This window comes from Notamacropus eugenii, chromosome 1 (genome assembly GCF_028372415.1).
Source record: "Notamacropus eugenii isolate mMacEug1 chromosome 1, mMacEug1.pri_v2, whole genome shotgun sequence".
Lineage (NCBI taxonomy): Eukaryota > Metazoa > Chordata > Mammalia > Diprotodontia > Macropodidae > Notamacropus > Notamacropus eugenii.
In genome coordinates, this window is record NC_092872.1 from 442,236,273 (window position 1) to 442,308,361 (window position 72,089).

A 72,089-nucleotide genomic window follows, 5' to 3' on the forward strand; every position below is an offset into this window, starting at 1 on the left:
ACAGAACCAGAACTACGTGAGTTGTGCTTTGAAGGAAGCCAGGGATTCTGTGAGGTAGAGGTAAAAAGAGAATGCATTCCAGATATGAGGGGAGGGGATCTTTTGTGCTAAAGCATAGAGTCTGAAGACACTATATTATGGAGGGGAACAGTAGGTCAATTTGATTGGAACAAAGTTCAGAAAGGCGAATACTATGAGTAACAAAGGAAAGATAGATGGGAGTCAATTATATGCTAAGGGGGCAGGTAGGTGAAGCAGTGGGTAGAGTGCTGGTCTTGGAGTCCTGAGTTCAAATGTGGCCTCAGATACTTACTAACTGTGTGACCCTGGGAAGGTCACTCAACCCTGTTTGCCTCTATTTCATCATCTGCAAAATGATGGAGAAGGAAATGGCAGACCACTCCAGTATCTTTGGCAAGAAAACCCTAAATAGGGTCATGAAGAGTTGAACTGGACTGAAAAATTACTGAACAACAAAAAATTACATGCTAAGATGAGTTTATATTTTGTCAAAGGCAAGAGAGAATAAATGAAGATTTTGGGGGGAGGGTGTGGGAGAGAGATGTGTTCAGATCTATGTTTTCAGAATATCAATTTGATAGTAGAGGATGAATTGGAGAACGGAAAGACCTGAAGCAGAAAGAACAGTTAATAGCTCAAGTGAAAGATGATGAGGGCCTGAACTAATCTATTTGAATAGAGAGATGGGTATGGGTATGAGATGTCTTATGGAGGTAGAATCAACAAGATTTGCAACATATTGGATAAAGGATGTTGAAGAAGATGGAAGAATCAAGGATGACACCAAATTTTTGAGCCCAGATGAATAGAAGGTCAATAGAAATGGGGAAATTTGAAGGACATTGTGGCTTTTGGAGAAAATATAATGAATTCCATTTAGGTCATACTGAGTTTGAAAGACTGAGATGTCTAGCAGGCATTTAGTTTAGTTGGTAGTGTGGAGAGGGAGTAACCTGGTTATATAGATTTGGGAGTTGTATGCATAGAGATGATAATTGAACCCATGGGAGTTAATGAGATCACCAAGGGAGAGAAAATGTAGAGAGAAAAGAGAAAGAGGGAACAGGGCAGAGCCTTGGGGGAATATCCAATCTGCTTTAGATTCCACTTGTAATGTGCACCAATCCTTTTGGCAATACTTGTTTATCAAGGTTTTAGCTGAATATTCCTACTCTTCTGTCAAAGTTCTGTGAAAGAGAACCTGTCTTAGATCTCAAGGTCTTCCTTTGATGTTCTGTGATCTCTTTAAGGTAGACATTCCACTCTCTTTTGCAGATTGCAACCCATCCGCATTATTCTAAAATGCTAGACTAGGGATCAATTAAGATCCAGGTTAAAATCCTCCCTCTAAAACGTATTAGCTACATGATTTTAAGCAATTTATTTAACCTCTCTGAGTCATGGTTTTCTCATAAGTAAAACAGGAATAATAATGATACCCTCATAAAGTTATTTTGAGGAAAGTTCTTTACAAATCTTAAAGTACTTCATAAATATAATTTATTCATTTTTTAAAAATTAATTTTATTTCCTTCCAGAAAATGCTCAATATAGTATCTATATAGTATACTAAAGATCTTCTAGTTCTAATAATATTTTAAAAATCAACAAATTTTAACAAAATTTTAAATACATGGACAAAAGCAAAAGAGAGTATGACCTTTAACCCTTGCCCTCAAGAAAGTCCAACTAAATAAAACATTTCTATTATTTAATGACTAGTAAAAGGAAACAAAAACTTGACACACAGTGAACATATTTGAATTGATGCATCGGGAAGTAAACAGAACCAGGAAAATAACAGATAATGTGACAACAACAATTTCTACAAATCAAAAAACAACAATCCCTCCAATCCCCTAAAAAAAAAATTCCAAGAAATTGAATGCTGTGGAGTTATAATGACCAAGCCCAGCCACCCCAAAAGATATAAAAAAGCACTTCCTCTTTGCAGAGGTGGGAGACTTTGGATATGCAAGCCTGAATTTCATGCTAGATTTGGTTATTATATTGGTCAGTTGGGGTGAAGTTTTCTCTCTCTCTTTTTTATTCCTCCTTCCAACAATAATAACTCCCATGACCTCCTCCTCTAATTTATTTCAGCTGCGCATAGAAATGGCTACATCTCCAATTTCACTCAAGTAAGATTATAAACTCTGAAATTCCTTTATCAGACAATAAACTCCCATCTTTCCGTCTCTCTCTTTGCCTTTCAACAATGAAGGACAAACACAGCCCCTTCTCATTAGATCCTTCACTCTCAGAGTGATCTGTAATCCCTTCACTCCTCTGTACTCTCCTAGGATCGCCCTTATTCAATTTTTGCTTTCCCTCCTTCACAATCTTGATTCCATAGTTCGGAGGTGTCAAACACCTGGCCTACAGGCTGCAGTCTCTGTGCTGGAAGCAGATTAACGTTTAATTGAGAATTATTTGACAAAATAAAATATAATAGAACATAGATAATGTTAATATGTAGTTTTCTAAGACAGTATATTGCCTACAGGGATCCTTAGTGTAGTTTAGTGGTCCCATTTCTATGTGAGTTTAATACCACTGCAATAGCTAACCAGTTCAATTACATACTGTCCTCTTCTCTCAAATCACTGTTTAATCACACTGTAATTTAATCACACTGGATCACTAAATAAAGGAACAGGACTAATATGGTTTCATCTTTCAAGTACGGTTGATTAATTTATACTTCAAAATGTTTGAGATTATATGACTATATTTATATTTCAATTCTAACAGGGACTGAGGTAGTTGGTAGTGGTTGTCTAAGGAAGAGAAATAGCTTCTTGTCCTCTGTGGCCCCTACCCTTGATGAGGAGAGCAGAGCCTCAGTTTTCCAAATCCTCTCTTTAGACCTTTCTTTATTTGATGCCTTCAGCTCCAATCCAGGGGAAAGTGGGAAGGGGTTTCATTGAACCTACTTCTGAATTGGAACAATAGGAAGGGAAAGTTGCCCTGACCAGTACCCCAGAGGGTATTTAAGGGAAAGACTCTATTTCCCAAGTGCCTTTCCCTTAAATCATATTGATTCACTTTCTCTTGCCTTGAGGTGTTCAGGAAGGTCTGGTTTCATTTAATGCCCCCAATCCCCAGTCCCATTTTGGGGGGAATTATAATACTAATTATCAAGAAAGCCTCTTCAGATTGTCTGGAGTTCCTAGCTGATGATCAGAGTAGATAAGAAAAAAAAACCCTCCTCTTTTTCTATATCTTCTAGTTTACCTGATTTTACTTCCCTCAAGGACACAGATTCATAAACACATCAAGAATGCAATTTATATAAACTGGTTCCTATTTTAGATACACATGGCAAAACAAAATACAGAAAGTAAACAGACTTTTAATGAAAGTACGGAATGGGATATACAGGACTGGTTTAGCAAAGATAGCCAAGGTAAGGTAAGAGACAAGAAAGTGAGAGCTTTACCATTTTTAGTTCTCACCAAACAGGGGTAAAAGAAAAATTCTTTCCCAGAGTCCTCCCTCCAGCTGACCTAGGGCAATGGCAGTAAGAGCAGCAGTAGTGATAGTACTGAATATCCCTCCTCAAAATGCTGTCACCCTGTCTTTCATAATTTATTTTTTCCTGTTATGCCCTCCCTCTACACCCTTGCCCCATTTTTGTCTCTCTTGGGAGATTTTAATTTCTCACTTCTTAAGGATGTGAAGAAAGTCTTTTTAGTCATGGTTCCAGCCCTATGGCTCCCAGTGGCTCAGGTGGAGAGAATCTCAGAACCTGTTGCCAGTCAATGGACACCATCTCTAGTGTCCCATTCCATAAAACTTGAAAAGATTTGGTGAGTGTGGATGCTCCCTTCATTAGCGCTGAACACAAATCTTTAGTGGATGATTTATTTTATCAGTTGCTGTGGCCAGAACCTCCCCCCTCCCCTGCCTCAACCTCAACGCCACCCTGGTTGTCCAGTTTTCTAGTGATAGCTTCTTTATGCTTAGCTAGATCATTAGTCGAGAGACACACAGTCCATCATCAGAAGCTCTTTTTAGCTTAGTAGGATCTGCGAGGATGTGCTATTTATTGGCATGACCTTTGTAAGTGCAGCATCACCTCCATGACAGGATGAAGCACTGAAAGAGGACTTTAGTGGAATACAAACATGGAAACATAAGTTTACACATATGTGTGTATACTTATGTGTATGTGTTTATGTGTGCAATATCCCCAAAGCATTAATAAAGTTTAAAGCTTTAACAGCATCTACATCTATATTTTATCTAATAATACTAGCTAACATTTATATAGCACTTAACTATATGAGAGGTACTGTGCCAAGTATTTTACAGTTATCTCATTTGATCCTCACAATAACCTTGAGAGGTAGGTACTTTTATTATCCCCATTTTACAGTTGAAGAAATTGAGACAAACAAAAGTTAAGTGACTTGCCCAGGGTCACACAGCTAGTAAGTGTCTGAGATCAAATTTGAGCTCAGGTTTTCCTGACTCCAGGTCTGATGCTCTATCTACTGAACCACCAGCTTCCTAATGTACCACCTATCTATGTCTCCCTGTCTCCATATCTATATTCTATCTATATCTATATCTAGCTATACCTATGTAGATCTCTCTCTCTCTCTCTCTCATCTATCTATCTATCTATCTATCTATCTATCTATCTATCTATCTATCTATCTATCTATCATTCTATCTATCTATCTATCATCTATCTGTTTATCTATCTTTCTATCTAACTTTCTATCATCTCTCTCAGAGGTAATGTTCCATAGTGTATAGAGAGCTATTAGGAAGAACTGGGTTGAAGTCCCATCTCCGATATATATTGACTATGTGACTTTAGGTTGATCACTTAACTTCTCAGTGGTCTAAGTTGCCAAACAGTTGCTAATATGAAACAGGAAAGAGACTTTCCTCACCTGATGAAATCAGAGGTCTGAACAAAAAAACATTAAAAAAAAAATCCAGTATGTATTCAAATGGACTCATACAAAGACTGTGCCATAAATTCTGCATTGAAATCTGGTTCCACCACCCAGAGGTCACCTTCTATGACACGTAAATTCCTCAAGGGATTCTTTGCCACCTATGTCATTACTTCATCTGGCTGTGAACTACTTAGGAAAGATCAAAAAAATGTTTCCTCCTTCCTTTTGCTATCTAACTCTTGCTGGTTATTTATTTATTTTCTCTTTGCCTTACAAAGAAGAAAGAGGCTTTCACAACGGTAAAAGCAGATGATATGTCATAATGTGAAACCACCTCAATTTTGGCATATCTTAGACCAGATTTATGAGAAAAAGGGATAAAGATTCTAATCCTTAAAAAAAGAAATTGCTTAACTTGATGTAAAAGTTCATGGGGTCAGGAAGCTGCTAGGGGAGTTTCTGATTCCCTTCTTGCTCTCTCCTCCAAACAGTATTGCTTGAAATCCATAATACAAACAGTTCACAAAAATTTAAATGGTTACTCTTCACGATCTATAATATAATTCAAGATATGTAAGAAGATAAATTATTTTTTCTTAAAACATACTGATCTTATCATATAAACACACACACACACACACACACACACATATATATATTCACTAGCTTTTCTTTAAATATGTTTGCTTAGATTGAAGTCCTAGGATTTCAGAATTTTCCTTGGAGACTAAGATTGCATACAGTAATAGCCTCCTGCTATCAGACTAATTTTCCTAATGCATTACTGTGATCAGAAACTACTCAGAAACTGTTAAAGGTTCCTCATTGGCTTTTGAATGAAGTGTAAATGACTGACAGGCATTCAAAGTCCTGGGCAATCTGGCTCCAGCCTACAGGTCCAGCTTTATTTTATTTTACTCCCTTTCAAATATTCTACATTCTGGCTGTAGAATACTCTCTCTTCTCTTTTGTTCTTTCCTCTTCCAGCTCCTTTTTGCTTATTCTGTCCCCTTTGCTAGAATGGACTTTGTAGATCTCTCTCCCTTTCTTCAAGGACCAACTGTCTAAAGTATTCTCTCTCCCCCTCACCAAATGAGCCATCTATTCATTTTCAAATTTTTCATAGCACTTTGACCAGTAAAACACCCAACATGGTGTTGTATCCATAGTGAACACTTAATAAGTATTTGTTGAATGACTAAATGAAGACTCAATAGAAAAGGTTTTCAGATCGTCTTTTCCACTTATTTTCAAAACCAAACTGAATCAAATGTACAAAGATTTGTTTCTAATGATATCAAATTGTTTTGTCTGCCAAACAATCCTGACCACTTTAATAACTGAATTGTTGCCAATATGATAATCCCAGTAATATTCTGGTGATAGTATTTTAGTGGATTTGTTTAAAAAGAAATATTTGTTTAAGTGACTTTCATCATGCCACACAGCTCTGGTGTTGTTTTTCTAATCCTGAAGGGTTCCTTTAAATCACTCCTGAGTGAGGTTTAAAACCCAAAAGAGAGTGCCACCAAAAATGACCTCATGGTAGATAATATTTCTCCATCATCCCAATACATACATGCTGCTGATAAAGGTCTTTATACTACTATTCTTGGAGCTGTGCTACAGATTCCTTCGGGGTCTCCACCCCAAAGGTACTCTTCATGGAACTCTAATAAAGCTTCCCTCAGCCTCAATATTCTAATTTCCTTATGGGCCTCAGTGAACAGCAGGCATGTTTTGATTTGACCACACAATCTGGTTTTAACCACACCACAGCCCCCTAGACCCAATATCCCAAATATGCTCCACTAGAACAGTACATGTGTCCATGCGATGAAATCCTAGTCACTGCCTCTTAGCTAGCCACTGCCCCCACATCCAATTCTCATTTTTCTCGCAGAAATAGCAGGTGTGTCCATCAACTCATATTTTTTCACAAAAAACAGCAGGTGTGTCCATTCACTCAACCACAATCACATCCATCTAATCTCAGACAGGATCACAATAGCCAGCCAATCAGAAAGTAGCACCACTAAGCTGATTGAACAGGATGTGAATCCCAAAACAATAGAAGGGACTTTTCCTAAGTAGATGCCTGTACAGTAATAGCAAAAGGTGTCCTTTAGGAGAATTTATGACATAGAGAGGCTTATTATAATATCGTTTTCAGGCACCCATGACCCCCCAAATGAGTTTTTTTGGGTATGCATTATGAATAATCACATGCACAGTTCCACCAAGGCTCAGACCCTTTCCCTGTTACCTACTCCCTTGATCTATCTTGCCTTTTTAATATTCATATTTCCTGTTACATAATCAGCACTATTACACTATAAAATTGCCTGTCTTGTCTTATGGAAGTTGGAGGTTCCTTCTTGTAACTCAGCCTGCTGGAGAACATAATTATCAATAAATGTCTTTGTTTATGTTGGAGATGGTCTGCATCTGTGAATTCTTTTGAGATGACCCCCACAACACACCATGAAACCACAATACTGTTAAAGACTTGGTCTATATGCATGCAGAAGAGAAAGTCAACTTCATATTAGATATGATTTTCAGCATGTTCTCCAATGGTCTTCATGTTCATTATACTAATGTCTTCCCATCACTTTTCTCAAATAATTTCAAATACTTTGAATTTCCGAAGAGAACCCATATTTATCTAGGGCATCCTGGAGGAATTGTCTACCATGACGTAAAATATAACTTTTTGGACAATCATGAAGTACTCATCAGCAGATATGATGAATTCCTCCAAGAACTAATTGGGATATCTATGAAACTGATGAGAATAATCAATTTAATCCTCCCTAAAGTTAGCTTGAACATACATGTAGAAATTGCTGCCTTTCCTATATTATAATGTGATACTAACTCACCAACGAGCTGACATGTTCTTTTAAACTTTAGTGATGGTTTGTGCTCTCCGAGAGAAATGATTATTAGTAAGCAATGATTTGAGGAGGTCCTGAGTTCCTCTTTTTTTCTAAAGTATTCATTTTAAGTCTCAGTCTCTGAAAGACATCGTTGATAATGAGATTGAATTAACTTTCTCTTGAATCTTGGTCAGACCTCACATAGATGGGGAAGGCCATCATTCTCTACACAGGTATAGGTGTATAGGTAGGGCTAAATTCTTCCATTGGATTGTTCAAGGCTGGGCAGTTTATAGATAAATGATATAATCAAAGTTACTTTCCCCCACCCACACACCCAGCCCCTCATTAGAATAGGTCCACCTCTCTCTGTAATATTAGTTTTCTTTCATTAATTGTTAACCAATCAGTATTGATTGCCACCCTCAGGAACACCCACTCTTCCAAGGGCATGTAAACTGTGAGTCCACCCCATGATTTGTCTTTGGCATTTAAGAGCATCACTGGTTCATCTTATTAGTAATATGCTAGTATTATTAATAAAATAATTAAATACCCAGTAACTCTCAAACTTTTAAGATGTGACACATCATTGTATAGAAGGTCTCACCTGAACAGTCTGACAAATTGACTGAAAAGTATAGGAAGATTCCACTGTGCTTGTTGTGTATGACTACAAGGAAGGATTTAATCTGGTAGAGAAAAATGCTGCCATTGAGGCTGTCCTCCAACAAGATATCTACCATATGTATGTCAAAATTAAATGAGTCTTTGGAAAACGTAAAAACCAAGAGAACTTCATTCTATGAACTCTTTGATCATTTATATCAATTGAGGCATAAAATAGCGAGGCTTATTCTTGCCAAAAGTTTTTGACACTATTCTGAAGCATATCTACTGTAGAGTCCAAATTGAAGAGGGATTCCCTCCAGTGGTGAGATAATCAAGATGGTCATGGCTGTAGATGATGTCATGCTGATTGCATCAAGCCCTGTCATTCTTTGGGTCTCCTAAATGGAGTTCATATTTATTAAAAATAGTTTAGTTTAGCTATCCATGCTGAAAATAATGAGTGGATGAAAAATGTTTGTTGTTCAGACCATGACACACAGTTGAAAAGATAACCCATAGAATCCGTCCATCAGTAACTATATTTTGGATGGACATTACATGCAAAGTGATCTGGATCCAGGACTGAATAAAAAGAAGAAAGCAGACTGGATTGTCTTTGAGAAATTGTACAGTGTTTCTTACCACCCTAAACTTGGCCCTCAGACAAAGGTCTATTTTGCTACTGACAATAATTATCAATTACCTTGTTTGCTGTAAGTCACATATAACACTATTTCCAAAGAATTATAGGTGCAGATCACTGAAGGGGCAACGGAAAGTGACTTTGTAGGTGTACATTGGTTGCAGCACATTATCAAATTAAGACTTGATCAAAAGCAGCAATGTCAAGGACATCACTAAAAATAGATACATACCCACATAAGTGTGTATATATGTATATATACACATTTGTGCATACACATATAGATATGTATGTATCTTGATAGACGCCAATATGTACACCTGTATATATACATATATGTCTATATACATATAAGCATGTATGCCTATCTTTGGTGATGTTCTTATATATGTATATATTCACATATATACATATCCACATACAATAATATATATGTGTTTTAAAAAATAGAAAAGAAGGTGGGCTGGTCATGTGGCAAGAGCAAAGAATATTGTTTGAAAAGGCAATGTCCACTGGTATCCACACAGTGGCAAGAAAACTATAGGAAGATTCTTATTATGTTGGGTGGACCCTCTGCAGACAAGTTATGAGGGGATATGGACAAGAGTCATATAGAATGAGATAGCATGGATGCATTAACTTTTATATGATTGAAGGGAATATGTATATAGATGATATCCCTGATTCATTAAAGTATAGGTAGTTATTCATATCATTTTAACTAATCACCCTTTTGGCCAGTTTAATGAATTAGTTATTAACATAAAATATGATCCCGGCAGGAAGCTAATTGGTCCGACAGAGCTCAAATCTGTTACCTTGATTTCATTAACATTGTGCTAAAAATAACTAAACAAATGACTCTAGACTTCAAATGTTTTCACTCTGAATGGGAATAATAATTCCAAAGATCTTGGGCTGTATTATGAAAAGTGTAACATCTCACTTAAATGGTCTTAGTGGTCCCTTGAAGGATCTCCCTATGACATCATTGTGTATAGCAAGCATGAGGAAATGAAACTCTTGTATGAGAATAAATGCAGAAGGAGGGAAAGATAGGACAGGAAAAGAGAGGAAGTTTGATTTTAAATGATGAATAGGAGACGTCCCCAGAGCTAGGCATTTGGTGAAAGCTGGTAACCCAATATAGCCCTTGATTCTCAGTGCCTGTTTCTCCAGAGATTGCTAAGAGAGGACTCCTCAGGTGATATCTTTGATTGGACATCTCAGGTTTTCTATTTGGTTAAACTAAGACTTCACATTGCACCCAAGTCATATAACCTCACTTTATTCATTTGTATTCTATTATCTAGAGTGATTTATATGGCTTTCTAGATTTCTGTTTTACTGATTATTTTGATAAACACATTTGCCCACTCTCTATAAGTATTTTTTATGTTATGTTTGGTGGGAGAGGAGCTAAGCCAACCAAGATTAAGTTGTTATTCTCTTAGACAAAGGTCTGCTCACTGTCCTCCATGAAATGAGGGAAGGTAGCTTTTATCCTGAACACCTATTAGCATTAAACCTCTATATTTCTAATATCTGATTGTGATAGATCTAACTGTAGCATGATACTCCTTTCAAGGCCTGGAGAGGAAGCTAAGGAGTGATGACCCAGTCAAGATCACTCTCTTACTCTCCACAGAGATAGAAATTACAGTGTCCTGTGGAGATGTGAAGTAGGGCCTTCCAGATCTGTCTAAATAGATCCATGTTCTATCCACCCTAGGTTCTATGATCCATTCATCCATCTTGTTTCAAACCCTGCTGCAAAGTACACTTTCCAAAGACAGTGCTTCTGAACATATCTGAAGTAGTGTGTCCAGGGTTGGCCATGAGATTACACAATGACAAGATCTAATATGTACAGAGGATGGCCATGAAGGTTCTGAAGAGCATGGAGAAAAGAAGGGGGCACATGATCATCTCTTTCAATTATTTGATGGGTTTTAAAAGGATTATATTTGTTTTTCTTGGTCTTCATCAGCAGAACTAGGACTACTAGTAGCAAAATCTGGGGAGGCAAATTTTAGCAAGGTATGATGAAGAACTACCTATTGACTAGAGCTAATTGAAGCCTCAGGAGATAATGAGTTCCCCATCTCTGGAGGTCTTCAAATGGAATCTGAAAGATAACTAATTCTCCTCTTTGCCCATTTTGTAGGTGGAGAAGTCAGGTCTCCTTTGCTAGTTAGGTGGAAGGCTATGGGGTGGGGGATGGAGGAGCAACTGAACTTTCTCTACTTTGGTGAAGAACTATTTCCCCCTGAAGCCACAACCCTAAGTAGCGTGTACTTTTGCCATTTCCCTTTTAGAATAATTGGGGTTATGCAGTGCCTTCCTTATTGCTAAATTGGCTCCTTACAGAAAATCCTGTCACACAGGATGAGGTGCGGCAGGTTATCATACTCAGTCCTCCTTATTCAAGAAGAGATAATTCTCTTCCCCATAAAGCCAGGAGATTTCTTCCTTCAGAAGAGATTAGGTAACACACACAAATTGTAGCAGGCTGCAAGTTTTCCACTTATTTTTTCTTTGAAAAGGTATGAATCTGCTGGGATTCCCACTTTCTTGGTTGGGATCAGGACCTATTTGTGGCGATTTCAGGATCCAGGAAGGAAGACTATCCTTCAAGTTACCCAGCCCTATACAGTCCCTTCAGCTCATCTTGAAATAATGCAATTAGAGATAATCAAGGCCTTCCAGACCTGGAGGATTAGGTAAAAGAATACTTAGCCTGGACAAGTCTGGGGCTGACTTCAAGGATCTAAAGGGTCTGAAGGCAGAACTAAGAGCAGTGTGGGAACTTGACAAAAAAGCAAATTCAATCTTACTGTAAGACGAAATTTGTTGGTAATTAGAGCTTACCTGCTATGTGGGATGGCTAAACAGCCTCTAGAGGTAGATTTCCCCTCCCTGGAGTTCTTCAAGCAAGGGCTGGATGAATATGCATTGAGTGTGTTGCAGAGAGGTTTGGGTTCAGGTACCAGTTAGACTGAATGGTCCCTGGAGTCCCTCCCAGCTCTGGGATTCACCCCTTTGCTCCCTATTAAAATGGATTGTTGATTGGAAGGTAAGATTAGTCATAGCTCTCATTTCCACCCATGAGTCAAACATTTATTAAGCACTTATTTCATGCACTATGATAGGAGGAAGCAAATGCAAAGAATGAATCCCTCTATAGACTCAGGGAACTTGAATTTGATAACATTTTAAGCTTTATTAAACCCTTTTCTCACTCAAGATGTTAGGAGACACCCTGTTTTCCAGAGTAAAGGTCTCTCAAGCAAACTGTACCCTGAGCTTGGCATAACAACAGAACTTTGCACTCACCCTCCGAATGATCTCAGACACAGCAAAATCCCAGAATTGTTTCATATAATCATTGTGTCGCTTTGACCAGCATCGAGTGTTCTCTGAGCTCAAACTAGGGTGTGCTGTATCCATGCTCTGGTCAGGATGGTCTGCTATGAGCCATACTTGTTACATTGTTGCTGTTACCACTCATTGTCAGGGCTACAACTCTCTTCAAAGCCATTGGTATAAGTTTTGAGATCTCCCCACACTAAAGCAGGTCCCTCCCACTAGGGATGCTTGCAAACTGTTTTCCCCACTTTGAAATTAAACTTCTGTTTGATTCCTAACTGCTGTCTCCAGGCTGTTCTGTTCAGCTCCAGTCGCCTGCAGGTTAGAGACTGGTTCCCATCCAGCTGACATCACAGTAAACCAGGAAGAGAAGTCTTATATTTTATATAGGAGAAAACTGAAAATCAGAGGGGCAAATTGCCTTGTCTGCCGTCATGGGAATGAACAAGTGTCAGAGTCAGGATCTGAACTCAAGTTCTCTCATTCCTAGACTGGCTGTCTTCCTACTAGACCTTGGAAAATGTAAAGGACAGAGTAATTTCTTTTTCAAAAATACTGTTAATTTGTTTTCGGTTTTCTACAATCACTTCCATAAGTTTTAGATTCCCCCCCCCCCCCCGAGACAGCATGCAGTCTTATATGGGTTCTACACATACATTCTTATTAAATACATTTTCATATTAGTCATGTGGAATAGAAGGATTAAAATGAATGGGAGAAACATGAGAAAAACCAAACCAAATCAAAACATAACACAAGAGAAAATAGTCTGCTTCATTCTGTGTTCCAATTCCATAGTTCTTCCTCTGGATATGGATGGCATTTTGCCTCAAGAGAAGGACAGAGTAATTTCTAACACCTTTAGTTCAACTAACATTTAACTCTTGTTGTGTGTCAGACCTTTCTCTTGGTACTGAGGGGAAGGAGGGGAATATAAACAGATAAATATAATGCAGGGAGTGTGATAGGGGTTATAAGGAGAGATTCGAAGTATCCTAGGAAATTTTAAGGAAAGAAAGGCAATAGAGTTTTGTCTTCTTCTCTACTTCCTTTTCTCTTCTTAACGCTGCAACTATCCTGGTCCAGGCCCTCATCACCTCATGCCTGTACTATTTCAATAGCCTTCTGGTTAATCTCCCTGCCTCAAGTCTCTCCCCACTACAGTCCACCCTTCACTCAGCTACCAAAGTGACCTTTCTAAAACCCATAACTGACCATATCATCCCCCTGTTCAATAAACTCTAGCGGCTCCCAATTACTTCTAGGAGGACAGCTAGGTGACACAGTGGAGACAGTGCTGGCCCTGGAGTCAGGAAGACCTGAGTTCAAATGTGGCCTCAAACACTATAGCTGTGTGATCCTGGGCAAGTCACCTAACTCTGTTAGCATTTGTTTCCTTATCTGTAAATGAACTGGAGAAGCAAATGGCAAAGCTACTTCAGTATCTCTGCCAAGAAAACTCAGAATGGAGTCATAAAGAGTTGGACCTGACTGAAAAATGATGTCTAGGATTGCTTTTAGGATCAAATATAAAATCCTATGATTGGCTTCATAACATGTCCCCTTCCTACCTTTCCAGTCTTCTTAGACCGTGCTCCTCTCCACGTAGTCTATAATTAAATGATTCTGACCTTCTTGCTGTTTCTTGGAGAAGGCAAACCATTTCCCACTTTTAGGCATCCTCTCTGGCTGTCCCCCATGACTGGAATGCTCTTTTTCCTCATCTCTACCTCCTGGCTTTCTTGACTTCCTTCAGGTTTCAACTAAAGTCTCACCTTCTGCAAGAAGACTTTTCTAGTTCCTCCTTGATCTTAGTGCCTTCCCTTTTTGATTATTCACAATTTATCCTGTAGATTACCTTTTTGTACATAGTTGTCTCTGTATAATTAGACTGGCAGCTCTTTGAGGTCAGGGACTGTTTTTTGACCTTTCTTTGTATCCCCAGTGCTTAACACAGTACCTGGCACATCATAAGTGATTAGAGAATTCTTCTTGTCTTGACTTTTTATCAATATCTTGTTGACTCAACTTTTTAATCAATTATTTAGTTAAAGGCATAGATAGTGTTCTTACCAAATTTTCAGATGACAGAAAATAAGAGGGGTAGCTAGGATCATAGATATAGTTATAACTAGAAGGGAACTCAAGCTATGCAGTCTAATAACCTCATTTTATAAATGACAATGCTGAAGTCCAAGGAGTTTAGGTTATTTACCCCAAATTACAAAGGTAGTAAGGCAGCAGAAATGGGAGTTAAACTCGGGTTCTTTGACTCTAAAACCAGTAACTTTTACACTGTAACATAGGCTAAGGGATAAAAATGATCTTCCTCCTATTATGTTGGACTCTAACCAACAAGATTAATTTTAATTGTTTCACTGTCATTTTGTAGGTTCTGCTGCTCCAGAATCTGTTTAGGGGTTTGATTTAATGTTGTTTCCAAGGGAAACTGGAGAGAAGCTCAGGCAACTTCCTGGCTTCTGTCTGCCATCTTTCAAGATTAATTTTAATAAGGATAAATGTATAATGTTACACTTGGGTTCAGATATTCAAATACACAAGTACAAGATGTAGGAGGCAGGGCTAGAAAACAGTTTGTCTGAAATTGATTTGGGGAATTTGAATGCACTCCAAACACACCAAGAATGTAATGTGACAACCAAAAATCTGAATGCAATGTTAGACTATGTAGAAAGTCTTTGTGTCCAGAACAAAGGAGGAGATGAAAGGTCTATTGTACTTGGTTCTGGTGAAAATATATCTGCACCTTTGTGCTCAGCCCCATTTAGGAAGGACACTGCTAATGTAGGGATCACTTGGAGAAGAGGGATCAGGATAGTGAAGGGTCTCAAGTTTGGGCTGTTGGATGATCAGACTGAAGAAATGGGGTGGGGGTGGCTGGGTGGGTGGTATTTAACTTAAGGAAGAGAAGACTCAGAGTGGACAAGATCTCTATTTTCAAGCATATGAAGAACTATCAAGTGGAAGAGAGATTAGACTTGTTTTACCTGGTTCAGAACTAGGAAATGTGTGCAGAAATTCAGAGGTAGATCTCAATCTGAGGGAAAGAAAAACTTTCTAATAGAGTTATCCATGAAATTATTCCCTCTCACTACAAGTCTTAGATATCTAGTCAGCAATCTTATGGTAGGAATTTTTGAGTGGATATGGGTGGATTAGATGGCCTCCAAAAAAATCTGTCCTGATTCTTCATCATTAGCAAGCATTTATTAAGCTCCTACTATGTGCCAAGCACTATACTAAGCTTTGGGAATACAAAGAAAGGTTACAGCATGATCCTTGCCCTCAAAAAGCTCACATTCTACACATTCTAATAGGGGAGAAAACAGATGTATACAGTGTATATACAATATAAATGAGAGATCATCTCAGAGGGAAGGTGCTAGCCTGGGGAGGGCAGGAAAGACCTCTTTTTTAATTAAGAAAATTTCCCCCCACTCACTAGTATTTTATTTTTTCTAATTACATGTAAAGATAGTTTTCAACATTCATTTTTATAAGATTTTGAATTCCAAATTTTTTTCCCCTTCCTCCCCTTCCCTATTCCTAAGACAGCAAGGAATCTGATATAGGCTATACATGTACAATCATATTAAATATATTTCTACATGAGTAATGGTGTGAAAAAGAATCAGAACAAAAAGGAAAAACCAAGAGAAAGAAAAATAAAACAAAGAGAAAATCGGATGCTTTGATTTGCATTCAGACTATATAGTTCTTTCTCTGGATATGAATAGCATTTTCCATCTGAAGTCTTTTCTAATTGTCTAGGATCATTATATTGCTGAGAAGAGTTAAGTCTATCAAAGTCAGTCATCGAACAGTGCTGCTGTTACTGTATACAATGTCCTCCTGGTTCTGCTCACTTCATTCAGCATCGGTTCATATAAGTCTTTCCAAAGTTTTCTGAAATCTACCTGCTCATCACTTCTTATAGCACAATGGTATTCCATTACATTCATATGCCACAACTTGGTCAGCCATTCCCCGGTTGATGGGCATCCCCTTGATTTCCAGTTTTTTGCCACTACAAAAAGAACTGCTGTAAATATTTTTGTAGATGCGAGACCTTTCTCCTTTTTAATGATCTCTTTGGGATGCAGACCTAGAAGAGGTATTGTAGGGTATGCACAGTTCTGTAGCCTTTGGGGCATAGTCAGGAAAGGCCTCTTGCTGAAGGCGGAGCTCTGTGTCTGGAGTCAGCAAAGTGCAGGATTCATATCCTGTCTCTGACATGATCTAGCTCTGCAACCCTTGGGCAAATCATTTAAAGTCTGTTTCCTTATCTGTAAAATGGGGCCTATAAATACATATAATACAACCCTCAAATGGTAGTTTTGAGGGTAAAATCACATAATGTACTTAAAGAACTTCATATATTTTAACTGCTATATAAATACCAGTTTATTACTGTTGTTATTCTTGCAAGATTCTCTAAAACCAATTCTTAGAGAAAGTTAGCCATGCACATACTCAGACAGCAGCCCTTTGCTGCCCCCTTGTGGTCTTTTGCTCTGTGCCTGACAATTGGTAACTCAAAAAATGGGGTTGACATCCTAACATCTTATCTTCATTAAGATTTGCTGTTTATGAAACATTTTCTTTACAGCAATGCTGTGATTTATGTAATACAAATATTTTTTATACTTACTCAACATATGAAGAACTGAACATTTGAGCAGTTGTGACTGGCTCATAGTCACACAAGTTCCCAGGCATCTGAACTCATAGCATAGATAGGTTGGTCTCAGTTTTTTACTTTGATGAACTTGGCAAATTTGTGGGATAGCAACTGAGTTAATAAAGCCATACACTGTTGGCATGGGGTCAGACAGGGCTGCTGCCAGAGGGAGGGAGATTCAGTAAACTATTCCAGGCCCCTATATTTTCAAGGTTTATGACCTCCAAAGTGTCTGGCTGCTTAATACATAAATAAGGAGATTCAGTGAAGGTATATAGACCTAAGGAGGAATGCTAAGAAGAGAATTTTGCATGAGTTAGAGACAGCAGAGCCCTGACTTCTGGAAGAGATTTGGATGAGGAGAGGAGGAGTGGCAGGTGGCCTAGGAGACATCCAACCCTAGATTGCAATTGTGCTGGGAGAATGAGTGGGAATATGTCCTTCTTATTCCAATGGGAGAAGTTGAGCCCTAGGGACAAGACCCCGGAGGTGATTGATGATTGATTTGTTCACGGTGATGCAGGGATGGTGGTCACTGTGGAGAGAAGTATCTTTCTCCAAATTCCAGCTTCATGCTTTGTTACCCTGGGGCAAAGAAAGCCTATACTATGTAAGAGGCTATAAGAAAAGCCTATTTTAATTTTTAGCCCAGTGTATAGAGGGTTCATTACTAAATGCAGAAAATTAAAATTCTGGAACTAATTTATCCAGATTATCGCTGCTTGGGAATTTGAACAATTTATTTTTGGAACAAAGTCCCTAAGAAGAGCAAGCTAAATTTAGCTATCATCCTGTGTTCCTGCAAACATATGAATAAAGCAGGTGAAATTCATATCTGTGCATATTAATGAGAATTAAGATAATGCACTGAGTTGAAGAGTCTTAAAAAGTTATGGCAAGAGAAGCCATTCTAAGAATCTGGAACACAGCTCTATGGTGTGAAAGAGGCAGTGCAGTGCACAGGACTTAGGGTTGGAAGACATAAGTTTGAGTCCCAGGTCTAATACTACCCCTGTGATCATGAGCAAGTTACTTCACCTTCCTAACTAAGCCTATTTCCTTACCTGTACAAATGGAGATAATACTACCACTAGAACCTAATGTATTGGGCTGTCAGAAGGAAAGTATTACGTAAGTTAGTGTGAGCCATGTAAATTGGTCCTCCTTTTCACCCTGCCCTACTTGTTTTAGAAGCCCTGCAAAAAGGAAGAAACTGTCCCTGCACAGTAAATCTCAGTTCTGGGGAATGATTAGGGAAGTTTGGAGAAAGAACTTCTGTATCCAGCTTTATAAATTTAAAAGTCAACCCTGGAAAAGTCAGCTTCTCAATTCTTTTATCCTGATCAGAGGAACTCATCTCTCTGGGAATGCCTTCATTTCCATTTTAGCTGTCACAAAGTCACAAAAACAGAGAGATGAAGCTTCTGACATTAGCTTCTCACCTTCTTGTATTACCTTAAATGGCATTATCTTATATGACTTTAAATACTTCATATTACCCTATATGATTAATATTAACCATTAGTGGCTTAGAAAAGTTGTATCAAACTCAAAACCTTGAGACAGAATATTGACTGAGAAAACCACAATTTAATTTTACTTCTGTTGTAATATATCTTTATTTACTTTGTTAAACATTTCCCAATTACCTTTTAATTTGGGTGAGCTCCTCTAGGAGTTTTGTGGGTCTGGAGTTTGACATCTCTGGCTTAGAGGACTAGTAAGGCCACAATCTTCTACATATTTCTAAAATAAAATGGAGTCATTTTTTTAGACGTTGGCTCAACATAAGGGGGAAAAATCCCTCAACAATTAAGGCTACTTGAAAGTGTAATGGACTGCCAGGGAAGGAACAGGAAAGTTCAAATGAATGAGGTCCCCATCACTGGTGGTCTTAGAGTTGAAACTGGAAAATCACTTGTCCATGATGTTCCAGAAAAGATTCATGATTTGAGTAGGGCTTGAACTAGGTGACCTCAGAGTTTCCTTCCAACTCAAGAGTCTGTGATTCTATGATGCTGATTACCAGCTGCACCTACTTTCCAGTGGCAAACACAGTCAAATCCATAGTAATCTTCTATACATAATAATCTTCTAGGATCTTTCTCTCAAAAGTACCTTCAAACACAACGATAGCAAACCATCTAGTCAGTGTTAGAACATTACTGTGTCCTGTCAAATTAGATCAAATGTTGTTTAGGCTGGCCTGTGACCAAAGTCTATAATGATTTGGGATTGTACTCTTTACTCTGGCTTGCCAATTGCATTAGGTGTTTGCACTTAAGATAATGTTTGGTAGTACTGCTCATCCTATCTGCTCTTTTCTTTTTTAAATCTTGTCTTTCTTCTATCTTCTTGCCTGCTTCTCTACTGTTTTATTTCCTTTTACTATCTCTCTTGCCTATACCTTAGGTCTGCTAGTAGTACTCATTAATTCTTCTATTAGATTGTAATATAATCATATTGTAATAACAATTAAATAAATAATAATAACAATAATGAAGACAGGAGAAAGAGAAGATTTGATCAGATCCATGCCAGAAGAGACAGGGAAGAGAGCAGTGAGCTGTTCCAGGCAAGGAAATAGTGTTAGCGAAGGCATGGAAGTAGCAACACTCAGGGTTTGGGATGAGAATGGTGAGTAGTTCCAGGTGGCTGAACCCAGCATAGGATCAATAAAGGGGAACAGTGGAAGAGAAAGCTAAAAAGGGATTGAGCAAGTTTGTAGAGTATGTGGAAAGAATTTTAGTAAGCAACGAGGGAAGGGGAACATGGAAAGTTTTTGAGTGAGGCTTAAGATGAAGGAGGCAGAAATTTAATCAGAATTGTCCATCTGGCCTCAGCCTTTAGATTGGAAGAACTGGAGGCTTGGAGAACAGTTCAAGGTAGGAAACTGTGCGACAGAAGATATGGAGATAGCAAAGCTGGATACAATATTTAGGGAGAGGTACAATAGTCTTAGTAGAAAGTACCATGAACATAAACAGGAAGTCAAGATGACAAGATTTTGTGAGGAGGAGAATAAAATAACTTTTCTAGCTTTTAGTGTAATCTTGGCTGTTGAAAGAAATGGCATAATTTAGTGTAGCTCTGTGGAAAGAGGAGTCAGGAGACCTGGATTCAAATCCTGATTCAGCCACTTGCTAGCTGTGTGACTGGACAAATCGCATCACTTCTCTGAGGCTTGGTTTTCTCATCTGTAATTGAAGAGTTTGCACTCGCTACCTCCCAGCATGCAGAAAGCACTTGAAAACATTCTGTCAGTGTATAAATGTGTTATTATTATCATGTCCATCACCATCATCAATGTCAGTGTTAAAGGGCGGTAGACCTTAAAGCTTTATTAAAAAAAGGGAAATGCTGCTGCTTGTTAGTTTGGTTTTGCACATGTTGAGTTTGGTGTGCTGCAGACAAGTGGAGATGAGAGTATAGAGCTTAGGAGAAAGATCAAGGTTGGAAGTGAAACTTGGAAGTCAACTCAAGAGTGACACTTGAAGCTATAGGGGCAGAGAGCATGGCGAAGGGATACCTGGCAACTAGAAAAGAGCCAAGGATAGTAGTTATGGTCATTAGGTCCTTTAGATGGTATTTCTGTGACTCGAAAGGTATTTATATGTGCATTTCCCCAAAATAATAAATATTAAATAAATAATAATAATAAATAATGAAAGGGAAAAAAGGAAACTTTCAAGAGGTCGTCTAATTGTATAGTAATTAGCACACCTTCATAGTTGTGATCCTTTCTTCTCTGAAAACTCAACTCTTTATTAAATTAAAACTATACCACAATGTGTTAAAGATTATACACTTGGAACAAAGTTTTAAAAAAAACAATGTTCAATACGTACCAGGACACGTTCTAAAGAATCTTCCTCGTATATTTCTCACACCTCACATGTTTGCTCCCTGCTTCGTAAAGGAAGTCCCCAAGTAAATAAATCAGAAGTTTACAGGAGAAGCAGCCCAGAATGGTGGCAGGACCTCAGCACTAGGAGCCTGTAGAGTTATGTGTGATCCTGGCTTTGACCTTAGGTAAGTCATTTCTTTAAAATTTCTCTCAGCTTCAGTTTCCTGATCTCTAAAATGAGTTAATAAAGGCAATCCTTCCCAGGACTGTTGTAAAGAAAGTGATATATAAGTCTTGGACTACCATAGAAATGTGAGCTACATAATTTTCTTTAAGTTGAGCTTATCTGTGAAGATGTACAGAGTATTATAAATGCACAAATTAAAAATAAAGGACATGTGAAGAAAGACACATCTGCATCCAGAGAAGGAACTGATAAATAGGAGTATGGATTAAATAATTTTACATATATATATAATATATATAGCTATTTGGGTTTAATGGTAGCAATCTCTAAGGAAGGAGAGGGGGGAAGGGATGGAAAAAAGGAAAAAAAAGAAATTTACGTGATAATTCTGTTGTATATTTGGAGGGAATAGTAAATTGTACATGGTAGATTTGTAGTTTCATGTGCGATTGTCTTTTTATTGTACTGTTATAGAAATGCTTGTTTTGTTCCATGAACTGAAAACAAAATAAATTAAAAAGAGATCTACAAAGGGTCCCCAAAGTCTTAGTGTAGTTTTAAGCTTAAATAGGTTTAAACTGCAATAAGACTTTTGGGACCCTTTGTATATCTTAGGTGTGATAGTTTTCAAATAGAAATCCATTTAATGTCTGAGTTTTTATTGACTCCACTTATTCTACCATATACCCTTTCCTCATTTCTTATAAATAGTATGGGAACATTCATTCAAGACCATTCAGTGCTACTGAAAACTAATTTCCACTAATTTCACTAATTAATTAAATTAATTTCACTAATAAAACAGAGAGAAGAAGAGGAAGTGTGTAAACATCTTTAAATAGTCTCTGCCAGATCCTCTCTGGGCTTCGAGTTTGTGTAACAGCCTTGACCATATGTTTTACCTTTCAGTGAGTAATGCTGTCTCCCTCATCTAGAATCTTCCCTTGGCTATTGCTAGCTGGCCTCGCCACCTCACACTGAATAATGCTGATGTTTTTATCTCAAAGGCAGAGGCTCTGCTCTTACTCAGGACAAAACCAGTCTGACAGCTGGACTTCTTCTGGTGGATCAGTTCAACTCCTGGGTGCAAACAGCAATTAAAGAGAGCCGACCAAAAGATACTGGTATCTTGATTAACTGTATATTAGGTCATAGAATTATATACCTTTAGTGTCTGAAAAGGTCTCAGCAGCCAGTTTGAGCCACTCACATCCGAGGAGAAATTCTTTCTCCAATATCTCTGTAAAGTGCTTATCCAGTTTCTGAAGGCAGATGCCTGTGATGGAGAGCGCTCTACCCCTTCAGGCAGCACATTCCAACTGTAGCTCTAATAGGCATGGGTTTTTTCCTCACATGGAGTGGAAAGCTACCCCTCTCTGCATCTTCCCTCTTCGCTTCCTAATTCTGCCTTCAAGGTCAAGCAGAACAAAGTCTAATCTCTCCCCCATGACAGCCCTTCAAGTATTTGTCTATAATAGCTTTATTTGTGGTAGTAGAAAACTGGAAACAATCCTATATGTATAGTGATTGGTGAATGGTTGAACAAATTATGGTGTGTGAGTAGAATGGAATATTGTTGTATCCTCAACAAATGTGATCGACAATTGGCAAGTGTGAAAAATACAAATGAGGAGAGGATGGCCTCAAAAATCTTCTCTCTCCGTAGATGTGTGGTTGATGCTAGCCAAGAGAAGGGGACCCTAGGTGACTGAATCAATGTCTACTTAAGTCAAATCCAGCACATCATATCACATAGCTTCTTTAGAGACTGCGTCTAGTGATCTTAAAGAACACTGTTGGGAGCCCAGCTCCCTTTTTGCTATTGTCTAATAGTATGTTCTTTGAGAAAGTTGCTTACTCTCTGGGCCTCAGTTTTCTTATTTATAAAATGGAGAGATTGAAAAAGATGATGTCTAAGACCCCTTTAAGCTCTGTGGCTGGTTCTTTGCTCATACTGTCCCTGGGAGTGATATCTCCTTATTTCACAGGAAAGTCAGAAAACTGAGACCCCCAAAGGTCAGTGACTTGCTCATGTAAGTCAGAGCCAGAGTCCTGATTAGTATCTAATCACATAAGATCATAGAAGTAGAATTGGAGAAGTGGCTTACCCAGGGGCCTGCAGGTATTTAGGAAGATGAATAGCCTGAACCTTTGTCCCCCAACTTGTTCCCCAACTCTCACCTGTGTCTCTAAGAAGCTGTAGCATCTATGGTAGTCACATTCTAGTAAAACCATCTCAGCAGATGGATTAAACTAGATTGAGGGTAACTGATGAGATAGAGGGATGAAACCCCCCAAACATGAGAAGACTTCCCCCTGAGGAAAGGTGGATGAAAACAATTTGTTCCAATAGCCATGAAGGTGACTGAAGCAGGCACTGGGGAGCTCTTAGAGCTTGTTCAGACATCAAAGATGCCAAGGTCATGAATTATATCCCAGATCATCACTACTCATCTTGACTTTTGTCCTGCCACTGCACTTCAATGACTTTGGAAGAGATGATGCCTCTGATGACTTCGCACAACTCTGCCTCACTTAAATCCAATTCATGAGAAGTCAAGACATCACCAATAATACCATTGGTCCTCATTGAAAGAAGGACAAAGAGATGATCATCTGCTTTATTAACGTCTCATGGATACCAGTGTAGTACTTGGGTTGAAGACCTGTTATTCCTCATATATCACTAATACATGATGAGCAAGCGATGAATACTTTGTTTATTCTCACCTGTAAAATAAGGAAGTTAAACTAGATAATCTTTCATGACATTTCTAACTCTTAAATTCCATAAAAATAATATTCATCTCTGTAGTACTTTTAAAAGCAAAAAAAAAAAATACACCCCAATGAGATAGGTATGACAAAGATTATCATGCTACCCCAGTTTTACAGACCAGAAAGTTGAGACTCAAAAATCATACTTATTTGTCAGAGATGAGTTTAAAGCCAAGTTTCCAGACACTCAAGTCCAGTCTTTTTTCTACTCTGTAACACTGCTTCAAGATGCAATACATCTGTGAGGCTAAGACTCCATATCTTATCTCCATATCCATATCTTATCTGTCCTGCTTAGTATTTAGAAGCAATGCTGATGTAACTGTTGCAATGAATACAGACAGATCTCCAGAGTGACTGTCATGAGACTTTTGCACGATGAAGTCTAGATGTTCTTTGAAGGATTCACTATCATTTATTGTCTTGACTTTCTTCTCAGCAACTACATAACACTTTAGCTTTAAGTGAGATAAGAATCCCATCTTAGAGGTCTACGAGCTTCCCAAAGTTCTCTGCTGCTTCCTGACGGTCACAGCTTTTGCAGTCTCTACCAATTAATGGTGTATCTTGTGGTCATTCTTTCTGGAGTTAACAAAATCACTCAGATATCTTACTGTCCTTCCACCTGACATGAGTGTAGAATTTATTAAGTTAAATTAATGAGCTAAAAGCAAAGGAAATTGCCAGGAGGGATGTATTTGTAACAGAAACTGGCCTGTACTTCAAGAGAATGGAAAACATTGAATTCCTAATAAGGAAAGAATTTCATCAAAGGAAAATAGTTATGGTATACTGAGAAGAGTACTAGGTGTCCAGTGAGAAGACAGATTTGAATCCTGGCTCTGGGACTCACTGAACCTGTGTGACCTTGGATAAATCTCTTCACATCTTTGGGTTTCTGTCTCCTTTTCTATAAAATAAGAAGGATAGACTTGAAAGTATTTAAATCACCTTCCTGCAGCTAGGTGGCACAGTGGTTAGAGTGCCAGCCTGGAGTAAGACTCCAGAAAGACTCATTTTTCTGAGTTCATATCTAGCCTCAGACATTTACTAGCTGGGTGACCCTGGACGAGTCACTTAGCCCTGTTTGCCTCAGTTTCCTCATCTGTAAAATGAGCTGGAGAAGGAAATGGCAAATCATTCCTGTATCTCTGCCAAGAAAAACCCAAATGGGATCACAATGAGTTGGACACAATCCCCTGATCCTATGGAATTTTTATAGTTTTGACACTAGGCTATGGGGAAAGGAGAGGATGTTGTTTGTTAGCAGCTGTAGACATCCTATTATTTCTTGATACACAAGCCAAAGAGAAACTTGTTCAATATCATGATGGAGATAGATCTTTGAAATGCTACCCAAATGCACAATATTCATATTAAGTGCTCATTGAATTCAACCAGCACTTATTAAGTTCCTGTAACATTCAAGCATTGTTTTAAGCGCTGGGACTTCTAAAATAAAGGAAAAATTATAAGCCATTAAAGAGTTTATATTCTCCTGGAGTAATATGATAAGTGCACAGTTAAGTATAACACTAAATAGTGAACGAGGGAGGTCAGAGAGAACAGTGGAGTCCTCCAGGAATATTTGAAGAGAATGTTGGAAACTGGTTGAAGTAGTGCCCAAGTTTGGTCTTGAGGGGAGTTAAAGGTATCTGAAAGAAGAAATGAAGAGGGACCGCATTCCTGGAATAGAAGGATGATTTCTCTGAATACATGGAGGCAGGAGATGGCAGTTCAGTTTGGCTGGGATGTAGAAGGTGTGGAAGAGAAGAAAGTGAAATAAAACTTCAAAGTAGCTTGGAGCCAGGCTGTGGAGGACTTTATATTCTAAGCCAAGGAATTTATCATAGAAACAACAGTGATTGACTGAAACTTTTGGAGCTGTGGAGCCACATGGTTAGACCTAGAGAGGAAGAGGATTTTAACAGCTGTGTAGAGTAATGGTGCCAAACTCAAATAGAAATGGGGGCATATAGATCTACGTTAGGAATCTTGTGGGCCACGTATTGGCTTAGAAAATGACATACGTTTATATCTTTTTAAATACATTAACACATGAAAATCAGAAAGTAACTACATTTTAACCTGGTTTCTGCCACATGCTGGAGTGTTGTGGGGCTCCTATGGCCCGGGGGGGGGGGGGCGGCATATTTTGACATTTGTGGTATGTAGAGAATGGATTGGAGAGAAGAGACACTAAAAGCTTGGGAAAACAATTGTAATAATAGTAGCTGATATTTATCTGACCTTTTATGTCCTATGAGGTAGTACAGTTATTTTCCCTACTTTACAAATAAAGAAACTGAGGCAGATGGTAGTGAGGGGGTTTGCTTATGGTCACATGGTCAGTTAGTGGCAGAGGTGGGTTTCAACCTAGGTGTGTCCTGCCTGACTCCAGATCCTGTGTGCTCCTTCTCTTGCCAGAGTAAGGTATTAATAGTATGGAACTGGCTCTTGGAGGAGACATCATTTGCCTCAGGCAGATGTTTGAAAGACGAGAAGGCACACCATTAAAAGGAATTTTCTCACTATAGCAAAAGTATTAGAGAAAGATGGAGACAGGGAGAAAGGAAGAGTCCCACCTGACCACTACATCTTAGCAGTTGTCTTTAGTACCATAGGGTACCAGAACACCATAGCCACTTGGCATTCTGTTCAAGTTAGAGACAAAGGCAGGGATGCAATATGACTGAGAGGGAATTCCTTCTTCATCTGAAGTGTGTAACTGTCATTTTAAAAAAATAAAGTAAAATAGAAATTTGGCTGGAATTAGCCACCACAAGCTACTTAATATCTCTGGGCCTCAGTTTTCTCATTTGCAAGATGATGGGTTTGGACTAGTTGGACTCTAAGTTAATTTCTAGCTAGTTGCTAAGATCAGTCGTTTCTATGCTGTTGAAGGAGTAGAATACATGTATTAAATTTCTGTGCTCTCTACATTTGGTGCTCAGAAAGCCTCAGCTTGTTAAGGCTCTGCTGTCCTCCTTACAAAGAACAGACTCCTTACTACAGCCTCTTAGAATCCTTACGTTTCTTCAGAGTTAGCTTGGGTTCCTCCTCCTCTAGAGAAGTGGACATTATTTCCCCTTCCCCCTACCAGAGCCCCTGGGTTGAGAAATGTCCGTTGAGTTTCTAGGCAGGGTTGGGCCTAGTAGCCACTTACTGTTAGTGGCTACACTTTCTGTTGTACCCCTTTGCCTAGCAGCTGCCTGGGCCCCCCTCTCTGTTGTGCCCCCTTGCCTAGCAGTACCTAGGAACCCCTGTCAAAACTGTTCTGTGAAAAATGTGTGCTATTGGAACCACAAGGCTGTACCGGGAGGTGCTAAGATGCTTAAAAGGCACACACACCTTTGTTCAGGGCTGCCTCTTCGGAGGACAGCCGCCGGCTGATAAAGACGCTCCCAAATTCTCAATTGACTCTTGCCTGTGCCTGTCTCGGTCTGTCCATTTCACTGTGAAGTCTTTTCTGATTCATTGAGATGTTAGTGCTCTGTCTTCTCAAATTGCCTAATATTTACTTATCAACATATAGATTTTATCTTCCAGTGGAATGTGAACTCATTAAGGAAGGGACTTTTTTGGGTTTTTGTCTTTGTCTCCCTTGACCCCTAGTCCAACACCTTGCAACATATCACATACCAAGCACTTGATACTTTTTATTGGATGAAAGCATCCCAGTCTGAGAAAGAGGGCCATGGAAAAATTAACTTAGCTCTCTCTGGAGGTCTATGAAATTTCTTTTACTGTTCCCAATTTGCCCAGTAAAGTCTGTGAAAAATGAACAGAATCATTGAGTCCAAGAAAGAGAATCTTGGGAGGAATATAGAAAACTTTAACCATTCAACCATTTCTTCTGAATAAGGATGCACCTTTAAGCTAAGCAAACCCTCCACCTAACAGAGATATTTTAGACTCCCAGTATTGATAGGAAGCTAAGAGGGCATCTGATAAAACTCATACCTGAATAGAATCTCCTCTATGTTATTTCTGGCAAATGGTTCTCCAGTCTTTGTCTAAAAACCTCTTTTAGACAGTTCTGACTGTTAAAAAACTTTTCTTTTCATCAAGATGAAATATGCCTCCTCCATCAATTGATCCTTTTTCTGTTCTCTAGACCCAAGCAGAGAAGAATAATCTTTCTCATGCATGAAAGACCTTCAAATAATTGAGAAAATAATGACCCTCCATACTCTCTTCCTCCAGTCTTCTCTTTTTTTAGCCATATATCCCCAGGTCATTCATCTTATCTTTGCATGTCATAGTATCTCACCAGTTTTCCCACTAAATTCTCTAAAAAAGCTTTTTAAAATTATTTTTAAAAAATGATTATTTTCTGTACTTACATACACTTATGGAGATAAATAGTATTTGTGGGGTGGGTAGAAGCCAGGACTTAGAGTCAGAATGATCTGGGTTCAGGTTGTATCTCTGATACATACTGACTATGTGACCCTGGGCAAGCCACTTAAACTCTCAATCTTTACCTGTCCTCTGCCCCTCTCCCCTAACTCTCTAAAACAATAAGTTGCAGAACCACTACTGGTTTGCATTGACAGAAGAAATTTCTTTAAAATCGTGTCACAAAAATCCTAGGATCATGGAATTTAGAGTTGGTAGAGATTTCAGCATCCACCTAGTAACAGTGATTTGGAAGGGATTTCTGTACTATCAGACTTTTAAAGAGCGGTCAGTCAGCTTCTTGTTGAAGGCTCCCAAAGGGAGAGAAACCAATACATTCTGAGGCAGCTGATTCCATTTTTTGACAGCTCCAATTCTTAAGAAACTTTTCTTGGCATCAAAGCTAAATTTGTCTTATTTGTAACTTCCACCCACAGATTTTGGTTCTGCCCTCCGGGACCAAACAAAACTAGTTTAATCCTTCCACAAGACAATCAGTCAACTACATGTGAAAGGGGAGGGATGGTCTTTTGAAACTTTGATAATTTTGATGACCAAAAGGGGTTAAGACAAAAAATAGACATGAGATTTGTGCAAAGAAAGCAGTTACAGAGACCATGCACTCACTCATCTACTAGGAAAGTCTACTTCAAAAACGGTTCTTTGTTTCAGCAACTCATTTGCATATGGCAAGCTGGAAAATCTTGGTGTCAGGACAGGGCAAAACCTGAGTCAGTGTTTTCTGTTTCAGTGGTTCATATACATATTCAGGAGAGAAGAATTTTGGAGTTGATAACTGAGGAATTTCAAATCCCAGAACTGATTTATCTTTACTGGAAAAATTTACTTTTCGTATTTATGATTCAGCAGAGTTGAGATTTTGGTTCCTCATCATGAGCTGGAGTGATGCTATCCAAGGTGCGGATGCTTTTCTGAACCAGATAGAGTACAGAGGGTCAGGGGAGAGACCTCGGAGTGTACAAAAGTGAGGCTTTAGCATTCTGGACTATCATTTATTGTTGAGAAAGTAGAGAAGAAGGACCTCAGAGCCCAGCTGATGGAGCAGAGCTGGGGTCTCTCTAAGCTAGGAGTCTTTCTGCCCCTTCTAGCAGACTGTAATAACACTACAGTTGAGGCTATCAGCAAAGTCTGAACCTGGAAATGCTGAAAACAATAGCTCTCCTCTAGGAGTAGGAGTAAAGTGAAAGGAATCAACAAAAAGCCCATCATAGCAGGAGTAACAAGTAGGAATACAGTCCAATGGACCAGCCTCATCTAACTGAGATGCGTCTGCCTGCCTGACGTTAAACTAATCCCACATAGCTATGGAGATGTCCAGTTAGCAGGGGAGCCACTTGCCCAACATAGTAACTATACCCATCAGCGAACTTTGAGAAGACAGTTCTTGAGATAGAGCAAGGGAGGTCACCATTCTTGACTTGTGAGTTGCCCTGGCCATATGTGTTCTCCACAAGGGTGCTTCATTACCCTGTCAATTTAAGTTGGTGCCCACTCTCCCCTATAGACACTGTGCACATTGTTAGGAGAATGTGTCCCATATATATGAGTAGAATGTTATGTGGTTGTTATTCCTGCTTTGCCTCCTATTTGGCAAATGTTTTGATTAATGGAGTCATCTTGGCTGATTTGTTCATGAGAAATACACTGATGAGGGCCCATTATCCATAGCATTAATATGGAAGTCATCCTCATAGTTAACTCCTATAATCCTGAGAGTAATGAGTTCATTCATTCTCCCTTTTTCTTTGGAACCCCAACTTGTCAGAGTAGATGCAAGTTGGGGGAAAATTTAACTTTGACAGAGGAAGTCTGGCCAGGAAGGATGGGAAATTTTCAAGAATGGAATTCTGAAAAATGGAAGTTGTCTAAGTAGACTGATGTGGATGAATAGGAAACCCAATTGGAGAGAGTCTCCAGGGAGGGAGGGAGTTCAGTCTACACCTAAGCTATAGATGCTATGAAAGCATCTATCACAGCCTTCTCCATTCCTCCCCCTTCCCTCCCCTGCCCCCATTCAGTATTTTCTTCTTCAGGACAAATATTCTCAGTTCCTTTAATTGTTCCTTCAATGACATGGACTCAAGGACCTTTACAATGCTGGGTACTTTCTTCTCTCCAGTTTATTAGTGCCCTTTAAAAATTGTGGCACCTCAAACTGAACATAATATTCCAGATGTGATCTGACCAGAGCAAAATACAGAGGGACTATTATTTCCTTATTCCTGGAAATGACGCTTCTCAATGCAGCTCAAGATCACATTAAATTTTTTGGCTGCCATACCACACTGATGACTCATATTGAGTTTTTAGTCCATTAAAACCTGTAGATATTTTTCAGAACAAACTGTTCTCTAACAATTCCTTCCCCATACTGTATTTGGAAGCTGATTCTTTTGAACCCAAGAAAAAAACTTTGCATGTATTTGTATGGGATTTCATTACATTAGATTCAACCCAATGCTTTGGCCTTCAGGTTCATCTAGGATCCTGAACGTCTTCTTCTATGTCTTTGCCTGACTTGCCAGCAAAAAGGTTAAGCAGCAAAGTGCCAAGCACAGATTCTAGGAGCCCTCTGCTGGAGAAATCCTGCCAAGGTGTCACTGACTCATTACTGGATACTCTTTGATACGACTACTAGAATAATTCTGATTTCATTTAATTGTATTATTGCCTGGCCCACATCTCTCTATCTTCTCCTTAAGAATAGTATGAGATCATGCAGAATTGATATCATATTGGTTGCCTTCTCAATGGGCAGAGGAAGAGCTGGAGAGAGGGTGAGAATTTAGAACTCAAAATATTAAAAGATGAATATTAAAAGCTAACTGGCACGATGGATAGAGTGATGGGTCTAGAGTCAGAAAGACTCAGCTTTGTGAATTCAAATCCAGCTTCAGACACTCCCTAGCTGTGTGACCCTGGAAAAGTCACTTAACCCTGTTTGTCTCAGTTTCTTCATCTGTAAAATGAACTAGAGAAGGAAATAGCAAACTACTCCAGGAACTTTGCCAAGAAAATCCCAAATAGGTTCACAAAGAGTTGGACAAGACTGAAAAAATAACTAAGCAACAGCATCAAAGAACAGCACTCTAACAAATGCTTTGGAAAGTCTAGGTCTGCTGTACATACAGCATTCTTATAATCTGCTTAGTTTAATAAGCCTACGAGAGAGAAAATAAGGTTAATCAGACATAATTTGTTCCTGCAAAAGTCACGTTGGCTTTTTGAAATTGGTGCTTCCCTTTTATGGCAATATATTAGTCACAGCACAAACTCTGAGAGATTTTTCAAAGCAAGTAGAAGACAGAAAAAGCAATCTGTCAGATTTCTGTTTATAAGAGTTAACATTTACACAGCACTTTAAAGTATGCAAAGCACTTTATATATGGCAATTCATTGATCCTCACAATAACCCTGGGAGGTAAGAGCTAGTATTATATCCATTTTACAGATGAGGAAATTGAGATAATAAGTGACTTGCTTAGGCTCACCTAATTAGTAAATGTCTGAAACAGGATTTGACTGACTCTAAGTCCCTTGCCTATCCGCTGGGTCACCTACTTGTTTAATCATTCCTAAAACAGCTTAACTCTTAACCTGAATCTTAACTTGGTGTCAACATTTCTTTTAATTTGTCTTTGGTGTGTTGCCAAGGACAAACTTTCCATTTCCCATCTTAATGTGAGGACTCATTTCCTTAGTTATCTTTCCTTGGCCAATAGGACCCAATGAAATAATGTATATAAAAAGCTTTGCAAATCTGAAAATATGATATAAATGCTATCTATTATTATTATTGTTATTATTTCAGAATCTTCCCACTCCCAGTCTCAAGAAAAAATCACATTACAGAAATTCCCTTTCAAGTCTATAAAATCCCATCTTCCTCCAGAATTTCTCTATTCTCTCTTTGCCCCGTGGTCTAATCATCTGGTTATTTCATTTTCCTGGTTCATAGGTTTCTGGGATGTCATTTTGACAGGACATTTTGTACTCAATAAATCTATTTTCCCTGGATTCTTTCATTAAATTTATAGCACCTCTCACCTTCTTCCAGATAATCAGCTCCCTTATTTATTCACTCATTCATGTGACAAATATTTATCTGCATGCAAGGTATAAAACACTGTACTTGATGCTATGGGGAATACAAAGATAGATATGATAAGGTCCCGGTCCTTCAGAAGTATATAGTCTTCTAAGGGGAAATGAGATACATATCCAAATAACTATTTTTACAGGAGAAAAGATATTGCCTTAAGAAAAGTATAAATAAAACAGTAGGGATTAGCTAAGGGAAAGATCATATCCAGTTGGCAGGATTAGAGAAAGTTTTGTGGAGGAGGGAACATTGGAACTGGACCCAGAAAGATGGGTAGGGCTTAGACTGGCAGAGATGGTTGTAGCACAGGAGGAAGAAGATGAGAAGGAGGGGATGAGGAAAGGAAAAGGGAGGGAAAGGAGGATTGAGAGGAGGGAGAGAGGTAGAGGTAGGGAAGAAAGGAAGGACAAGAGGAGAAAATAGAGGAGAAGGGGAAGGGGGATGAGGAAGAGAAGGGAAAGGAAGAAACATTCATGGTGGGGAAAATGAATGAACAAAGGTGTGGAGGTAGAAAAGTATGTGGTTGGGAAATAGTTTGAAACCAAAGGACCATTTTCATTTTTTTAAATATAAAAAGCTGAAGCACTAACTTGTTCAAGCCCCTCCTATAAGTGAACACGCTAGCCCAGATATGGTCTGAGAATCATGAAAACAGAGGGACTATCTCCTCTTGTTCTGAGTACCCATCCAAAGATCCCATTAGCAATTTTGTCAGTCTTGCTGCTGCCTCATTTTGAGCCTGGAGTCATTTGAAATCCTCTGTCTTCTTCCATCTCACTCAGCTCATTCTTGCATGATCCCACATGGGAGAGGAGGGAAAGTATACTTTAATATTTTGGGGGACTTAGGAGTCAAGAAGGGGAGATCCAGATCAGTAGTGCATCCTTGGGCAAGTTTCTCAGTCTCTTCTGGGCTTGATTCCTTGATTTATAAAATGGGACTGAGACACTAAACTAGCTGGCTTCTGCCTTACTTCTATTTCTCATGCTGTGATTACAAAGATATTCTGTTAGGTCACTCACGAATATGTCCAATGAGTGACAAGGATTCTTTTTGGAGCATTAAAAAAAATGCCAAACAACCCAACATATTAATGTATAGTCGATATCTGCTAATCTGACTGATCTAGCAAAGTGTTGCCTCAACAGGGCAGGGTTCAAGTCTAAGCTAAGGAGAGCAGATAGCAACAAATGAGGTTTTACTATTGCTTGGGGTGAATGGGATCATGGTAACTGATAATGGAGGGAAAGTAGAACTGCTTAATTCTTATTTTGCTTCTGCCTCCCTTTCCCCCATAGGGAGAATTATCTTGGGACTGGAAAGAACAGATCAAAATCCACTAATCTGGAATCATATGGGTAAGTAAGGTCCCAAGTTTCAAAGGCCTGCTCAGGTCCCAGGAATCTTGTCATCTCAGGCTTCTCTGCTGGGCCAGAAGGCTGTATCATCCCACCTAGAATGCTGCCTGCAAGGTCATCATAGCTTGATTCTGGGTCTGACAGGGATTACTGCCTGTGCAGAAACTGAGAAGGATAGATGAAACAATAAGTAGAGTCCCCAGGCCCATTTCTCAGAGCCATGGGATAAAAAGAGAAGGAGGCTCTCTTTCCTGCTCAGTTCATGGTGCTCTTGCTATGGGAGAACTATGTATAATTCTCACCCTCTGGACACAACAGAAAAGAGCACATAGGAAAAAGAGTGAAATTGTATGGTCTGTTCCCATTATGTAGTCAATTGGGGGCAGCTAAGTGGTGCAGTGGATGTTACACTGACCCTGGAGTCAGGAGGACCCAAGTTCAAATTCAGCTTGAGACACTTAGCTGTGTGATCCTGGGGAAGTCACTTAACCCTATTTGTCTCAGTTTTCTCATCTGTAAAATGAGCTGAAGAGGAAATGACAAACCGCTCCAGTATCTTTGCCAAGAAAGCCTGCAGTGGGGTCATGTAGAGTCTGATACAACCACAGCAACGTCGGTTGAAGGAGGCTACTTTCACCAATGTGATAGAGGAATGGAAGGAAGCAGTATGCCTCCATTTTAAGTTATCTGGACATGCTCCAAGCAAGCCCACCTCACAAAAGAGATAGAAAAAAGAAGCAATTAAGCAACATATTACAGGGCAGTTAGGTGGCATAGTAGAGTAAAGAAGACTCATCTTCCTGAGTTTTCAAATCTGGCCTCGAACACTTACTACTTGTGTGACCCTGGGCAAGTCACTTAACCCTGTTTGCCTCAGTTTCCTTATCTGTAAAATGAACCGGAGAAGAAAGTGGCAAACCACTTGGGTCCCTTTGCCAAGAAGACCCCAAATGGGGTCACAAAGATTCAGAAAAAAACCAACAACCAGTGTATTAACAATCTGGCCAAATATGTAATGTTCCATACCCACAATCGCCTTCCTCTGCAAATAAATATGTTTTCTAATCTCTTCTTTGGGGCCTAACTTAGTCATTGCAATTATTATTCAGCATTTATTTTAATTTATTTTCTATGGCTGTCATTTGTAGATCATAACCATCATTTATCTTTAAGCTTGGAAGCTGATAATGGCAATGGACTTTGTTTTATGCATGATTTGGATTCCTTTCAGATGGCTTGTGCAAAAACATCCAATACTGGGACCTAGAGAAAAGAGGCCAGAATGAAAAATACTACCAGGAAGGGAGTGTAACTAGCCCTTGTGTTCAGTTTAGCAGTTCTCAGACTGAACTGTCCTCCCATTGAGAGACCCATGAATGAGATCTATTGATTGAGCTAGTTCCAACATGTTGTGACAAAATGGGATGGCCTAAATGGGTCTTTCCAGAGAGAAGACTTTTCCTCAGCCTGGTTGTTTCCAGCTGCTCTAAGCAATTTTCTATTGTTATGACCAAGGGCTTCAAAAAGTAACAGGGCTGGCTAAAACCAAACTCTTGAAATCTATAGCATCTTCTGCTTTCTGCTGGAAGGTGATCTCCTTGAGAGGATGAGACCAGAGTTTATTATTTATCTTGGTACATAATAGGCCACAGGTTGCAGTACAACATACCTGGAGTCTGTGCATATGCACAGTTGTTTCTGCTAGGGTATGGTAGAATCTTAACCCAAGTTGGTTTTTGGGCAGTGAGGTAGTACAGTGGCTGGAATATTGGCCTGAAGTCAGCAAGACTCATCTTTATGAGTTTAAATCTGGTCTCAGACATTTACTAGCTCTGTGACCCTGGCAAGACACTTAACCCTATTTACCTCAGTTTCTTCATCTATAAAATGAACTGGAGAAGGAAATGGTGAACTACTCCAGTGTCTTTGTCAAGAAAACCCCAAATGGGATCACAAAGAGTTAGATACCACTGAAATGACTGAACAGCAATTAGATTTTAAAAAACCATTGTGTAATGATTGCACTTATATAACCTACATCAAATTACTTACCATCTTAGGAAGGGGAAAGGAGGGTAGCAGAAAGGGAGAAAATTTGGACTCAAAATTTTTTAAAAAATGAATGTTAAAAATTGCCTTTATGTAGAATTAGAAGAATAAAATGCTATTAAAATTCATATATGAATATGTGTGTATATATATGGATTTATGTGTGATGCATACATTAGACACACATGTAGTGAGTTACAGGCATACAAGTACACACAAACATTCAACCATATAACATATACATGAAAGTACAATGTACAAATGCATGCATACATATGTACACACAAAGATATATGCAATTTATTCAGATTATACAAAAATCAGTCTGTTCTTCAGGAGGCTAGATTTATGCTGGAGAAATAAGAAACTTCACTTTGGAAAAAGAGTGGTGATTTCAATGATGGGGGTGGTCCTGTCCCTAAAGCAGACTGTAATTCCTTAACATGTAGTACCTGAAGTCTGAGCTGATCCTCAACAGACAATTATCATTGTTTTCAGGAAGGTCTAGCACTGTGCCAGAGTTGACTAGAACTGGCTTGAGCTGGTTAAATTTTCAGAAATTTTGTGAGCCTGTGGTTAAATTCAGCCAGTAAGCAGCTCCATCAACTTCTGTACCAATCATGTTATTTGATGCTTTAAAAGAACTACTGTCTACAACAACAGAGTGTATTTTCAATATATTATTGTCTACTTTAAATAACTGTGGCTTTAATAATGAATATTTAAAAGTACATTTATTTGCATTTCATTTGGGGGGTTTTAGTATAATTCTGGGAAGGGAGTCTGGAAGAGCTATGGGATTGTAAGAACATTTTCCTAAAATCATCACTTGACCCTGTTAAATCATTGATTGAAATTATCACTTGACAATTCAATATCTGAAATAAAATGTTAATCATTTAAAAATATTTCTGGTAAAATTTATTCTATTTCTCACTAATTTAATGAAAACTAAACTCAGCTAGAAAATATTGCTAAAGAATTTGAAATTGTTAAAATTGGTTGAGCACTGCGACCAAGAGGCGTCAGATGGAGTTTACAAACTGCTACTGCTGTATGGCGTGTGCATTTACATTACTGTATATGCATTTTTGTTCAGCCTAGTGGCCAATGAGCTACCCGAGCCTTCTTACCTTTCTCAGGTCTTCAGAGGCCAACCGGATAAATGTATTGAGAGAAGAGACTTTCCAGAGTCAAACAAGGGCTAGGCTTTATTCAGGGTCTTAGTTACATATCCATATGCAGGGTGAAATTCTTCCTCAGGAGAAAGGAATCCTCCTCCTCCCAAAGGGCAAGGATCATACAGCAAGAGGATGGGAGCGGAAGAGGGGAGGGACCCTCTTCCCTCCAAGGGCCCTGCAGCAAGAAGAGCCCCTGGAGGGGACTCCGCATCCAGCAGAAGGCCTTCAGGCTTTCCTGTCCCTACTTAAGCTCTCCCACCGCATAGTGTGCACTTGAGTACTGTGCCTGCTCTCAGCCCCTAGCTAATTAACAACAGGTGTGCTCAGACCATGGACCAATCTCAAGGGTGGGATGCTCTCCCCAGCAAGTTTCCCACTGAGAAGAGGTGGAAATGCATGAGATAGCCCATGTTTCACGCCTCAATTCCCAGCTGTTCCCTAGGGGGCCTCGTGAGAACTCTGAGGTTTAGAGGTCCTCACTTTTACCTGCCCGAGACTGTCCACGTGAAAACTGAGCTTACACCCCCAAGACATTTTTCATGTTTTTCTTATTCTAGTGTGGCAGAGAGATGAACTAGCATTAATTTCTTACAAGATCTTGCTTTAATGATTGATATTCTTGAAAAATATTCTTTGTTTTTAACTGTGCTACAGTCAAGATCAACTAATTTTCAGAAAGTACAAAAATTAACCAAACATACCATAAGAGTTTTGGAAAATTTAAAGATTTGTCCCATAAAATATGAATCTTAAGTTGAAGATTTCCTTAAGTAAGATAAGTTTAAAGACTTTTCTTTTAATAAAGATAATAATTTTAATAAAGATAACAATTCCTCTTCATAGGAATGTTACCAGAAAAATATAATTCAACCATAAACTGATATCTTTTATTGGACAGAAACAATAATGATAACATTTTATATTATTTTGATTTATTATAGCCATCTGCTCAATCTTATGGATAGCTGCTAAGAAATCATATTATTTAAGTGAAATTTTAAAACATGAAATTGATTTAAACAATTTTTAGCATTTGGTAGAAAACAATGTAGAATCCAGCAATGTTTTCATCTTTGTAACTATACAAAAATCTAAAAAATACAGTTAGGACTATTATCATCAGTAGTGCTGAAGCTGAAAGTAGTTCCAGTTTAATGCATATAATTTGCATGAAGGTAAAAAGTAGGTTGACAGTAGATCACGTATCAGATTTAACGACAATGAATTTTTCGGGAGAAGAATTAGCAGATTGGGATGCTATTTCATTTGTCAAGTCATGGTTGAATTGTAACAGTAGGTAGGCATGGAAGAAGAGTACAGAAAAAATCAACAAAAGTATTCTGTGAGTATCAGTTGGTTATATAATATTTACAATGAAATATTTATGCTTCATTATTATTTATAAATTGTGTGGTATGTGTCTTTTATATCAGTAAAATTTAGTATGAACATATATGTATGCGTGTGTATGGATATAACTATATGTGGTAGACAGAATGCTGGGCTTGGAGTCAGAAAGACTCATCTTTGTGAATTCAAATCTGGCCTCAGACACTTACTAGCTGTGTGACTCTGTGCAATTCACTTAACCCTGTTTGCCTCCATTTCTTCATCCGTAAAATGAGCTGGAGAAGGAAATGGTGAACTACTCCAGTGTTCTTGTCAAGAAAACCCCAAATGGGGTCACAAAGAATCAGATGCCACTGAAATAACAACAACCACCACAAAATGGATGTAATAATATCTATTCTGTCACCTTCACAGGGTTATTGTGAGGATAACATGAGTGTGTATGAGTGTATTTTGAAAACTCTAGAACACTATGCAAGTAGTTTTGTCATTAGACATCAGGACTAGCTTTCTGAAGAAAAGACAAAGCAATATTCCACTCTGATAGGTAAAACTTTAGGGCAATTTGCATAACTCTCATGTTCGCTGCCAGGGACTTGATAGAACCTGAAAGGAATATACTCATACAGACCAAACTATCACCTACACCTGGGCAAGTAACCACTATAAGGAGATAAGACTGAAAAAAAGAAAGGCTTCTGCTGTGCTGGCTGAGTGTAGCTGTAGGGCCTGGTTAACAAAAGAGCTGAAAGAGCTCTCAGGGATGTACAATCTTGCAAAAGATCAGAAAACACTAGAAGATAACTTCAATTAGCCAAAAACAGTTTTTAAAGATGGCACTAGTTCAGTCAAATCCAGCAGCAAATGGCAATAACAGCTCATCAAAGAAACCCAGTCTCAGAGTGTCAGATCTTCCCAAATTGCGTTCGTCCTTCATTGCCAAAGAAGAAGACCATGCCGTCAGAGAAATGATGACTTTGTTTTGAGTGAGTGAGGACTGTGCAGGTCACCAGCCTCACTGCTCCTCCAGAGCCATCTGAATTCAGTGACCAGATATTCATCAGGATGCCTGGAGGTGACCTAGGATGTATTGGGAGGCCTTGGCCGCTTTAGGCCAAGGTCTTTGCAGGTACTCCCTTAGGGTGAGGCAATGCCCATTCATTGAATAGGACTGTTTAAGAAGTAGCCAGGGCATGAAAAAGAAAGACATCAGGCCAGGAGAGAAACAGCAACATTTACTGTTGATAATCACTCTAAAGCTAGGAAGGTCCAGAGGAGCCCTTAGGCAGGGTCCCATTGGCATCCCTGCTTCAGAGTGCAGTAGGTTTAAGGTTTCGGGACAGCCGAGCAGAGCCGAGGAGAGGAGAGGAGGGGAACTAGCCAGATGGGCATCTTTTGACCATCCTCTCCTCTTCTCTGCTCTGCTCTCCTCCTCTTCCCAAATTATTCATTATTTTTATTTAGCAATACAGAGGAAGAGAATGGAGCTGGTGATCTTTGACTTCCACTCCTATAGCTATTTTCTCATTGCTGACTTCCTTATAGATATAAAGAATTACACATTAATTTAAAAAATAAAATCTAAAAGCTAGAAAGGACCTCAGAAATTGATTTCTTAGACATTATCTAGTTACGAAAGAATCCCTTATCAAATAATGCCACTAAGTGGTTGTCTTTTCTCTGCTTGAAGATTACCAATGACCACTCACCGTCCTCAGAGGCAGCTCGTTCCACTTTTGAATAACTCTAATTGTTAGTGTAAATTTTCCTTTATTGAGTCTAAATTTGACTCTCTTTTCTGGGGTCCAGAATAGTAAGTCAAACTCTTATTCCACATACATGAAAACTGCTACGTATACCTTTTAAGTCTTCTTTTCTTCAGGCTAAATATGACTAGTTCCTTCAATCTAAACAGGAGTATGAATATGACTATTCAGTCTCTTGGGATTTGTCCTTTATTCATCATATTTCAAATGACAAGTTTCAAGATCACAAAAGGGTAGAGTTTAAGTTTTAGGGAAGTCATGGTTTATTAATGGCATTTCCCGCCCTATGGAGCCAGCTTGAGACCCCATCACCTGAAAGAGGGCCAGAAACCTGAACTGGCCAATCCCCCAAAACAAAACATTTTGGCCTGCTCTAAATTAACATGTCATAATCTTTTGGATACTCTCTGAGTGAACCCCAAAATCAAGCTGTCTGGGAGCATTCCCCAGTTTATGACTGATAAAGACCAGGCACCTTGAACCAAACACCATCTTAATTAATTTCTCTTATTGTTTTTCATTGATCCACTCATGACATTATAAGAGAAATACAAATAATTTCTCTTATGAAAGGTGACTTCTTTCTGCAGCAGACATCCCCTTTGATGTGCTCCTACATCTATTGTCATGCAGCCATTTTTCGTGGCTCCGTGAGTTATTGATCTTGTTAAGACAGTACCTTGACACTTTTATTTTATGACATCCTGGGAGCGCCCTCTTGTTTTATGGAAACTATAATTTTGGCTGACACATGCATTCTGAGGAAGAGAAGATAGGGAACACTCCCTTGCTCTGTGGGTATATAACCTGTGCAGCTAAACCCCAAAGTGAGCTCATTTCCAAATGACTCCCATGCATTCATATGAACGTCCACTAGTGTTGAGAGAAATAAATGTACATAAAACCTAATTTTGTTTGTCTTTTCTTAGAACAAACTTTTAAAGGTTGACACTCTCTAAAATGTCAGTTTTTGAAAGGTCTATTTCCCTCAACTATTAGTCAAAATAAAATGCTTTCTTCAATTTAGCAATTTAAGGCTCCATCTAACCTTTAAGAGCCTTCCTAAGAATTAGAGATTATTTCTAACCAGTTGGTATAACATTTTTTGCCAAGCTATTTTGACAACCTAAATATCTAAAGAATCTTTTAATCTGTAATTCCAACAGTATTCTGGGGATAAGATTTTAGTATGTCTGTTGAGTAGGAAATACTTGTTTAAGTGGCTTTTTTTGTACCACATTGCTTCAGTGCTCCTCCCCTTGCCCTGAAGAATTCCTGGAAAGTACTCCTCTGTGAGTTTCAAAACCTCATGAGCATCCTACCAAAAATGGCTACATTGTAATAGAAAGCTCCCCCATCAAAGAGAATGTCTGCTGCACAGAGAAGCCACCTTTCATAAGAGAAATTATTTATATTTCTCTTATAATGGCACGAGCGAAACTGAGTTCTGTAGTCATTTAATGATTCCATCTCAAATTCATTCCTAAAGATTTGATCTATATCCATGCACAGAAGAAAGTCATCTTCATACTGAATGGGATTCCCAATGTGTTCCCCAATGATCTTCATGCATATCATACTAATGTCATACCATCTCCTCTCTCCATGAATTCCAAATACTTTGAATGTATGAAGATGACCCAGTTTTATCCAAGGCATCCTAGAGGAGTTATCCACCATGATATAAAATATAACATTATGGCCAACCATGAAATGCTACTTTGAAGAGAAAAGGAAAGGCTCCAACTAGATAGCTAGATATCTGGGAAACAGAGAAAACAAAATTATTCTTATAGAAGTTAGGGGCTAGGATAAAAATGATGCTATTGTACTTAACCATCTTATAGTGTATTTTCATGGTAAATTTTCCTGGTCATACTATAAGAGTGGGAATCACGGAACACTATGATCGCAGATGAATTATGATCTCAGGTGACCAAAAGGGCAATGGAACTATATATGGTGGATGTGAGCAGGCTGTGTGGCTTATTCAGGATGACTTGCATATGAAATCTTTTACAAAGGATTTACTGGATATGTATGTCTGGGGAAAAAAAGATTCAGGGGTGGAATGAAGAATAACAGATGGGTACCTGGATTGTTGTGTGTTGGCAACCATAACAGATAGACGGCCTCTAGGGTTTAATAAATTGTATTCTCTATGGAGGATTACCTCTGTGATCAAATATAAAGTCCTTTGGAATTTAAAGCTCTTCACAATCTACCTTTCCAGTTTTCTTATACTTTACTTCCCTTCCACTCATTTCTATCATCTAGCTCAATTGGACCACTTGCTGTTCCTAGCCCACAGTGTTCCATCTCCTGTCTCTGGGCCCTTGAACTGTTTGTTCTCTATCCCTAGAATGCTCTCCCTCTGCATTTATGCCTCTTAGAGTCCCTGACTTCCTTTGTGATTCAGCCCAAATCCTACCTTCAGGAGGTGACCTTTTTCAGCTCTCTCACCCCCAGAAAGCCAGAGCTTTCACTCGTAAGGTTATTTTTCAATTACTCTGTGTGCGTCATGTATATGCCTATTTTTTTTATATGTGTGTAAGCTCCTTGAGGGTAGGGTCTGTTTTTCCTACCTTTATGTTTCAGATACTTAGCACAGTGCCAGGCACGTAATTAAGTGCTTAATTGCCAACAAACATTTACTAAAAACTTACCATGCATCAGGTAATGTGCTTAGCCACTAGAGATATAAATAAGAAAAAGAAAGATAGTCCCTGTCCTTGAGTTTACTATCTAATGAAGGAAGATAATACACAGAAAGAAACTGTAAAGCTGGGAGAAGGGTGGCACCAGTGTATGGGGAGTGGGGAGGGTGATGGGAGTGCATGATGTTTCTGGAGTGGAAATGAAGCAAAGTAGCTGATGGTAAATGAAGTTAGCTGGGAAAGTCTGAACCCTCTATAAAGGGAGGTCAGGGAGGACTTCTTTGCTCTCTTTTCCAGTCCTCCAGTCAGAGGATTATAATAAATAAGAAATGTGAAATTTTTGTTAATTGACTGACTAATGAAAGGACAAGAATCCCACAGGTAATGGGGACTGAATGGGTTAGTAGTGTGATTAATGATCATGAATCCCCCGAATTATATAAGTATCTACTGTGTTTGGGAGTGATGTGCTAGAACAGGGATGGGGAATTTGCTGCCTTGAGGCCACATGTGGCCCTCTAGGTCCTCAAGTGCCTGCATCTAGATGGCCATGTGTGGCCTTCAGGCTTCAGGTTCCCCACTCCTGTGCTAAGATTAATTAGGAGCACTTTGGGGAGCTTTAGTAAATAGATGTGTGCTCTCCCTATGATTCTAAAATGCCTGTAATAGGCTCTGTTTTTATCTTTGCTCTTCTGAACACTTATCTTCTTTTGAGACTCAGTTTAAGTCCTGTTCCCTTCATGAAACTTTCCTTCAAGTTTTCTCTAAAAGGCAACAAAGATGCTTGGTTGATCCCTGTTGGTAATGGGCCTGGAATCAGGAAGACTGAGTTCAAATTTGGCCTCAGACACTTACTTGTTATGTGACCATGTGCAATTTACTTAACCTCTATTTGCCTCAGTTTCCCCAACTATAAATGGGAATAACAGCACCCACCTCAGATGGTTATTATAAGGAGCAAAGGGGATAAGATTTATAATGATATGTTTTAAAATTGCTTATATATGATCTTATATAAATATATTTATTTATAATGCTTAGCATACTCCCTGGCACATAGTAGGCACCATATAAATGTTTATTCTTTTCCGATCTCCTTCCAGGGCACCTACGACCATAAGAAGTCTCACTCAGAGAATTGGGGCCGCTCCCACTTGGTCACAGAAGTCACCATATCCTTTCACATAGAGATGATGGAGGTTGCCAATGGCACTGTACATTTTTGCATATCCTTAATGTTGTAGGACACAGTAAATCTTTTGCTAGCTGCTTAAAGATTTACGAATGTCACATTTTGTCCAACTGTCAAAGCTAACACCGGTTTGATCTAGAACTGGCTTCAGACCTGCCCTTAGTACATATCCATCACCTTCACTAATTTCCAATATTCTCTGTTTCCTTCCTTTGCCTTGAATTATGTACAGAATGTTGTGTTTCCTTACTAGAATATAAGTTCCTGGAGGGCAGGAAGTGTTTTTATTTTGTCTTTATATTCTGAACACCTAAGCACTTAGTACTGCCTAGTAAATGTTCTGAACTGAATTACATCTGGAGAAATTGTTTTATAATTATCTTAATATAAATCCTTTGGGTCTTGGCAGGTTATTTGCCCAACATTGAGTACATTTGTACTTGCTTCAATTTTAAATCGCATCTCTCTATAATTTTTTCTGGTTCTTGTTAATGATGTACAGTAAGACTAACAATATTTCTGAGGTTTTTCCTATATCCTGCTATTTTGTTGAAGTTATTCATTGTCTTTATTAATTTTTGTTGATTTTCCTGGGTTTCCAAATAAACTGCCAAATCATCTATAACTACAGATATTTTCATTTTTTCTTCACTAATGTTTATTGCTCTAATTTATTTTCCTTGTCTCACTGCTCTGGCTAGGATTTCTCAGAATATGTTAAAACATAATGATGGGATTAGGCAGCCTTGTTTTTTTCTGTCTCTTGGTCTGAAGGCGTCTAATATTTCTCCAGTGTTGATAATTCTTTCTGTTGTTGTTCAGGTCAATACTGTTTATTGTGTAAAGGAAAAAGCCTTTCTTTCTCATGCTTTTTAGTATTTTTTATGTAAATAGGTATTGTATTTTTTTTCCATCTATCACCATAATCATGTTATTATTTCCTTAATGTTTTATCATAGATAAATTTCTAGGACAAATAATAAAAAATGATATTTATATATAATACTTTTAACATTGGCAAAGCCCTTAAGGAAGGAAACAGGTATTCATTAAGCATGTCCCATGTGCCAGACACTGTGCTAAGCACGTTAAAAATATTATTTGATTTGATCCTCATCGCAACTATTAATCATCACTTTGCAGGTGAGGAAATTGAGGCAGAAAGAGGTTATGTAACTTGCTCAGGACCAAATAGCTAATAAGTGTCTGAGACTTGATTTGAATTCAGACCTGGCACTCTATTCATTGCACCACCTACCTGCCTCTGTCTTCTTTTATATACCTTATTTCATGTGGGTTTCATAATAATTAAGTGAGGTATCTAATATTGGTATTGTTATAATGTTCATTTTACAGACAAGGAAATTGACGTTCAGTGATTTGCACGTACTTATTAGATAGCTTTCAAGATGCAGCTCTGACATCCTCTTCTGATCCCTGCAATTGCTAGTGCCCTTCCTCCCACATTATCCTACATTTAACTCCTTTGTATATATTCCATTTATTAATTTTATATTTATACTGTACATATTTTTATATGCTCTTGCTACTTCCCACATTAGAATGCAATTACCTTGCAAGTAGATTATTTCATTCTTCATACTTGTGTCCCCATCATCTCTTCCACAGAGTAGAAGCTTAATAAATACTTTCTGATTGGTTGATAAGCATTAGACACAAAATATGAAATCTTCCTAAGTCCAGCATTTTATCCACAATACCATGTGACCTCATAAAGAGCGATCTTTATGAAGTGTCCTTTTCATTTCTTGCATCAACTATATTAATCTCTTCTCTTTCTTTGACTTAGCCTTCCCTGGTTTGTGGATAAGGACCATATTTGTCTTGTGAAAAAGTGTCCAGTGTTGATTTAATTTTTAAAAATGGTCTACAACAAGTGTTTTTTTCCTGTATATATTTGATAGAATTCACTTTTGAATATATCTGGCCCTGCTTTTTTTATATGGCAACTCAGTGATGGCCTAGTCAATTTTTTCCCTATTATTTATTTAATGTATCTCTTCCATATTTTTGTATGTATCTATTCATTTTCTTCTATTATCAGTTTTGTTTTCACATAGCTCTGTGTAATAGTCTCTGCCAATTTTCTTCATTTCTTTGCCCTTTGTTGTAGGTTTTCCCTTATATTTTTTTTTATTTTGGCAATTTTGTTTTCCCTTCTCTTCTTTTTGATTAACTTTGTGGATGCTTTTATGTTTCAGTGTTCGTACGATATCATGAATTTAGCTTTCTCCAGAGATACAGTATGCAATTCACCAAATCTCTTCTCATTCTTGACAACTTTTGTCCATGTCCTTTCAACCCATAAATCCTCTTTCATGGTATGTTGGGGACTTTTCTCTAGGACTTCTCACTGTGAGTGGGTGCCATTGGGGAACACAGGCTGTGTGATAGCTATCCCTCATTTTCAAAACATGGCTGGTCCATCTCCTTTTCCATTTATACATCTCTGATTTTATCTCTCTGAAAGATATGTATATATACATATACACACATATACATATATGTATTATATGTTATATAAATATGCAAAGAATACCATCCAATTGATTTAAAATGATGGGGAGTTGGACATTTTAGTAGTAGTCAGGAATGTAATTGTTAACTGTTTCTGGCCAAGACAAAAGAGGCAAAGAGTTCTGGTAAGTTGGTGCCAAATAACCCTGAAGATCTTGCCAGATAATATCAAGGGCATTAAGTCTGTCATTTGATGTGTCATGGCAATGAAGTGTCTATTTCAGGTCAGAAATATGAGCAGATCTTGGTGGGAGTGGATGTTGCTAAATGTATTCTTGGAGAATGTGGTTGGAGATGCTATCACTTACTGTGAGAGGTAAATGAAAGACTGGCACCACCACAGATGTAGTCGGTCAGTCAAAATTAACTAAGTGCCTAGTATATAGTCATATACTCTCAAGTACCATAGTCTACTACATAGCTGAGTTTAAACTGAATGTAGACCTAAACAAATAAAACAAAAACATAAATCCAAAGGAAAAATCTTTTTCCAAGTCCCTTAAAAATCTTGACTTTGACAAGACCTTGACTTGGTTCTGTTTCTTGGTTGTCCATGACTATGGCCTAATGGAAGGACCAAAGGCTTTGGAGTCAGAGGAGCTGATGTCAGGTACAGGCTCTGCCACTTAGGAGACATGTGATGTTGGGCAAATTTTTCCATCTCTCTAGGTTTCCAGTTTTTTCATCTACAAAATTATAGGATCGTATATCTAGAACTAGAAGGGACCTTACAGGTTATTTAGTTCAACTTCCCCATTTTATAGATGAGGAAACTGAGGGACAGAGGGGATAAATGATTTGACCAGAGTCGCAAAGCTAATAAGTATCTGATGGAGGATTCAAACTCAGGTTTTCTTGACTCCCAGTCCAACACTCTATCCACTGGGCCAACTCACTCCCTCAAAATGAGGGAATTGAACTACATATTTTCTAAAAGTCCTTTCCAGCTCTAAATCTAGATAATTTCCCCATCATCTTTTGAATTACAAGCCCAAATTAAATGCGATCAACATCATTTGCAACTTGGAACTCCCAATGACAAGCAGAGATTCTCTACCCAAATGCAGCACTTGTGGAAAGCAAAACTTTTGAGAAGTGCCTTGAGACAAATTCTCAAAGGAGATGGTGTCTACCTTAATATAGTAGCTTTTTCCAGTCACGTAAATATGTTTACGTGAAAAAAAAAATGGTAAGGAGAAGTAGATACAAGGAGAAGGGGATAACTTTTTTTAAAAAATAATTGCCACTTAGTTTTCAAGTCATGTATACTGTTATGGAATGTTACTTTGAGTTCTGTTCAAGTTAGAGACAAAGATGAGGTTGGGGTTCAAGCAAAAGGCAATTTCTCATTTTATCATCATGTGAGAGACAGAGAGACAGACAGAGACAGACACACATACACAGAGAGAGACAGAGACATACACAAAAAGAGAGACAGACAGAGACAGAGACACACGGAGACAGGGAGATGAGAGAGAGAGAGACAGAAAGAGACAGAGATAGAGAGACAGAGTCAAAGAGCGACAGAGACAGACAGACATACACACACACACAGAACCACCCTCAGAATCATCAACAAGATCTTGATTTAATTCCCACATCTGACATATGAGGCAAGTTGCTGAATGTCTTTTTCCCAGGCAACTAAGGCTGTATGTTACAGAGCAGGCACAGACCTGCATTATCATAGATTTAGAACTGGAAGGAACCTTCATTTCACAGCTGATGAAAATAAGAAATGGGGATGTTGAATGGCTTGTACAGAATTACACAGCCAGTAATTGTCTGAAGAAAGATAAAGGGAGTTTCCTTGCCAAGAATTTCTTGTACCAGTAAAATCACAGGCTTAGTTCTCCCCACCCCCTCCCAAGAAATTAATGTATATATTTATAAATTTCTTTAAGCTCATAAAATGACTTTTTAAAATCAGTCATCAGAGGGTAAAAATGTTTGGATCCATCATTGTTTCTCAGTTATCTGTAAGAATATTCACTAATCATTATCAAAGTCGTTAGTAAAATCAGTACCAGAAATAGAATCTTTTTTCCTTTGAAGAATGTAGGAAAAATGATTTATAATTTTATTTGGGAAAATTATCATACTGTTTAAATCCAACCCAATGTAATTAAAGGTTGTCTGCATCCAGAATTTCACTTGACCTTTGTAACTCTCTAGGAATGTTGGAGATGTCTACAAGATATTTTGAATTCTCCTAGGTCACGGATCCACCCAAACTATTTTTGTTTTGGATCCACCCAAGCTTGTGTTTTGGCTTTGCCCAAATTTTTTTGAATGCTTCCAGCTATTCATATCTATCTGGATCTACCTTGCTTTCAAGTCATCCTCTCGGGGAAATTGCTTAACTGTGTATGGTTCTTGTGCAGTCACTTTTGCCTAAATTCCATACAATATAAACCTTTCAGAGCCTGGGGAGAGGGAGCCACATCTCCTTTCTGGCTTGCTTTCCTGTGCCAAATGACCTAATACATTTCTTGCTAAAACTATTTAGAATTTGGGGATCTGTTCTCATGAACAATACGAGCATATTCCTTCTCTGAAAGGGAAGAAAACAGAGAAAAAATAAATGAATCCAAGATGAAATATGGTAAAATCTGCCTCCCTACTTCCTAAGGAGTTATTTATGAACATTGAATGAACACTCTGTGGAGTTTCTGCCGCTCATTTCGGGTAATGAATAAGTTAATTCTTGAGAGTTACCATGAGGGAGTGGATAGAGTTGGCCTTGACTTGGGAATACTCTTATTTCTCACACACACTGGCCAGGTGACCCTGGATAATCCATTTAATCCCTTAGTATTCTATCCAAATCTGTAAGTAGTAGTTACTTTTCCTCCCACCCCCACTCAAACAACCAGTTCCAATTGGGCAATGTTGCTATTTCCTCCTCCTCCTCTTCATCCTTCTCCCTTCCCTCCTCCTTCTTTTCTTTATCTTCTTCCTCTTTCTCCCCTCCTCCTCGTTCCTCTTCTCCTCCACACCCTCCTCCCCCTCTTTCTCCATCTGTCCACATGGGGAGTCATACCCTTACATGTAGGTACTCTGTTCAAAAGAATATAAATTTTGGTCACTCATACTTTGTAATGTATCTTGTGGTTTGGAGGTTCAATTTGTTTTTCTTCCCTATTTATTTATTATATCATTTTTTTTAAACTGGGACAATTAACTCCTTTGTCTCATGTAGTTTTCATTTATAATTTTTTGAAATATGGCTCTGAAAAGCTAGGCTTTGATAAAGCCCATTGGGATTCAAATGGAGCTACCTGACTATGCCTTTTATACCAAATCACTCTGACTCTGACTGATCCGCTAATAACAGGTTCCAGCCCAAGCCTCACTTACTCATTGTTTAGGTTTTGATGGCTCAGAGTGAGTGTAAATAGCAATTGTCTCTGTTCTGGCCAGAAACTCTGAGGGTCTTCACCTCCCAGATCGATTCTTCTGTGAAAGCAAACTAAGCCATCTTTTGCTCAGCTCTTACCTAGCCTTTAACTACTAAATGGGTTTTGCTTCAGACAAACTGAAACCTGGGAAAGATTTTAGCTTAAAAAGGCCAAGCTCTCCCGCTATAATCAGACAGATTGCCCGTTGTCTTGCCATCAGACTCTGGAGGAGACAGCTCTGCCTCACTTAAGTCCAAGTCACATGCAAGACAAGACATCACTTTTCTGATGCTGTTGGTCCTTTCCAAGAATGAAGCACAAACAATATCTCTGACACTGGCCACATAATCCTGGATAATCCACCTAAACCCTTCATACTCTATCCAACTCTTCAAGACTTTTGCTGATCTGCATTGGTAGATGGTAGATTGGTAGACATCTGAACCAAACCTCACCACAACCTCAGTTCCCAAACACTTGACTAGAATGTTCTTTGTCAAGTCAACATATACTCATATTGAACTTTCTTTTCTTATTTTATGGGGGGTTATCAGTCAACTCAACTTCTTTCATCACACCTTGACAATCACAGAAGCTTTCTGGTTCTTTTTTTTTTTTTAGGAATACCTGCACATTATGAAACGATCTGTCACTACCAGCATGGTGCTTAATCCCTTTCTCTCTCTTTTCAGTGAGAATAACTATACACATATGCTCCAAAGGTCACTGGTACTTGTACTCCCCAAATGAGAAGTCCTAACCAATAGCACTTTACTATGTAATCAAGTGCAGGCCTCATACTTCCCACATCTACTTCCATCTTATAGTTCTTTCTTGATCCAAATGTCCCAAATGATCCTTTAGCACTTTCATGGTCATGTAACAGAAGGCTTTGAGTAGCATTGAACCTCTTGTTGGATCTAATATAGCTTTTAATGTTGTTGTTTTATCTTTCAGTCATGTCTGATGCTTTGTAACACCATTTGGAGTTTTCTTGGTAAAAATAATGGAGTTGACCGTTTCCTGCTCTAGCTCTATTTACAGGTGAGGAAACTGAGGCAATAGGGTCAAGTGACTTGCCAAGGGTCACATAGCTGGTAAGTGTCTTGAGGCTGGATTTGAACTCAGATCTTCCTGACTCTTGGTCTGGCAATCTATCCATTGCAAAACTGATATAGCTAAGAATATTAATAATAGACCTAATATTAATAATGGGGAAGCTAGGTAGCACACTGGATAGAATCAGGAAAATTCATCTTCATGAGTTCAAATCCAACCTGACGCTTACTAGCTGTATGATCCTGTGTAAGTCACTTAATCCTGTTTGCCTCGATGTCCTCATTTGTAAAACAAATTGGAGAAGGAAATGGCAAACAGCTCCAATGACCTTGCCAAAAAAACCCCAAAAATGGATTCATGGAGTGTAAGATATGACTGAATAACAATATTAACAATAGGTTCAATAATAGGCCTATTGCATGACTTCTTCCCCTTCTCTCATCTTAACAGCAGGGTGCCCTCTGAGGACTAAAGGTTTTGTCCCTGAGGGCCATTCTCCCATTTTTTTGGCCTGGATCCTTTTCTCATAGTCCTTCATAATACAGGTGGTCCTGTCACCAGTCAGCCTTGGATGAAGGAGGAAGGAAAATTGATACAAAATTGACATCCATTCATGGCAAACTCTCTGATGGGAATTTCAGGCTCTCAGCTTCACTTTCACGGTCTTTATTACGTTTCAGTCAGATTTTGCTAGTAGTTTATCTCCCTGTGTATCACAGATTGTCCTTGTCCCATCCCTTGCAATCACCATGGTTTTGGACATGCAGGGCAGTAAAGGGTAGAGTACTGTATTTGCACTCACACTAATCCTCCCAGTTGACTAACACATGCTTCATTTGCAGTTGCCTAGCGCCACTACCCATCTCTAGTTGATAGCATGTAACTTACAAAATACACGGGTGTCTTGCTGTCTTTTCAAACTTAAAATCAAACTCAATACACGCAGTGTCCAAATGCAGTGACAGTCCACTTCAAAGTTCAAAACTCTAACGCATGGATGGGATAATGAGAGGCATTGTCAATGAGTCCTCTGCTAGTAATGCAAGAGGTCTCTGGCAGCTATCAGACCCCTTTTATTAAATTATTACTAGGTGCTATCGGTTGGCATTAGTGGGTAACACAAAGGATATATTTGGATATGCAAATCCTGGTGCAGCTGACCAAGTCCTTGGAGATCTCATGTTACTTGCCCCAGTGATCTCCCAAGGGTGCCAAAGTGTGGATGTCAAACTGTTTCTTTTTGTTCTTCTGTTTCTTATTATTACTACTCATGATAATAGCTAGCATTTATATGGTGCTTTAAGGTTTGCAGAGTAACACACATATATACATATGTATATGTAATAAATCAATTCATTTGATCCTTACTACGTCTCTGTGAGGTAGGTGCTATTATTAACCCCATTTTATGGATGAGGAAACAGAAGCTGAGAGAAATTAAATGACTTGCCCAGGGTCATATAGCCAGTAAGTATCTGAGGTAGGTTTTGAATTCAGATCTTCTGGATTCCATGTCCTGTGCTCTGCCACCTAGCAAATTACCCTTGTCCATATGCTGAAAAGTGAGATAGAGCATTGCTAGGCTTGGAAATTATGGTATATTTCTTCATGAATTTCTGGTAGCAACCATGGAATCCTAAACTTTCATGTTCAAAAGACATGGGGATCACTATTTATTGAGACAGTATACAATCTATGTACTTGACAGATGCTCTGTACACTTGGCCCTTCTAAAAACGATGACTTCAGATGAGTGGCTTCTAGTTGATTTCACACCTTCAGCCATGTTTCTACTTGACTAAAATCTTTCCAAATCTTGTGAGATACACTAACATCTCCAAGAACTTCATATCGCTTACCATAAAATCGTACTACTGACCAACAGCTGAAAAGTGACAAGGACCCCAGAAATCTCTTGAGGACATGTGTTGTAGTTGATAGAATTCTATTAGGTAGACTAAAGTTTTCTTTTCCTTATCTTCTTCTGCCATGGGGATCTGATAGTATCAAACAGCAGAGGATAAGGCATCCTCTATACAAAGTTTAAATAAAACTAATTATTGCCTCTGGTAGCTCACTAGCTACAAGCAAGTACAAACAATACAAACACAACAAGTATGTGGTTCTAATGTGTGTGTGTGTTGGTCCTTCGTTGCCAAAGAGGACTATATCATCTGAGAAATAATGACCTGACTTGCCTTGACTTTGCTTTGACTGAGGGAGGGCTGTGCAGGTCACCAGCCTCACTTCTCCTCCAGAGCCATCTGAATTCAATGACCAGATATTCATCAGGATGACTGGAGATGACCCAGGATGAGGCAATTAGGGTTAAGTGACTTGACCAAGGTCACACAGCTAGTGAGTGTCAAGTGTCTGAGGTGAGATTTGAACTCAGGTCCTCCTGACTCATGCACTGGTGATCTATCCATTGCAACATCTAGTTGCTCATGTAGTTCTAGTAGAAACCCAAGAGAACAACTAGAATATCTCTGAACTGAGAAGTCTTGCTGATATGCCTGGCTAGTGTGTGGTTTACCAATGTTCAGCCCCAGGACTGTGCCCTAAAACCGCAGACTGGCCATAGAAATTCACATACAAGGATCAAGCAACATTTAGATCCCTACAGCAAGTAACACAACCAGACAAATCAGTTACCACACAGGATTCCTGCTCTAACCTATCTGAAGAAAACAACCACAAAAAACCTTGAGAATGCCTGGAAAAGGCAACAAAAGGAAAACTCAACAAGCCAGAATGCTGGATTTCACAAGGACAATAATGAATAAAGGTGAATTATATTTTTTTCTTATCGTCCCTCTAATCCCTTTATTTTGTTTTATCAATAACTGGGTGTTTGGTGTACAGTAAATATCTCTGGGATTAGATGGATCTGTGTGAGGATGTTTATTCCAAAGAATATTTCCCTGTCCGGTTGGCTGTCTTATTGCATCAGTAAATCTCTGCTGTTGACACCTAAGATGAAATGCTATAGAACAGAAAGCCTTGTCCTTTCAGAAGGTGCACGTCATTGGCTTGAAGTGAATAAGGTTTCATGGAAGGTAAGTGGAGATATTAAGAAATTATTATCAGAAGAACAGAGATGATTTGTTGGGTGAGTCATTAAATAAAAGATGTCAGACCTCAGAAAGAATTTTCTAAGGCCAGAAAAGTAGTTATTGAATGGCCCATGGAAGATGCATAGATTATTTAAAGGCAAAATGAAAGACATGGATCACCTCTTTTTTTCCCCAAAAGGAGTTAGCTGTTCTAGTGATGTACTTCTATTCTGAGGCAATGAGTTTCCTGTGATAAGCTTATTTGAAGAACATTGAATATCATAGCCCAAAGAAAATAGCAAATCATGGTTGAAGTGAAAATACTGAAGATTCAGGATCACATTTGGGGGTATCTTGCCTCGCAGACCAGAATACTCTCTTGTTGAAAAAGCATCAATGAGAATAGTTGCCTGAGAATTCATTTGATACATATTGTGACAAAATGAGGATACCTACTCCCTTTCCCCCAACCTGACAGTGTAAAAAGGCAAAAGTCCACTATGTTCAGCCCAATACTACTACTACTACTACAATTATGTCACAATTCAAGGCTTGCAATGGGCTTTACCCACACTGTCTTATTTGTTCCTCACAGTAACTATTATCATCCCCAGTTTTATAAATAACAAAACTGAAGCTCAGAGAAATTGACTAAATTAGGATCACACAGGAAGTAGAGGAGGCTGGATCTGAACTCAGTTCTTCCAAATTGGTAAATCTAGTGGCCTATCCATCATGTCATGCTACCTCTCAATTGGCATGTTTCTGGATGATTCCATGCTGCCATCATGCAGGCCTATGGAAAAGTTGCGGCCGTAGGGTATCATCTCCTCTAATGATTGCTGGACCCTGGGGTTCAGCCTTGCTGGACTCCCTCTTCTCTGCCACCCCAACCAATATATATTGAAGGTCTATCATGTGCAAAAAAGATACTAGATACTTTGGGTAATGAAAAAGAAAAAGAAAGGCAAGAAAGAGTTTTTGCTCTCAGGAATCCGCAATCTAGTTGAGGAAAGAAAGGGACCTAGATGTTTAGTCCAGAACCGTGGCTTAGAGAGCTGACCCTAACACTACCTGTGTGTGAGTGTGACCCAAGGCAAATCAGTTCATTTTTCAAAGTTTCAGTTTCCTTCTCTTTAAAATGGTGATAATAATATTGATGCTACCAACTTTATAAGGTTTTTAGGAGGAAAGAATTTGTAAACAAAGTGCTCTAAAAAGAGGCATTATAACAATAATAATATCTATTATTAATAATAGATAATAGTATTGTGCTTCTGTATAGTTCACTACAGCTAGTTGTATGTAGTCACATACCTAAAGTAGCATGAGACAATTGATAAATGGATTGTACAGATGTTATTCTAGGTCTTAGCCAGAAGGGCAGTCATTTTGGGTTGAGCTAGTCAGGGAAGACTTTACTGTGAAAATATTTGAACTAGGTTTTGAAAAATGAGTAGGATTTATTAATAATATTAACATTTATGTGGCACTTTAGAATTTGCAAAGCACTTTTCATACATTATCTCATTTGATCCTCTCAACAATGTGGGGAACAAGAGACACAAACAGTACCAGTGCAGAAAAACACAAGAGATACTCATAACAATCCAACGGAAGGCGAGTAGTTGGAGATAAGCTTGGAATGGTTGGTTGTAACCGATCATGGAATGTTTTAAATGCCATACTAGGCAATTAGTACTTTTTTTTGGTAGAGAATGAGGAAACATTGAAAGCTTTAGAGGAAGTGTGTGTGTGTGTGTGTGTGTGTGTGTGTGTGCTGACATAATCAAAGTTATACATTAGGGAAACGATTTTAGCAATGATAATAGGAAATGAAACAAGCATTTATTAAGTATCTACTATGTGCTACTTTACCAAGAAAATCCCAAATGGGATCACAAAGAATTGGACATGACTGAAACAACTGAACAACATTGACAAATGTGCCAAGTACTGTGCTAAGCATTTTACAAATATCTCATTTGGTCCTCACAACAACCCTGTGAGGAAGGTGCTGTTATTACCTCTATTTTATAGTGGAGAAAAATGAAGCAGACAGAAGTTAAGTGACTTGCCCAGAGTCACACAGCTAATAGGTATTGAGGCCAGATTAGAACTTAGGTCTTCCTGACCACAGGGCTGGTGCTCTGTCTACTGTGTCACACAGCTGCCTAAAAATATCTCAATTTAATATATCACTTTAAGGTTTATCAAACAATCTCCTCACATCTCATCTGAAAGGCAGACAGTACATGAATAACTAATCTGATTTTGCAGCTAAGCAAACAAGAAGTTAAGTGACTTCCCATGTATACAATTTCCATGGTATAAAAGGTACAAAGCTGACAAGTCTCAGTAGAAGTGTCAGGACTGCCAGGCTGGTGACCATATTAACTTTTGATGCTCAAGGAACCATCCCAAGTGAGTGTGCATATGCAATATTAGAACCTGAGTCTTATGAATAATCAGGATCCCCAAGGACACAAGACCATCAACCAATGAAACCCCTCCCCTATTGCTACATCACTGCTCTGTTTTAGACTCTTCTAGGAATATTACTTAGACTTTGGTTTAGCCCCCACCTACTTGTCCATACCCTTTTCCTTTCCCAGACCTTGCTGCTAATTCATCTGCCTTCAAGCCTCAAGGTCACAGATATAGTTAAGCAACAATGTAATTTGATTCTATATAAGCATAATAAAATATAGAGCAAAAGACATATTTTATAGAATGTAGCATTGCATTCAATCTAATGGCCCAAATCCCTCTACCACTCCAGTGCAGGAAAAAATCCCATTCATGTTGGCATTCATTTCTCAATTCAGTCAATGTGTCCTTCCTGTCCAATGTCTGGATCATAGGATCATAGAAAATCATTAGGCTTAAATACCATGGCTTTTAGCTGTATGGGCCAATATATAAGGAGATATGGCCTAACTCATAATAGACTGGGCATCTTAAAGTTCAGAAATCCCCTTCCATTGTGCCAAAAGGGCTACAAAACTGTGGATACCCTTGCTAGGTCTTTATGCCCAAGAGAAAAAAGGAAAAGGACCTATCTGTACAGAAAATAATTGTAGCAGCTCTTTTAGTAGTTACAAGAATCTGAAATTGAGGGGATGTCTACCTACTGGGGAATGGATGAACAAGTTGTATTATACGATTGTAATGTAATGTGCTATAAGAAACAATGAGCAGGATATTTCAGAAAAACCTGAATTTACATGAACTGATGCAGAGTGAAATGAGCAGAACCAGGGGAGAAGATTGTATACAGCAGCATCAATATTGTACAATGAGTAAGTATGAAAAATAGCTATTCTTAGCAACATAATGATCCAAGACAATCTCAAAGGACTCCTAATGAAAAATGCTATCTACCTCTAGAAAAAGAACTGATGATGTCTGAATACACACCATTTTTCACTTTTTTTCCTTCTTTCATTTTTCTTTTGGTTTGAGTTTTCTTTCACAAAATGAATAATATGGAAATATGTTTTACATGATTACATATGTCTAACCTCTCTCAGATTTGCTTATCTTCTTAGGCAGGGGCGAGAGAAGGAAGATAGAATATGGAACTCAAAACTTAAAAAAATCCAGATGTTAAAAATTGTCTGCACATGTAATTGGTGGGGGAAAATCAAAATATTATTTAAAAAAGAAACCCTGCTCCACACTCTGTCCCAGGTCTAACAACTGTTTGCTTCTACTCTGGCAACTTTCAATCTTCTGTGACTCCCAATATGGCCATTTTGGTATATTCATCTTGATAGCCCAAACACCCACCAGTTCTTGAAGTGTCACTTTCGGTGGAAAAGGTTGTTGCTTCAAGGTTCTTTGGGCCAGTCCTGCCAGCAGCAAGGAGACCATTGTGATTGTGTCTCCCTGTCTATTCCCTTTAAAAAAAGGCACCACCTCTGTATCAGTAGCCTTTTAGCCCTCCAAAACTCCCTAGCCAACAGCCCCCACAATACATCTTGGGAAGTAAAGTGGGCTGATGAAATGAGGACATTAAGAATTCTGGCAAGGGGGCTATAACAGTTCTGTTATACAGGTAACCAAAGAAAGAGTCATGGTCAGAAAGCAAGGTTCTTTTATGCAGTAGTTTCTATATCCAGAGTTATCACTAATTTGCTCTGTAGCCTTGAGCTAGTCACTTCTTTCTTTGGATCTCATTTTCCTCACCTGTAAGATATCAGGAATAATATCTACTCTGCTAAATATTCATGGAATTGTTCTGAAGCTCAAATGAATTCATGTATTTGAAAGTACCATTTACAAATTGATTGTATTATTGGATCAGAAGGCTTTTTGAAAAAAGCGTCTTGATGAAACAGATTAGTGGCAAAATACCAAGACACAGCATCTTTAAAAGTTTTCTCCCTATGTCCTGCTCATTCTGAATACAGAATGCTCTTGGTTATTCAACCCATTTTCCAGTGTAGAAGGAAGGGTTTTTGGTTATAAATATGAGTTCTTCCTATCTGTTAAGGTGTTTACCACAATGCAGTAAATACTATTGATCTTAGTGGATACAAAGGAGGAGGGACAAGTAGTAGTGTTTCTAAATGAGTAAAATGAGGAAATTCTAGGGAATCAAAAGAAAGGAACCCTTATCTCATGAGTCAATTGAAAGGCTTAAAGTTGAAAACTTACCACTTTTATTTTGTTTTGTTTTAATTTTTTTTTATATTATGAACTTGACAATCATCAAAATCACAGCTTTATTAATATGCCGAGAAAAACATGGAAGATTGTATATGAAACTATGGACTTCTACCATGTGTAGTTTGGATTTTTAGAAAGTACATACTAACAATATAGTGACATCATTTTTTCTGTTTGTGAACCTTCTAAACATCTTTTTGCCCTCTGTATAATTTTCAGTGTTTTATTGATGTTATTTTTTCCTCTTATCAGCTCTATCCCTGACCACTAACAACCTTCAAATAGAAACCTCTTAAAAATGTTTTTATAAATATCACCAGATGTGGAATTTCCATGTACACAGATAAATAGAAAATGAGAATTTCCTATAAAATCTAGATGAAGGTTCCCCACCCCTGGCAGTATCTTATGTATGGCTTATTTTCTTAAAGTACATTTTCATTCAGCGCAGTAGTACCAATAGAGCCCTGCTAGTCTGTGTTCCCTTCTGAATTTCTTACACATATATTCTTTGTTTTAAAAACATTGCTGGAAGGTTTTATTCCCCTTCTTTTTTGGGCATCACCATAACTAACCTCTTATTTCCCATAATTAGTTTCTTCCCCAACCCTATCAAAACAAACAAATAAGCACACAAATAATTAATGAATAAAGATATAAATAAACACATGAATAATTACAAATAAACAAATGAATAAGTGAACAAATGAATAGATTGATGAATGAACAAGCAGACAAACTTTTCCCTTATAACAAATAAGCATAATCAGAAAAAACAAATCCATACATTGGCTGTTCTGAAAAATGTATATCTTGTACAGTACATCTTTTCCATCACCTCCCTGTCAAAAGCATGATTACTCATTTGTCTTTTGAAGTCATGAATAGTCATTACTTTGATCAGAATTTTTAAGTCTTTCAAAGTTGCTTTCCTTTACAATATTACAGTCATATAAATTATTCCGGTTCTGATTATTTCACTCTGCATCAGTTCCAGTTTTCCCTGAATCTCCTTTGCGCATGCACACACACACACACACACACACACAAATACACACACAAATACACATACATATACATATAATGGAGTAAAATTACTCCATTATATTCTTTTAAAAATTAAAAAATTTATTTTTTTTAATTTATGAAATAAAATAAACATTTCCATAACATAGTAGAATAAAAAAAGATGATTGCACATGGAACTACAAATCCATTACATGCAGCTTGCTATTTCTTTTAAATATATAATAAAATTATCATATAGATTTCTTTTTTCCCCTTTTCCTTCCATCCCCCCACCTGCACCCTAGAGATTGCTACTATTAGACCCAAATAGGCATATATACATAAAAGCGTTCTACACATACTTCTCATGAGTTCTTTCTCTGGATGCAGATAGCATTTTCTTTTATATGTCCTTTGTAGTTAATTTGGGTATTTATAATAGTCAAAATGACAATCACTCAAATTTCTTCTTAAAACAATATTACGGTTACAGTTTACATTTTCTTGGTTCTGCTCATTTCATTCTTCATTGTTTTGTGCAAGTCTATCAATGTTTTTCTAAAATCAATGAACTAGTCACTTCTTGTAGCACAGTGGTATTCCATCATGATCATATACCACAACTTATTCAGTTATTACCCAATTGATGAGCATCCCCTTAATTTCCAGTTCTTTGCCACCTCAAAGAGAGCTGCTATAAATATTTTAGAATATATAGGTTCTTTTCTTTCTTCCCCAACTATCTTTGGAAAAAGACCTAGAAATCATATTGCTGGGTCAAAGGGTATAGACAGTGTAATAGGCAGCTTAATAACTCTTTACACATAATTCCAGATTGCTCTCCAAGTTGAATGTTCACAATTCCACCAACAGTGAATTAGATCCCAATTTTTCCACATATCCTCCAACATTTGCCATTTTCCTCTTCAATCATTTTAACCAATCTTATAGGTATAAAATGATATCTCAACGTTGTTTTAATTTGTATTTCTTTAATCAATAATGACTTAGAGTCTTTTTTATGAGTATAAATTTTGATTTCTTCATTGGAAAACTGCCTGTTCATATCTTTTGATCATTTATTAATTGGGGAAAGACTCATATTCTGATAGATTTGATAATATTCTTTATGTATTTGAGACCTTTATTTGAGAAACTGTCTATAAATTTTGCCCACCCCATTTTCTGCTTTCTTTCTGATCTTGGCTACATTTGTCTTATTTATATAAAACTTTTTAAAGTTCATGTAATTGAAATTTTCCATTTTACCCCTTACTCTCCTCTCTCTCTTATTTATTCATAAATTGTTTGCCTATACATAAGTCTGATAAGTAATATGTTCCATGTTCTTCAAATTTTCTTATGCTATCTCTCTTTTTATCTAGGTCATGTATACATTTTGACCTGATCTTGGTAAATGGTGTAAGCTATAGATCTGTGCTCAGTTTCTGCTATACTGTTTTCTCAATAATTTTTTATCAAATAATGAATTCTTATCCTCATAACTTAAGTTTTTGCACTTGTCAAATACAAGATTGCTATATTTATTTGCTTCTGTAAATTGTATGTATACTCTGCCTCTTTGATATAGCTTTTTGTTTCTTAGCCAGTACCATATAGTTTTGGTAATTACTGCCTCACAATGCAATTTAAAATCTGGTGCTGCTAAACCTCCTTCCTTTACATTTTTTCATTAGTTCTTTTGATATTCTTGACTTTTTGTTCTTTCAAATAAATTTTACTATTATTTTTTCTAATTCCCTAAAGTATTCTTTTGGTAATTTAATTGGGATGGCATGGAATATATAAATTAGTTTAGGTAAAATTGTCATTTTCATTATACTGGTCCTGCCAACTCATGAACAATAAATATTTCTCCCATTATTTAAATCTTATTTTATTTGCATAAAGTTTTTAAAAAAATAATCTTGCTTATATAATTTCTGAGTTTGTTCTGGCAGATGTACTCCCGGGTATTTTATACTATCTAGAGTTATTTTAAATGGGATATCTCTTACTATTTCTTCTTGCAGGGTTTTTTTTTTGTGATATATAGGAATACTGATGATTTGTGTGGTTTCTTTAGATGCAGATGGTATCTTCCTTCATATGTCCTTTGTAATTAATTTGGGTATTTATAATAGTTAAAATGACTTACTCACTCAAAGTTGTTTTTAAAACAATATTGCCATTACTATTTACAACATTTTCTTAGTTCTGTTGATTTCACTCTTCACTTTTTTTGTGCAAGTCTACCCATGTTTTTCTAAATTTGAACTCATCATTTCTTATAGCATGATAGTGCTAAAGCTATAGCTAGTAGTGTTATTCCAACATGATCATATGCCACAACTTGTTCAGTCATTACCCAATTGATGGGCATCCCCTCAACTTCCAGTTCTTTGCCACCTCAAAGAGAGGCAAGTTTCATCACCAATCTTCTAAAATCATGCTAAGTCCCTGAGTGAATTTCTTCTGAATGACAGCCTCTTACAGCCTGAGGTGGGAACCTCAGCCACAAATGAAAGACTAAGTATGGTGTATAGTGGAACAGTGCTGAAGTTGGAATCAATGAACCTGTGTTTATTTAATCTTGTTTCTATCGTTTGTTTCTTGTGCGACCTTGGGCAACTCAATCCACCTCTTTGAGCCTTAGTCTGTGGCAGTCTGTTTGCATTTCTTTGTTTTTTTTTCTTCTTTTCTTTCTGCCAATCAGGGATAAGTGACTTGCCCAGGGTCCCACAGCTAGCAAATGTCTAAGGCTGAATTTGAACTCAGGTCCTCCTGATTCCAAGGCCAGTGATCTGCCACTGAATCACCTTGCTGCCCTATGGAATCTGTTTTCTTAAACCCCAAAGTATCTTCCCATTTCTCCAAATGGATATAAAATTACCATTTATCTTTATCTAATTACTATAGAATTATTTTTTATTTGTCATTAAAATTACAAAGTTTAAGATTACAAACAGGAAAAGGTTTGAAAAGTTGGCTATTTGGGGAAACGATGCCTTTTTAGTTTTTTCTAAAAAGTTAATTTTTAAATGGCTACTTTTCCTGCTTATTGGCTAGAATAATAAACTTTCTAATTCAGAAATTCAAGAATTGAATCCTCCTTCCCAGATGCCTCATAAAAACTCTACGCTACTTTAAAATAAGACCTTTTTTTGCTGAGATATTTTAACAATATCAATATCAGAATTGTCCTCTAATGAATAATCCCAGCAATATTCTGGGGATAATATTTTAGTTGGTTTGTTGAGAAAAAAATACTTGTTCAGGTGGCTTTCTTCATGCCACACAGCCTCAATATTATTTGTCTTATCCTGAAGCATTCCCTTGTCACAAGTTTGGGTGAGTTTCAAAACCTGAAGGGGTGTCCCACCAAAAATGGCTGCATGGTAATAGAAATCTCCCATGTTAAAGGGCATGAATGCTGCAGAGAAAGGCCGTCTTTCATATTTGAAATCATTGGCATTCTTTTTATAAAACCAAGCATGGAGCTGGGCCACAGACTCCCCCAGGGTCTCCACACCAAAGTAATTTTCAAAGATCTGATCCACATCCATGCAGAAGAGGAAGTCAACTTCATGCTGGATATGATTTACAATGTGCTCTCCAATGATCTTCATGCGCATCATACTAATGTCTTGCCACCCTTTTGCTCCTTGAATTCCAAATACTTTGAATGTATGAAGAGGAGCCATCTCTATCCAAAGCAACTTGGAGGAGTCATCTACCATGATGTAAAAAATTGAATTATGACCAGCCATGAAGTACTTCTCTGCAGAGGAAAGGAATTTTTCCAAGTAGTCATCAAGATACCTGGGTAGCAAATGGGAGAAACAGTTATTTCAGTAGAAGTCAAGGGTTAATATAAAAATGATACTAATTTATTTGCTTACCATGTAGTAAGAACTTCTTTGAGTTGACTTGCAGTTGCAGCGATAGATTAAATTAGCCACAATCTTTCTTTGTCACTAATAGCATGGGTTTGTAAAATGATGTATAGCCATGGAACAAAGTTTTTCCTCCCTATCATAGATGTGATCCTTCATTGAAGCTCACTGAACCACAAAGGGCTCGGATATTACCTAGTTCTCATTACTATCATACTCTATGTTTAGTCCGTTGATAAGTATAAAGCACTTTCTATGTACCTGGCACTATGCTAAGCCTTGGGGATACAATGACTTTTGCAATAAGTGAACTATTCCTTGCTCTCATGGAGCTTACTTTCTATTGGGAGAAGACACGTACATATAAAAACATGTATAGAATGGACATAAACAAAATAAATAGAAGATAGTTAAACATAAGGTGATAACCAGGTACAGGTACACGTGTAGAAAGTGGCAAGAGATTCAACTGCACTTGTAAAGGGGATGGCATAAAAACAAAAGACCTAAAATATTGAGGGAAATGATGAAAACAGATAGGAATGAAAAAGGAATGGCACGTCTAGAACTTTCAACTATGTTATAAAGCAACAGTCATCAAAACCTATCTAGTATTGGTTAAAAAAATAGAGAGAGAGAAATGTAATAAACTAGATTAGGGAGAACCTGAGACAATAGAACTCAATAATCCTATTTTTGATAAAGTGGAAAACATAAATTACTTAGGAAAGAATTGCTTTTTAAAAAAACAGCTGAGAAACCTGGAAAGTATTCTGGCAGAAAAAAGACTTAGACCATATTAAACCTGACACCATATTCCACAATATATTCTATATGCATATATGACTTTAATATTGAATATCATTATATATAAAAACTAGAAGAGAAGCAGATCTTGTTATTAACTATGAATAGGAGATATATTAAGCAAATGAGAAAGAGGAAACTACAAAAGATAAAGTTAGTTTCTGCATAGAAAAAATTAATGTATGAAGGTTGAGAAGGCAAGTGGCCAAATGGAAAAAAATTTTTGTATCATATTTCTCTGATAAGGGTTTGACATCCAAGATATATAAGCAATTAGCAAATGTATATGACTAATAGTCATTCTCTTATAAATGAGTGATCAAAGGATGTGAATGGTTTTCAAAAGAATAATTACGAAGCAATTTCAGCTACATAAAAGAAGACTCCAAATCACTAATAATAAGAGAAATTCAAATCAAAACAATCCTGAAGTTTCACTTTACACTCTGAAAAGTGGCAAGGATGACGCAAAATGGCAATACTCAATGCTAGAGGGGTTGTGAAGTGATAGGCATACTGATGTATTGATGGTGGAACTTTGAATTGGTACAACCACTTTGGAAAGAAATTTAGACTTATGCAAATAAAATGATTAAAATGTTTACATCCTTTGACCCAGAGACTCCATCATTGAACTTAAACTCCAAAGAAGCCATTAATAAGAAGATAGAATCCACATATATCAAAATATATATAGCAACACTTTTTGTGATAGCAAAGAATTAGAAACAAAGTAGATGCACGTTGATTGGAGAATGGCTAAGCAGACTGTGGTTCATGAATGTAATGAGATATTACTCTTCTATAAGAAATGATGAATGTGATACAGAAATGTTCTCCTTGATCAAAGAAGCATGGAAGGTCTACATGAATTAATGCAGAGGATAGTAAGCAGAGTCCAGAATACAATATTCACATTGAAGACAACAATGTAAATGGAAAAAAATCACACACACACACACACACACACACACACACACACACACACACACACACACACCCCACAAGGGAGTGTAGCAAAATTATAAAGTTCAAGAATGATTCTAATGAAGAGATATGAGAAGACACTCCCAACCTACCCATTCATGGATATGGATGTAGTAGGTCTACAGGTGTTCCACATGGCACATGTTTTCAATCTTTTTCAATATATTGATTGGTTGTGCTGATTTTTCCTTCTTCTTGTTCTTTTCTTTTTTTTTCTTTAGAAATACTATCTGTTATATAGGATGGCTCTCTGAATGGAGAAAAGGGAAGGATAATGGAGAAAGCTATGATGATGTAAAAAAAAAAAAGACATCCATCAATAATTTTTTAAGAGGATGGTATGTCAGAGGTGAAAGATAGATTATAGAGAGAATAGACTCAGAGATGGAGGTGAGCTCTACCTGTAATGGACCTTCAGTACTATAACTATCCCATGGAGAATAAGCACCCCACAGGAAGGTAGTCCTGTCTGGGCTTAACTTATTTCTACAAGATAGAGGGGTGTGTGTGTGTGTGTGTGTGTGTGTGTGTGTGTGTGTGTGTGTGTGTGTGTGTGTGTGTGTGTATACACGTGTAATCATCTCATCTCCTTCCTATCAGAAACTTTGACTTTGCCCCTTGGTCCTTGGCTCTGATGGGTGACCTTTTACTTTATCTTTCCAGAGTCTGGACATCTATCCCACTTCCTGGTTTTGTCCAAAATGTGTTGTCTGCTTTCTGGATACCATCATCATTTCCTTTGCACAATAACTTTCAACTGTGCCCATGTCCCTTGGGTCTGAAAAATGACCCTTCACCTTATCTTACTGGAGCCCAGTGCTCCGCGCATTTCCTGTCATCTGTAACCATGACTCCCTTTTTCAAACACTATTCTGTGTTGTTTCGTCCCATTAGAATGTATGCTACTTGAGCTTAGTACTGTGCCTGGTATGTAATAAGCACTTAATAACTGCTCATTCTGTCTATCTATCTGTCTATCTATCTGTCTATCTATCTATCTATCTGTCTATCTGTCTATCTATCCATCTATCTGTATCTCTTCTGTTTATGGAAACTTGTATCTGCCTAGAGATGTGATATCAATAGCTAGCATTTGCATAGTACTTTAAGGTTTACAGAGTGATTTGAAAATATCACATTTTATACTCACAACAACTCTGAAAGAGAGGAACTATATTACACTGTTTAAAGATAAGAAAACTGAGATAGACAGGGAGTAAGTGACTTCTCCTGGGTCACACAGCTATTAAGTGTCTGAGATAGGATTTAGACTGAGGAAGACTTGAGTCAGCCATAAACTGACCCTTCCAGGCAAAAATGCTGCAACCCCCTCTGCATTGCCAGTTCAGAAGAGATTCTATGACCTTTGAGGACCCAGTACAGCCTTGCCTGGTTCAAGATCAAGCAGATCACTTGGATAACAGCAGAATGACTTCTCCACCACCTACATCAATACCCTGCCCTGTAGCAAGCTTTGGATGGACCCTATTGGGACAGAAAGGACAAGGAGCCCCTGCTGTTCCAGAACTGTGTGTTGTCCTAGCCACAGATGCTCCCAACACATGTGCTTTATTGGGTTCTATGTGTATTTGTGGGAAAGTATGCCCAGGTTTTGGGGGAAATGCTCTGTAACCACTGATTTTGCTATACCGTTTGAGCAAATATTTTTTTTAAAAAGCTGAGTGTACTGGCTGGTTGTTAGGATGAACTCATTGGTGGGGGCTTGTGACCTATAGGGGTAGGTAGATAACCACACATAGAATTATCTCTAGAATATGTGCTAGCATCTTTCCCTCTGGGGACCCTATCTGCTATTGCCACTGTAAGCTAAGGAAGCAAACCCAGAGGGGGTTGCTACAGATATATGGAAAGGATAGCTACTGTAGTAGGATAACAATAGTAACTCACAGTTATATACTGTTTCTTTTGTGAAACACTTTGTATAATATATTATCTGAACTTCACAGCTTTCTTATGAGGTGGTCCTTAATTATCACTATTTTAGAAACAAGGACATTGGGTCTCAGAGAGATTATGTGATTTATACTAGGGTCATATAGCTACTATATATTGAAGACAGGATTTGAACTCAGGTTCCTCTGACTGCAAAACCAATTGTCAATCCACTATGCCATGCTGCCACTCATTAAATTTTTTGGACCAGATCTGGAATTAATTGATCGTGACAAATTCCCTTTACCACTATAGATCAGCACCTGTTCTTCAACTTAGATTCATTTTTTTCTTTTCTTTTGTGAGCCATTATTTAATTTTATTTTAAGATAACATTTTATTTTTTCCCAATTACATATAAAAACCAACTTAGATCATAAAATATTGTCTGGGCCCTGAAAAGTTAAGTGCCTTGCCTAGGGTCACATAGCCAGAGAGTGTCAAAGGCAGCACTTGATTGCAGGTTTTCTCTACTCTGAGGCTGGCTCCCTATCTACCTGCTACCCTGCCTCTCCAAAAAAATTTAGTGTAATACATTTTTAAAAGATAGCGTGTCTAGTAATAATGGAGTTATAGTCTCACTGTATTCTATCCTGGAACAGCCATAGCAGGAATATGGTGATCAGTTCTGGAAATCACATTTTAGGGAGAACAATGATAAGCTGGAGAGTATCTAGGGAAGGATGACCAGGATGGTAAAGGACCTCAAGATCATTCCATATAAGGATCAGTTGAAGAAAATGGAGTTATTTAGCCTGGGGGAGTCTTAGAGAGGACATGATAATTGCTTTCAAATAGAAGGGAGATTTGTCTTGTTATACTCAGCAGAACTGGGAACAGTAGGGTAAAACTGTAGAGGGACAAACTCAAGTTTGATGTAAAACAAAAAGAACAAAACTTCCCAATAATTAGACTACAGAGTTTCCCAAAGTGGGTAATATTGCCCCCCAGAGGTGCTGGAATGATCCAGAGGGGTAGTGGTAGCGTTGGGAGCAATTGGGGGTTATTGAATAAAAATAGGAGGGTGGTGGGAGCATAAGGAAAGAAGAAAAAATAAGAAAATTTTAAAAAACCGTTTGTAAACGTTTCATCTGTGGTGTAACAGAGCTGAAGTTGTAGTGATTACATTATTTTCCAAATAAACACACAAAATGCAAGTTATAACCAATCAGTGGTCAAATCTGCAGACAGGTCTTAACATGCAAGTGTTGGCATATAAGCTTGTTGCTATTGTCAGGAAATCCAGCATTCACTGGCAAGAATATGTGCGTGTAATGGCTTGTTTCCAATATGATACCACACAATTTCATGACACAATACTGCATCATCAAAATTTCAATGCAGGAAAAATCCCACAAATTTACAATAAATTATTAAATTTAAGATGTGCTGGGAGGGGTGCTGAGTAATTTTTTTAAAAAGGAGGCAGTAGGCCAAATAAGTTTGGGAACCTCTGAATTAGAGGAATCCAAAAGTGATGGGCAACTTCAGGAAACAGTGCAGCATCCTCTCTCACTTGAGGTCTTTGAGTAAAGTTTGTATGACCATTTATTAGGTGAATTGTAGAGGTCTTTCCCAACCCCTCTTCATTCCCCAACCCCTTCCTTCTATTAATTATTTCCTGTTTATCTTATCTGGGGCAGCTAGGTGGCATAGGGGATAGAATGCTGGGCCTCAAGTTAGGAAGACTGGCTTCAGACACTTATTAGCTGTGTGATCCTGGGCAAGTCTTTTAACCTTATTTGCCTCAGTTCCTCATTTGTCAAATGAGTTGTAGAAGGGAATGGCAAACCAATCCAGTATTTTTGCCAAGAAAATCCCAAATAGGGTCACAGAGAGTTGGGCATGACTGAAAAATGACTTAACGATATTAACATGTAGCTTAACTGTACACAATTTAGATTGTAAATTCCCTGAGAGAAGGGACTTTTGCTTCTTTTTTTGTATCCCCATCACAGCACAGAGTCTTGCATACAGTAGGTATTAATAAATATTGATTGATTAATAAATATTGATTGATTGAGAGGATTCTTTCTCAGGTGGGATGGAATCTGATGACCTCTGAAGTCCCTCCCAATTCTGACATTGTGGCTCTATAATGGAAGACAGAATCAAAGCTAAAATAGAACAATAGGGACATGAAGATGAAAGTTAACAGGGACAAAGTCCTCCATTTGGGGCTAAAAATTAATTGCTAATTAATTGCATTAATATTTAAAAATATTAAATTAATTGCATTAATTAATTAATTCCACAGAATTGAGGTGGTCTGAACTTCCATTTGCAATATGCTTTTCTTTCCTCAGGCAAGTTGCAATAAGTAGAATTTATGAGAGAAAAAATTGATATGGCAAACAATCTTCTTGCCTTTTCTAAGCATCTTTAACAGCATCAGCTTTTGATAGCCATTAGTTGAGTGCAGAGAACTATATCAGGAGAGATAAAAAGATGAAGCAAAATATTGTTCCTGCTCTCATGGGGTTCACAGTTTGCAAAGGAAGGAATGATATAAATAGTTATATTAACAAACATCTGACTCATATCAAGAGTTATTTTCTTCCCTTCAAATAGCCTGCAGCAACTACCCTGAAACACTCTACTAATAACCATGGTGATAGCAGGCCTTCCAAACATCATCTAGTCTGAAACCTCTCCTTTGTGGAAGAATATAAAGAAGAAGCCATTGCTAAAGACAGGAAGAGGAGTCATGGTTGGGCTAAGACATTCAACCTTTAAAGGACATCAGATAAAATTCTAGTGTTAATAATGACTCATTATCATTTCTCCTAAACTCTGGGCTACTTCTAATCTGTTTAATTGGCCAAGGATTTCTGTGCAGCCATGACCAACATGGTTCATATCCCAAAATTTCAAAGGGGATAAATTCTTCCCCTAAGACATCTCAGTCTTTATAAGTGCTAGGTACTAGGTTTTTCTAAGGAGAGAGAGTTTGAACACAGGAGCTATCAATCAATATTTTTGGATTCTTTGAGTCAAACTTGAAAATGGCAGTCTTCCATTTACACTGATTCCATCTTTTCAGCCTATATCCCACAGTGTTAGTCATCACAGGGGTCAGACAGACCTGAATCTCCTTGAGGAAAGGGCCTTACCTTCCTGGATTCCCATAAATAACAAGTATAAGTAATGTTTTATTAAATATGAATACTTTGGTATGTTTTTTAAATTCATGGTAAGTTCCTCTTCCCATGTACATTTCCAAAACGAGAAAGTAGGAATGAAGGGTAGTTACTAGGTACACCTACCTTCCAAAAGCAAACACCACCAAACCCACAGTAATGTTCTTCTTTTTGTAATAATCCTCTAGGACTGATTTATGGTAAGTTCCTTCCCACACAATAGGAGCAAGCCAGTCAGTCACTGTTTTCACCTGTGGGCGTCTTCTGTTGGATAAAACAGCAAAGCAAATTGAACTAATTTCTCTTTTACTAAGACAACACCAGATGTTATCCAGGCAAATGAGCAAAATGAAGAATGGCATGGGATTATGCTTCCTGAGTCAGCTTTTAGAGTTTTCTTAGGAATAGGGAGTTTTAGCATTTCTCAGAGCATTAGCACATAAGCCAGGGTTTGACAGTCTTTGGCATGGAGGCAGTGAATGGCATCCAAAGCATTTGTTGTAAGCATCTTACCACTATTCAGCAGTTTTTAACGTGGAGTCCATAAAATTTGTTTTAGTACTTGGAGAACAATCTTAATGTAATTACTTATTTTGGCCTTCTGTTTTCATGGCCTTTTGTAATATATTAAAAACATTATTCTCAGAAAGGGTGCATAGGCTTCATCATTCTCAAAAGTTAACGAACCTCTGAATGTCCTTTTCTCCACCCCTTCTGTTTCTCTATTTTTCCCCCCTTCTGTCTTTCCTCTAATCTAATTCTTAGTATCTGCCCCCTATGTTATGGACCTGACAATGACCCCCTTGGGCAACTGTTGGCCTGGTGGGTAGTCCTTAAGACTTAAGAACACTACCTCTGTGTTATCTTTGAAAAGGAAGTAAACATAGGTTTTTGAATTGAAAAAACTTTCATAATCATCTAATCTAACCTCCTCTTTTTACGGATGGAGGAAGTTAAGACCCAGAGAGATGACTTTCCCAAAGGCACACAGCTCGTAAAGAACAGGGCTGGGATTTGAAAGTAGAACCTTAGATTCTAAATCCAGTGCTATTTATACTATGTGAGGGCTCTGTCAATAGCATGAAAAGTCAGATGTTTATATTTGCATTGCCCCAAATGCAATAGAAGCACCTCTTTAAGATTTCAAGCTGCAGAGGGGAGGTTTGGTCTACATTGTTGGAAGGGGTTTTTTCTTTTTTTTTTTTTAATGGCTTTGCTTTTTCAAAAAAATCTATCAATTAATTTTTAGTTTTCAACATTTGCTTCCAAGATTATGAGTTTCCCCATCTCTCCCCTCTGCCCACCCCAAGACAGCATTTGTTCTTATTACCCCTTCCCCCAATCTGCCTTCCCTTCTATAACACCCCTGCCTTTTCTTACCCCCTTTCCCTCTATTTTCTTGTAGGGCAAGATAGATTTCTGTACCCCATTGTCTATATATTTTATTTCTCAGTTGCATATAAAAACAACTTTTAACATTCATTTTTAAAACTTTGAGTTCCAAGTTCTTTCCCTTCCTCCCTCCCCACCTACCCC

General features: G+C 38.0%; 1 protein-coding gene and 3 pseudogenes across 2 annotated transcripts in view; 1 reads left to right on the forward strand and 3 right to left on the reverse strand.

Moving 5' to 3' along the window:
- Positions 1 to 6,203: 6,203 nt before the first annotated feature.
- On the reverse strand, positions 6,204 to 12,524 carry LOC140518197 (N-acetyllactosaminide alpha-1,3-galactosyltransferase pseudogene; annotated as a pseudogene).
- Positions 12,525 to 19,745: 7,221 nt separating this feature from the next.
- LOC140518198 (E3 SUMO-protein ligase KIAA1586-like) lies at positions 19,746 to 38,434 on the forward strand (annotated as a pseudogene).
- Positions 38,435 to 41,254: 2,820 nt separating this feature from the next.
- LOC140518206 (N-acetyllactosaminide alpha-1,3-galactosyltransferase-like) lies at positions 41,255 to 57,964 on the reverse strand (annotated as a pseudogene).
- A 4,707-nt stretch (positions 57,965 to 62,671) lies between these two features.
- The window catches only part of LOC140519094 (N-acetyllactosaminide alpha-1,3-galactosyltransferase-like), a 20,438-nt gene continuing 11,020 nt past the window's right edge, over positions 62,672 to 72,089 (reverse strand). For both annotated transcript variants that reach the window (XM_072631797.1, XM_072631798.1), the window contains exons 4-5: positions 70,680 to 70,817; positions 62,672 to 63,592 (exon numbers count right to left, since the gene is read on the reverse strand). In XM_072631797.1, the coding sequence (XP_072487898.1) occupies positions 62,917 to 63,592; positions 70,680 to 70,817 (814 nt within the window). In that variant the 3' untranslated portion in view covers positions 62,672 to 62,916. The remainder of the gene's footprint in view (positions 63,593 to 70,679; positions 70,818 to 72,089) is intronic.